Raw genomic sequence first — 72,089 nt, forward strand, 5'->3', positions numbered from 1 at the left:
TCATGCAGCAGAGTTTTGGAATAGATTATGTTTAGACAGGGTGAATATTTGGAGGCCACTGGATGAGTATCTGTTGAATATAAAATTAATTATATGGAGGATCACAATAGAGACATAATCTGAAAGTCTCAAAAAACATTTCAAGCTAGGGTTGACGTGAAGGGGTTATTAAAGTGGCAGCATTTTAAAAGTCACAGATGAAGATGGTGAAAAGGTATGTTATGATCTGAAGTCATAACGGAACAATTTAGCATGTGACCTGTTCTGCCACTTAAGTAAAAGATTTTTTGGTGAGGATAGTTATTCTCCATTCCATTCCATAGTATTATCCCCTTAGTTGGCACTTCAGGAGACCACAATTTTCTGTAGCTAAACTTCACATCAAGCTGACTATTACAACCAAAATATCTATGAAATGGTGGCCTAGTACTTGCTTAGTTCCATTCTAATCCACTTAGTGGAGCCAGATAAACATCTGCATTACCTTTTCTTCCTGCACCAACACCATTACCTCTGATGTTCCACAAGGATTTGTCCTCATTCCCCTCCTATTTCTTAACTACTTGCTGTTACAGATCCTCCAAAAGCACATTCAAGTGTGTGTAGTTTGACATCATCTAGCTCTAACTCATCACTAACTATCTCAAATCCCATCACTGCCCCTAAATTATCAGATTGTGTCCAACTTCTTGTAATGGATGAGCAAAACTTTCCTCCAATCAAATATTGAGAAGATCAAAGTCATTGTCTTTATTGTCCTTCTCAAACTTCTTTTCCAAATCAGTGATTACATCTCTCTCTGTGATAACTGTCTAAAGCTGAATTAGACTATTCACTACCTTGGTGGTAGATTCAAAGGTGAGTTTCCAGTCATATATAATGCAAGAATCTATTCCAAAATTAATAGAACAGAAAATAAGTTTTAAAGAACAATATGAGTAATATTTTAATCAAGGTCACACTTGACTTGCAGGCCAACTTTTGTAGTGAAGTGATTTTGGTGACTCACTAATGAGAATGAGAATTAATGTAACTCTGGCAGCATATTTCCTTAATGAAGCTAAGACCTCCTGCACACATTTAGGTCCCACTGAGACCAGTTCACCAACGTAAACATTGAACATAGGGTAAAATCTCTAGCATCGTGCCTCGAAACATGGTGTACACATACTATATATTTTCATTCCTCATAAAAGTGATAATATGGTGTCCTAGAGGCGGGCTGCCTAACTAAGGAGAGCTTGACTCGAAGTGTATGGTTAATAGAAACAACATTGTGATTCCTAAACATGGTACCATAAGCAGAAGAATGCTCTACAAAGAGCAAGTCAACCCCAAGCATATTCATCTTGAATCTGAACATTAATTAACAAAAGTTCATAGCTACATTAGTTCGAATTTAACAAAAACTAAGAGAGACCATATTGAAAAGTGTTGCGAAACTTGGTTAACTGCAGAATTCCATTCCATGGTTTAAAGGCATTGACTACGACTCCCATAGTGCTGTGCAGGCCCAGGCGGAAGTTAAGTGACGTTTCATTAACGGCTTATACCAACGTGTTCCGGATGTTCAGCCCTCCTTTCTGTGACAAGGTAGGAATGGCGGCGTTTATTGAATGAAGTAGTCGGTAGAAAAATCAGCATCCATCGGAGTCGGGAAATCTTTTCCATAACTAGCACCACTCCAAAAAAATAATATAGTGTTTCAGCTACTCGGATTACTCCCAATTTCCAGTTGAGGTGGTTGTTCAATGATGTTTGTGGTGATTTCTGTTCCAGACCCGGGAAAACCGACAGAGCACGGTGGTGTAATGGCGGTTTCTGAGATTTTGTGCTGTATTAGAAACTTCTGTGACTGGAAGGGCGAAGGAGTTAACGCTATTTAAGGGATGAGGCCTGTTGGAAAGAGTGGAGCAACTAGGAGCTTGAGAGTCTTAATGCATGGAGTTTGACGGTGTGACTGCTGGTTTGGCAGTGGCGCATATAAATATTCTTAATGTTTCTGATGTGGTGGAAACGTTATGAAAATATCTGGATTAGTGACGCCACAAGCTTTGTATCAGCTCTTAGAATTTTTGTGAAAGTGTCATTGGAACCGGTTTATCCAACTTCTTGTCCAGGGTGTTATTTTAATAAAATTAACCCCGTTGGTTGATCTGTTGTTCCGAATATATAGATATTTCAGTGAACTATTCTAAGGTATTTGTGTGATTGTTTCGTCCTAGTTTTCAACCTTAACTAGTAATTGACACTAATTAATCAATCGCATTGATCAAGTGTATTTCCCTTGCAAGTTATGTCAACAGTATCTTTATATTGTCCACTACATTGTCTGGACGCTTATGTTGAACTTTGAGATCTATGCAGCAAGATTTTACAGGTGGATACATATCTCTGTGTGGAAGAGATGCTGTGGGAATTAATTGATTAAATACTAAACTCAATGTGCAAAACAGTGACAGCTGTTTCCATTAGATTAGTTCGTTCTTGGGGCTTAAAAAGATCAAAGGGTTAGGGGAGAAAGTTGATGTCGTGATTTTTTGACTTTATCCACTCCAGTCCAACACACACACACACACACACACACACACACACACACACACCTCCACATCATGACTTGGATAATCAGCCATGACTGTACTGAATCAAAGGGCTGTTTGGCCCACTCCTGTTTGTTTTTGGTTTCTGTTAACAGTTTATGACAGAGGTGAAGTGTAACAACCCACTGACCTCCAAAAATGTTCCTTCGAGAATAATGTTTGTGGTACCTCAAATTTTAGATGGCAGTATTCATGACCAGTTGGCACATTATTTACTGTTTGATTCACAATTGGTTACGCGGTTGTGTGATTTGTCTGATCTTGGTGTATTAAATCTTGTCAGATGTTTTGGTATACTTTGCTTTAATGCATCAGGACAGTTTGAGCACACTGGAACTTAAATTTGAAACTTCACCTTGTCTATGTTGTTTGTATTGAGGTATTGTAGGAGAAAGTGAGGACTGCAGATGCTGGAGATCAGAGCTGAAAATGTGTTGCTGGAATATTCCTGAAGAAGGGCTCATGCCCAAAACGTCGATTCTCCTGCTCCTTGGATGCTGCCTGACCTGCTGTGCTTTTCCAGCAACACATTTTCAGCTCTGTACTGAGGTATTGGTCTACACGTTCAAACCACCATATGCACAAACTTACTTTTAAAGTGTAACTTTTCGCAGATGGCGGGAGAGAAGGAGCCGATGGCGGGAGAGAAGAAAGAACCAATGGCGGAAGAGAAAAAGAAAAAACCACGTCACCGCTGTAGCCGTAACCCTGTGCTGGCTCGGGGCATTGGCAGATTTTCCCGCTCTGCCATGTATACCAGGAGAGCCATGTACAAGCGAAAATATAAAGCTCCTGAGACAAAGGTAAGGAAAGACAAGGTTTTCAATATGACCTCGAAGTTTGCGAATGTACGTTGAGGAAGACATACAAATGTAGCAATTGGCAATGAAGTGCATTCACCTAAATGCAAAAACGTGGAGCGTCTAGGACCAGTGGTGGCACAGTGGTTAGCACCGCTGCCTCACAGCGCCAGAGACCCGGGTTCAATTCCCGTCACGGGCAACTGTCTGTGTGGAGTTTGCACATTCTCCCTGTGTCTGCGTGCAGATTAGGTGAATTAGCCATGCTAAATTGCCCGTATTGTGAAGGGGTAAATGTAGGGGAATGGGTCTGGATGGGTTGCTCTTCGGAGGGTTGGTTTGGACTTGTTGGGCCAAAGGGCCTGTTTCCACACTGTAATCTAATCTAATCTAAACCTCAATAAGGGGTCACACATTCCTGAGGAGGAATTTCTTTACCACAGCCGGCTGTTGAGGCTTAGTGTATTCAAGGCTGAAATAAGCATTTTTAAAATCTGTAAAGGAGCCAACAGTTATGGGGGGAAAGGAAGGAAAGGGGTTTTAGAGCAGTCAGCTATGATGTCATTGAATGGTGGTGCACACTTGATGGGCTGAATGGCTTACTTCTATGCCTAAGTCTTATGGTCACCTGTTCTTTTAAAGTTATTTAAAATCTATTCCAACAATTTGGGTGAGGGAACCACTTAATGTTTCTGAATTTACTGTCAGTGCAAAACTAGGTGAGTATGAGTGGTGAGGAGGGTGTAAAGAAACTTCAGGGGAATTTGGACAAGTTGAATGACTGACCAAATACATGGCAGATGTTGTTGTATAACGTACATAAATGTGAAATTGCCCATTTTGGAGGGAAAAAACACAAAGGTGGTGAACTATGCAAATTGTAATAGATTGGATGGGGAAAGATTGAGGTGCAAAGAGGCCTGGATGTTCTTGTTCATTGGTCATTGAAAATAAGTGTGCAGGTGCTGCAAGCAGTAAGGAAGATGCATGGTATGTCAGTCTTTATAGGGTGGATTGAGTACAGGAGCAAGGAAGCCTAACTAGCTGCAGAAGGCCCTGGTAAGACCACACATCTGGAGTATCATATGCAATTTTGGTCTCCTTGCATTAAAAAAATATACTTTTCATAGAGGGTGTCCAGCAAAGGCTAACTATATTGATTCCTGGAGTGTCAAGTTTGATGTATTAGCACAGATTGATTTCACTGGGCTGCTATTCAGTGGTGCTTGAATTTGGCTGGACGCACGTGATGTCAGAATGATGTTCCCCCTGGCCATAGAGGGCCTAACAAGAGGTCACTGTCTCTGGATAAGCCATCTAACTTGGGGTTGTAATCCTGTGCAATTATCAGTGGAATCTGTAGAGGCAAAGTCACGAAATAAGTATAAGCTAAAGATGTCAAAGATACAGGAGAAAAAATAAAGTGGTCACATTGAATGGTAGAGCAAGCTCAGTGGTCCAAGTGGTGTACTCTTGCCTCGATTTTCTGTTCATTGCTAGTAATAGAAATTGGGATTTCATAGCATGTGGTGTAACACATTACAAAATAAGAAAGTTTAAAAGTTGACCTCTTTGCTTTTCAGATTGAGAAGAAGTTGAAGGAAAAGACTCCCTTTTCAATTACCAAGCCTGTTGGAGGAGACAAAAATGGTGGTACTCGTGTTGTCAAAATCCGTAAAATGGTAATCTTTCTTCCTCTTGAGCTTTTAAAAATGTTTTGAGAGAGGTGGAATATGCAGCTAATTTTGAGTTTGAGACTTTGACATTCCTTGATGTACTCTAGTGATTTTATTTTTCATCCAAATAAGAGAGACTGATGTACAGCCATTCTGTATTAGAGTTGCATGGTTCTTGGCGTTCTCTTTCCAAATAACAATCCTGACATAATTGCTCTGCAGCACTATGTTACTATTATCTGTTCTCTATCAGTAGCTTGGTGGGTTTATTTGGTTGCTAACTTTCAAAACAGTGTTCTAAACTATTTTGTTCCAGCTTGGCAAGGGGTTGTAGGGGTTGCCTGTTGTCCAGCAATCTGTATTGACTGCATCTTCAATTATCTGGTGATGCTGGGCTTTGGTGTAATTCTCTTGCTGTGATGGAACCTGCTGACAGATGGCGACAAGAGCAAGCTACTGAGAACTGATGGTGATCACACAGCAGGGAAAAAAATCAGCTCAGCGTTGCTGGATAAAGTTTCATTTTAAAAGCTGGTCAAATTCAGAAGGCTAAAGTTCCAGTTTGTTTATTGCTGAAATGTTCAATATTGATCAAATTGAACATTTTTAGAGAGTTTGATTGCACAACCAGAATGAAATGTCTGTTTTGTGAAGAGAAGTGTACACCATCTCCATTAAGAATTTTCTTGAATCTAGTTATATATTTTACTCTTTAGAAGGCAATATCTTTGTACTTATTTGCTTTTCCAGCCACGCTATTACCCCACTGAAGATGTCCCTCGCAAAAGAATTAGCCATGGTAACAAACCTTTCAGCCAGCACAAAAGGCATCTTCGTGCATCCATCACCCCAGGGACAGTGCTCATCATACTTACTGGTCGCCACAGATGTAAGGTGAGATGGGTCTCCGGATTGACACTTTTTATTTCCATGTTTGTAACTACAGTGAACATCATAGATGGGATACAGTTGTTCGGGTACGGAAGAAAACCATTTTGCATATCACATCCATGCAAACTCTAGAGCAATCCAGTTACATTTTATTTTGCATTGCTACCCACTTGACTTTAAAGATCAATGCTCATATATCTGCAACTGTCCTCTGTCTCTTCAGAGTCCTGTAGAGCAGTACCAACACCATGCTCTTAATTGCAACTAACACTTGCCTGCCTATTCTATTATCTCAGTCCCATTGAAGTTAATTGCTGTTATCCTCTGTTTATTATGCATCCAAATTCGTTATCATGAACAACATTTGAATCTTTATTGTATTCCAGCATCAGGGTGATTTATATATTGAAAACAAAAACAGTGCTCTGAACACTGGCCATTAAGGAAAATCAAACATATACTACCTACCAGTCTGAAAAACAGTTAGCACAACTTGTTTCTTGTCTGTAAGTTTTTTTTAACCAAGCTGAAAATGATCCTTCTATTCTTTGAAGCTCAATTTTATTAACTAGCTTTGAGTGGTGCCCTGTCAACCACTTCCTTAAAACTTCATACAGACAAGATTTGTTGTATATCCTTCAATGTTTGCTGTATGCTTTTAAAAAAAACAGATTAGGTTGGTCAAACACAATCTGTCTTTTACAAATCCATGCTGGCTATCTTTAGTTAAAACCTCCCCAAGAGCCTGTTAACTCTTTCCGTGACTATTGTTTTAGTTCCGTGCCCGACATTGGCCTTGATATTACTGGCCTGTAGTAACTATGAATATTCATGGTAATAGAGTCAGATACATTAAGAACACTTAAGCAACTCTTGGGTAGGCACATGGATGAATATAAAATGAAGGTAATGTGGGTTAGTTTGACCCTAGAGTTGGATAAAAGGTCAGCACAACATTGAGGGCTGAAGGGGCCTGTTCTGTTCTATGTTCTGTGCTTATACTTTTTTTCAATAAAGTGGTGAAATAAAGCTCCAGCATCTGCAGTCCTCACTTTCCCTTCAATAAAGTGGCCCTATTTGTCACTGTCCAATCTTGTTGCACCAATTTAATATTGGCAAGCTCTTCTGCTATCACTGTCCCCACTTCCCTTTTAAAAGCTTAGGATACCAACCATCCAAGGTAGAAAGGCTATCCTCTCAAAGCATAGCCAGCCTCTCTATCTTCTCTATTTTCTCTACCTATTGATTTTTTATTTTACTGTGCCCATTGCCTCTTCTATGTTGGCTGTCACTGATATTTGGTCAGCATTCTCTTTATCGGTAAATATTGATACAAAGTACTCATTAACTATTTCAGCCTGTTAGCACAGAGCACTTTGTCCTTAATAGGTCCTGACCCATCTCATACTATGTGTAATAATTCATGCTAAGGAGTGATTTTTGGTTTCTGTTGTGTAACTACAGTTCTGTTGTCATTCTGTCCTTGACCTTTATTTTTTGTCTGTTCACTTTCCTTATACTTTCTCAATTTGGTCTGGTTCTTGTTTGCAGAATCCATCTGTCATACCTCATACACCTTTTTTTTGTTTAGATTCTTTATTTTGCTCAACATCCATGCTGTGTTGGCTTTAGTTTTCCTGCTTTTTCCCATTTATTAAGTTGAGCTGCTTGTATCTGTAGGGCAAATATCTATACTATTAACAGATAATTAGGTTATAGACAATCATTTTGATGAAGATTAATTTTTCACTGTTCTTTTCTTTGCAGCGTGTGGTTTTCCTGAAGCAGCTTGATAGTGGCCTGTTACTGGTGACTGGTGAGTAAGGTTCCTCTTAAAGTTGTTTTCACTTAAATTGCATCTGTTGGGGAGGCAGAGTAGAGCTGAGTTTGGGATTGATTGGGTTGTGATATGTTTCATCATGCTGTACATATATTGAATCTGCCATTGTGTTTTCCTTAGATGTTTTTATTTGCAGAACTTTGGTATTCATGTTCATAGTTGCAGTTTCTTTTTCCCTACACTCGTGTTCCAACTTGTAACATGTTCTGCAACTGTAAACTAATTCTGCCTGTGCTTAACACTTTTTTTTGTCTAAATTTCCCTCATGTTTTCATACAACAATAATCATATTTCCCAACAGAGACACTCATTGCAAGTTATACTTTTGTTTCCACTCTGCTTGCCACTTGATTTATTCGTTTTAAGTGTTTTCACACTTTTTTAAAGATTGTGTAGTGTTACAGAACTGCTGAAAACAAACCTGCCTCTTGTTGGAACTACTTGCAATATGTTTCACATTAATGGTAATGTATTTTGAGAACCTTGTCCTGTACGGTAGTCTTTGGCTAAGGCTACAAACCAGACGGGAAGGGTCTTTTGTGCTTTTCTGTTAATTTGAGATGTGGGTATCACTGTCATTGACTGAGCCACCGTATCCCACTGCCCTCGAAGATGGTGGTGAGGTGCATTCTTTGAACTGATGATGTTAATTTGCTTGAAATTTGCTATGATGTATTTTGACCAAAGTGAAGAACCTCATGAGCATTAAAAATCACCACTGGTGTCAATGAACAGTCAATATACTCGAAATTAATTTGCCTGGAATTTTCTGTGTGGATAGTAAAGTGAAGTGATTAACCCCGTAAAAGAAATTCGCAATGATCTTTGCATACCTTTTCTGTTTGCTCTGTGTTGATGTATCTGCTGCTGTGGGTTGTTTTCTGATTTCCTCTTGCATTTTTTTTGTAGGTCCTCTCGTTCTCAACCGTGTCCCATTGCGTAGGGTTCATCAGAAATTTGTCATTGCAACATCAACAAAGATTGACCTCTCGGGTGTAAAAATTCCCAAACACCTGACTGACTCCTACTTCAAGAAGAAGCGGCTGCGCAGGCCCAAGCACCAGGAGGGCGAGATCTTTGATACTGAGAAAGAGGTAGAGAGAGCACTACATTCTGATACTTCGCCTCATTTAATCCCTTGACATTATAGTATTTTGTTGCCTCTTTGTTTAGAATATTTCAGTTGTAATATTTTTGTCTACATTCTGCTACCTGAAGCTTTTCTGCATTACATAGCTTGCCCAGAGAGTGGTAACAGCACCAAATGAGGATATTTGACTCAGTGTCTTTGTAATAGCTTTTGTAATAGCTAATCAGCTAGTTATTCCTCTGTCCGTACCCTAAAGCCTTGATTTTTTTTTTTTCCTCTTTTGATTATTTTCCAATTCCTTTAGGAAAATGTATAGAATTATTGAACTGATATTCTACTCTTGCCATACTTGTACGCTCCCTTTCATTGTTGCTGGTTGGAGTTGTCTGTGATTTAAGCATTGAGTTATTTGCTGTTATCTCCCCTTTGTCAATGGCAGTTAGGTATGGTTAAGCTTCTCTTGATATACAAGTTCAATGTAGTTCCGCACCACTGTTTCATCTTTAAGTAATCATTCTTGCTGCAGATTGATTGGAAAGACCATCTTGCTGCTCTACTGAGTGGTCAGTGCAGCTGTCTGACAGTAACAATATTGAACTCTTGAGCTTTAGCTGATGTTTGGAGCTCAACTTCTGTGGTATATATGACAAATGCCAAAATATTTGTATTTTTTAAAAAACAAAGGGCAGGGAGACACTCAAATTTTCTTTGCACATTGTGCATTGAATTTGTATGTAATTCATACCTGGATAACTCCGGTAATGCAGAGATTTTGACACAACTCTAAATTTGGCACTTCAGTGCAGCACTCAGCATTTCACTTTGAGCTTTAAACCAAGACTCCCACCTGTGAAGGTAAACAATCTTGTGGCTTACTTTGAAGAAGGTTAACTGGATCTTTCTCATCTCTAGCAAATATTATCCCTGTTAAAATATTTTGCTGTTTATGGGAACTTGCTATGTTCAGTTTGATTGCCAGATTTTTTTATTGCAACCATGTGCATTTAAAGCTCTATCAGTGAAATGCAGTAACATATTTCAAGTTTATAAAACATGGTATGGAGATATATCTTTTAATTTGGGAATGCATTCATGGTTGTATTTTTGTTTATTCATTTCTGCCTTGTAACCAACCTAAACAGGAAGATTACGTTGTTTTATAATTGGGAACTGCAGGTACCTCGTGATAATTTGGGTTGCAAGCTACACTCTGTGTCAGAAGTTGACTTCAACGATGATCTGGTACAATTTTTGCTTGCTATAGTAACAGCATTCTCGACCCAGTGAATCGTCTTCATTCCGTGATGCTCAGTGGGCCTGAGTTGACTGACAAAACTATGATTGATTTATCCCAGTAGTTTGAGAACATTCACTTGGGGGTGATCTGAATCTAGAAATGCCACCAAAACAAAAACATATAAAAAATGATAACAATCTCTTGCGAGAGAGGTGTGCTGAAGTTAGTATATTTCAAGCCAAGTAGATTGAGATGGATGACTTGGAATCAAAGATGAACCATTTTCAGGTGTTTTGATTTACAATTTGTCCTAGTGATTTATTTATCTCCACTTTATAGCTGATTTTAATATGTCTCTGATGTAGTTTCAACTTTATTCAATAGTAGCATCTTATGACTGTTGGAAAATTGTGGATTTAAGCCCACTTAGGAGCTGTGAGCACTTAATCTGAACTAACATTTAGGTAGTTTGCTATATGCCATTACTGGTTTGTTAAATACTATCTCCCCTCTCAACTGATGAGCCAGGGTGAAAGAGTCTCTGGTGTTCAATAATAACTGTTAAATATTTTGTAATTCTGCTCCACTTCCCAATTACAAGGGTGAACAGAGTTTTTAAATGATACACCAGTAGCTGAAGTACCTTGGGATGTAGTGTGAAGATTTAAATTAACAACTTGCTCTTTTAAATGTGTGTGTATAGGAACATCTGTATTAGGATCTGAAGTATCTTTGGACAGAGAATTAACATTTTAACTTGAATATGTCTTAACAATTTGAGTAAATGGATTTTGCATCAATTTGCAATTAAATTGATGTAATAGTAGCATTCTTCATCTTGTAACACAGAAGCCATTGTCTTATGAATGAGAAGACTGCTGCTGATCTCATCAATTTGAGTGTATATTGGAAAATTCCATTTTGCTGACTGAGATGTTTAGAAATTGCTGGATGAAGAATATTTTTTATGAGCTCAAATGCGATTGAAAATTCTTTTGATTTTGTCATTAGTTTTATAATAGCTTGTTTAACAATTCAGGTGCCTCAAATCTGATTTGTGTTCACTTGGCCAACAAAGTTAGAATAAAAGTTGCCACTTGGGTAGAGTATTGTTGAGGCTTTGAAGCCTTGTTGTAATTTTTTTGAAAATGTTCACTCGCTGGGTGTGAATGTTGCTGGCTGTGCCAGCACTTGGTGTCCATCCCTAGTTGGCCTTGAAAGGGTGGGTGGTGAGCTGTTGTCTTGAGCCACTGCTGTTCATTTGGATGCAAGTACATCCACAACACGAGAGATCCAGGATTTTGACCCAGTGACACTGAAGGAACAGTGATGTATTTCCAGGTCTGGCTGGTGATTTCATCCAGAATTATCTTATTTGCTATCTGAAATTTACTCATTCCGCAGTTTCAGACAAAACCTGAATTATTAGTGGCAGAGCATTCAGCTGCAGCAATATGCTTTGAGGAAAGGTTGCTCTATGTTAGCATATTTTAAGTGCTCCTTGATCTCTTTTACTATCTCTCTTCCTCTTTCAAGGCATTCCTTGATACCTATTGAAGAAACTTTTTTGGTTTTCCATTCTAATATCTGTATTTCAGTATCTTATTTTATAATACAGTATCTGTGAAGGGCCTTAGTTCATAATGTTAAGCAGTTCATATAAATACTGCAATGTTTTACATTAACACCTCAGTTCATTATCTCACATAGCAGCAAAATCTTTGCCTTTGGCTCCAATGCTATAATGTTTGGGAGGCAAAATATATAATTTGATTGAGTTCAATAGTCACTTCGTAATATGACTTTTTGTTCTAGGAGTGATTACCAAATTCTAGTGATTCCATCTTAGAAATTTTGCTCTGACTCACCTTTGAACCTTCTGTTTTCACAGAAATATCAGCTAACAGAACAGCGGAAGGACGACCAGAAGACTGTTGATTCCCAAATCCTACCCATTGTTAAAAAGACTCCACAGCTCCGTGGCTACCTTCACTCCATGTTCTATCTGTCGAAAGGGGTGTACCCACATAAATTAATCTTTTGAGCATGTTGTGAAGAGAGACACTTATTAAAATTGGGATTTCAGCATCACTGGCTCCTGTTCTTGTATATGAAATGCAACAATAAAAGTGTTCTTGATTTGTTTTTTCAGACTGAGTTTAGGTTTATATTAACATAATGTTTACGTGCATATTGCAATGTATCATAAAATATGCAAATAAGACTTAAATTAGGACACCCAAGCTATTGGCTACAGTCACTTTACCCTGAACCCAGGTTTAGTCTTTTAAATAGTGGAAATTGAGAGTGGAGAATATTTTGAACCAGGTTGTATGGATGCCATTGTTTCTCCTATTTTAAAACCAAGTATTCCATTAGTGAGTTTTGAGAAGATTTGTAGCTCAGCTTGAGGTTCTGGATGTAGGTTTGCATGCTGAGCTGGAAGGTTCATTTTCAGATGTTTCGTCACCATACTAGGTAACATCTTCAGTGAGCCTCCAAATGAAGCACTGATGGTGTTGCCCGTTTTCTATTTATGTTTGCGTTTCCTTGGGTTGGTGATGTCCTTCCTGTGTGACATCAATTCCTCTGGTGATGTCATTTTCTGTTCTTTTTCTTAGATGTTGGTAAACGGGGTCCCAGTCAATATGCTTGTTGATAGACAAAGCTGCATTAGAACATTATTTCAATGAGCCACCACACACTGCAGTAGAGGAACTATGCAGAACAGAGGAAAATCGCCTATACAGTGTATTCAATACCCTTTGAACACAGCCTGCTGATTTCTGAGCAGCAAACAAACGGGCACACAAAACATGTCCAGAAACTCTAGCCAGTTCCCCTACATTAAAGACATCTTGGAAATGACTGCCAGACTACTCAGACCCCTTGGCATCATGGTAGTCCACAAACCCACCAACACTAAAATAGCAGCTAATGAACTTGAAAGACCCTATACAGACAACAAGCAAAACTAATGTAATTTACAAAATCCCGTGCAAGAACTGTAACCAACACTACATTGGACAAACAGGCAGAAAACTAGCCACCAGGATACATGAACATCAACTAGCCACAAAACGACATGACCCACTCACTAGTATCCTTACATACAGATAAGGAAGGACACTGCTTCGACTAGGACAACACATCAATCCTAGAACAAGCCAAACAGACACATGAGAATTCCTAGAAGCATGAAATTCTAAACTGAGCTCTATCAACAAACACATTGACTTGGATCCCATGTACAACCCACTGAGGAAAAAGGAACCGGAAATGACATTGCAATAGGAAATAATGTCATCTGCCCAAGGAAATTTAAACATACAAATAGAAAGCAGGAAACATTAGCAGGGCTTCATCTGAAAGCTCACTGAAGATGTTACCTAATATGGTGACAAAACGTCTGAAAACAAATTTTACAGCTCAGCGAGCAAACTTATATCCACAAGTATCCCATTCTTTATAAATTTGGACATTGGAATTTATAATGCAAATATAGTGAGGAAAATGTGATGCATGATAGGCCAAAGTTAATTTAAGAATAATCAAAATAGAACAAGTTATCTATTTTAACTAGTACTTGCCTTCATGTCTTGGGCAAGAGTTTTTCAATAGCCTATTCAATTTGATCAACATATCGCATTTGACCATCTCTTGTTCAGTGATTCAACATTTTGATATGACTTGCTGTTTAGTTCCCTGCATTGAATTACAAAACAATATATTTATCTGCAGTTGACATTGTAGTGGGTAGTTTGGACATCCGGCACATTTTAATAATTATTTAAATACCCTTAGGTCAAATGTATGCTTTTTTAAAAAATCTGACACCAGTTCAGTCATGACTGAGTTTCCAAAACAATGCAGTATTTGTTTGATTATGGTGTGGATTCTATGAAGGAAAATAGTTCTCTGGAGTTGCATAAGAGATGTGTCTAGATTGTTAACAAGTGAAGATGTGGAAGGGTCCTGCTCTTCAGTTAAAACTGCAGTTTAATCATGATTTTTTTTTAAAAAAGCAAGGTTGCCTCATACCTTATCAGGCCACTCTGGTGATTTAGCTTGTAGAATTATCTTCAATACAAAGTGATCCTCTTGTGTGTTTATGGTTCCAAATGCCATTAGTGCGTGAAAATACCTGAAGCAATCTCCTGGAATACTTTGGACTTCACTCGTGTATCAAATTACTCTATATAAAGTTGACTTGGTATTGACCTTCCCTTAATATCTTTGTCTTATGATCCTAACACAGATTTGTGTAATATATTGGAGGATCCCAATGGAACATGGATTTTTCAATAACTGTTCCTGCTTCTGGTATTGGATCTTGAGATTGTTACTAAAGATTTCCTTGGTTCTCAAGTCTCTGTAATCAACTTGATTTTCAGAGATTGGTGCATGACAAAAGTGCTGTTCAGAATTGGATAGTAAATACCAGAAATTTAACAGCAGATCTATTTAATAATCTGCCTTCTGCAGTTCAGATATACTAAATTCTGGATCTGAATATGCAGGTTGGTAACACACTTTGTGCTCTATCTTATCACTTGTACCACAAGATTGTGGGATTCACTTGAATTGTGAAACCTTAATTACAGTTATAGACTGTAGCACTGATCTAAAAGTTAGCTAGTCCTAAATAGTTACAAAACCTTTGAAGGAATGTTTTCATAATTAATTTTATTACAAGTACAAAATAAATGATACTTTTATAAAAGCAGTGTTATTTCAATCTGTCCACTTAATGGTGCCAGTTTACAATGCTGGGTGACTAGGTGCAGGTCTTTTTGTTTTGAATTTTTATCTTGCTTCTCGCACACCAAACCATTAAGAATCAGGCCAATTTAATTTTTTTTCTAACCATCCTAGTTATAATCGTCGTTACACACCTCTGGAGCAGGTGGGACTTGAACCCAGGCCTCCTGGCTCAAAGACAGAGACGCTACGTAGTGTCATAACAGCCACAGTACTTTCTTTCCACTTTATTTTGTATCTGGAAGTGTCGCAACTCAGTTTTGAAAAAAACATTTGACCAGTTTTTCTAATCAAACTGTTTAGAGATGTTATTACACACTTCTGGAGCAGGTGGAATATGGGTAGGGACTGTTCCTCTGCACCATAAGAGGATGCCCTCAGAATGAAGTCTTATTAACCCTTACTGGCAACTGTGACCAGTTTATTGTCAATCTTTGATGTCTGCATAATTCCTGATTTGGTTTCTTCAAAAGTCAGTAATGAGTGACATCACTTCCTACGGGCAGTTGATTTCTTGTCAATTATTCACTATTTTCTGTTAAGATCATATTATGTCATCATCTTTACTCCTGACTAATATCCTGAATTCATCTCAGATTTGCTTCATTTTGTGAGCTCCTCTAAAACAAATTGAAAATTTCATATTTGCAATTAAAACTCTACGGCATGTTTTTTAAAGAGTGCATAATGACAATTGAGTAAAGGTTTAAAGGGACATGGGCCAAATGTAGGTGAGTAAGACTAGTTTGGGAAACTTGGTTGGCATGGACAGGTTGGACCGAAGGGGCTGTTTACCTGCTGTACCACTTGACGTTAGTGAAGTATACTTTATATTCAGTGTGATGATGCTGCTCCTTGAAAAGGTTAGGTTGTCCTTCGTACTTTTTCCCAGGGGAGTCGTAAACTCATGGATTCTGATGTATCTGCTTTGCATGGGTTTTAGGGCCAATTTGATTATAGTTAAAGTACTGCATCAGGAAAAGGCTTTCAAGTTTTAAAAAACTTGTACAATGAAAGGGGAGTGGCTGGTTTTTTTAGACCCTGGTTTGGTCTTAGCAAGTAGTCAATTTTTTGAGGCTGCTGGTTAAAGAAATAGCTCCATGCTGATTCTTTCTCTGACATCTCTCCTGTAAGAATCTTTGTTTGATTTTACCTTTTTTGCCAAGGGATTTTACCTTTTTTATAGGGATGTTGCAAGTATTTGGTACAGCAACATTAGGTTGCGATGGAGTCGATTGGGTTTTCAGTAAGTAGTGTTATTCTATATTCTGTTCTCTTTTGTTTGTGTGTAAATAAATTCTGTTTTAAAACAGTGGTTGGGCCAGCTGCATCACTACATCTACTTTTCACCTGCTTAAAACTACCAGAAAGGTTAGGGTCTTGAAATGTTTTGAGGGGGTCTGGCCTGGTTCATAACATCAGTTAATACAACTACCTGATGAAGTATTTTGCAACAGTATTTACTGTTGAAAAGAACATGGAAGATACAGAATGTAGGGAAATAGATGGTGACATATTGAAAAATGTCCAGATTACAGAGGAGGAAGTGCTGGGTGTCTTGAAACGCATGGAGGTGGATAAATCCCCAGGACCTGATTAGGTATACCCTAGAACTCTGTGGGAAGCTAGGAAAGTAATTGCTGGGCCTATTACTGAAATATTTGTATCATCGATAGTCACAGGCAAGGTGCCAGAAGACTGGAGGTTGGCTAATGTAGTGCCACTGTTTACAAAAGGTAGTAAGGACAACCCGGGGAACTATAGACCAGTGAGTCTTATGGCAGTAGTGGGCAAGTTGTTGGAGGGAATCCTGAGGGACAGGATGTGCATGTATTTGGCAAGGCAAGGACTGATTAGGGATAGTCAACATGGCTTTGTGTGTGGGAAATCATGTGTCACAGACTTGAGTTTTTTTGAAAAAGTAACAAAGAGGATTGATGAGGACAGAGCAGTGGACATGATTTATATGGACTTCAGTAAATTGTTTGACAAGGTTCCCCATGGGAGACTGGTTAGCAAGGTTAGATCTCATTGGAATACAGGGAGAACTAGTCATTTGGATACAGAACTGGTCAAAGATAGAAGACCGAGGGTGGTGGTGGAGGGTTGTTTTTCAGACTGGAGTCCTGTGACCAGTGGAGTGCCACAAAGATGGTTGCTGTGTCCACTTCTTTTCGTCATTTATATAAATGGTTTGGATGTGAGCATAAGAGGTACAGTTAGTAAATTTGCTGAAGACACCAAAATTGGAGGTGTAGTGGACAGCGAAGAAAGTTACCTCAGATTATAACGGTGGGCCAATGGGCTGAGTGACAGATGGAGTTTAATTTAAGTAAATGTGAGGTGCTGTAGTTTGGGAAAGCAAATCTTAGCAGGACTTATACACTTAACGGTAAAGTCCTAGGGAGTGTTGCTGAACAAGGAGACCTTGGAGTGCAGGTTCATAGCTCCTTGAAAGTGGAGACACAGGTGGATTGGATAGTGAAGGAGGCGTGTGGAATGCTTTCCTTTATTGGTCAGAGTATTGAGTACAGGAGTTAGGTTAAGATGTGGCTGGACAGGATATTGGTTAGGCCACTTTTGGAGTATTGCATGCAAATCTGGTCTCCTTCCTATTGGAAGGGTGTTGTGAAACTTGAAAGGGTTCAGAAAAGATTTACAGGCTTGGAGGATTTGAGCTATAGGGAGAGGCTGAATAGGCTGGGGCTGTTTTCTCAGGAGCATCAGAGGCTGAGGGGTGACCTTATAGAGGATAAAATTATGAGGGGCATGGATTGGATAAATAGGCAAAGTCTCTTCCTTGGGGTGGGAGAGTCCAGAACTAGAGGCATAGGTTTAGAGTAAGACAGGAAAAAAACAAAAGAGACCGAAGGGTCAACTTTTTCATGCAGAGGATCGTATGTGCATGGAATGAGCTGCCAGATGGTGGAGGCTGGTACAATTGCAACATTTAAAAGTCATCTGGATGAGTATATGAATAGGAATGGTATGGAGGGAAATGTGCTGGCAAGTGGGACTAGATTAGGTTGGGATATCTGGTCAGCATGGATGTGTTAGATCGAAGGGTCTGTTTCCTTGCTGTACATCTCTATGACTCTAATCAAGAGGTATGACAATTCTTCTAATAGGGCCTACACTTTCAAAACTAGGTCTGAACCTGTGCCATCTACAACACTGAAACATGCCACAAGCCCCAGTACTGCTGATGTCGCCCCTTCTATTCGTCTCTGTTAGGAAGACAGATGTCAAAAAGTAATGATAAGTACGTGCTGGTTTTGGACTGGGGTGGACGAAGTTAAAAATCACACAACACCGTAACCCAACAGGTTTATTTGGAAGTACTCACTTTCAGTTCGCTGCTCCTTCATCGGACTGTTTCCTGATGAAGGAGCAGCGATCTGAAAACTAGTACTTCCAAATAAACTTGTGCGACTTTTAATTTCGAAACTTAAAATCAGTGGCTGGAAAAAGTATACTGATGTCCTTGAAGACAAATTTAAAAACATAATATAAAACCAGCCCTCAATGGCATAATTCACCGTCCTCGATAAAACATGCAAAGACACTCAGGGAAAAAAAAACAGAAGTTGCAAATAGTCGGTGTAGCATTTTAAGGGGGAGAAACAACGTGCACTGAATGAATGGTACCAAAAGCAAAGTTTTAGAAATCCGAAATGAAATAAGCCTCAAATGCACAGGTACCATCTGCCGACAGAGGTATGCGGCTCGCTGCTACTTCACATCACCGACCCACCCCCCTGGAGACAGGGTGACAGCTGCCGAGCGCCACGTGTGTGCTGAGACGCAATATCCGGTTCTCCTGCGCCATGATGTAAGACGTCGTGGCGGTGACTTCCGGGCGGGTTGCTTGGCGCAGCGTCGGAGGTGAGTGACATGGCAGGCAAGGGAGCTGGGCAGGGACTGGAACTGGGGCAATCGGAAAGGGTGACTACAGCCGGTGTCCAGGGGGAGGCGGAGACTTAAACTTACCTCAGATGTTTTCATAGAATTTCTACAGCGTGGAAACAGGCCATTTGGCCCAAGAAGTCCACGCCGACCCTCCACAGCGTATCTCACCCAGACCCATTCCCCTCCATTTAGCCCTGACTAATGTACCCAGGCTACACATCCCTGAACACTATGGCCAACTCGCTTAACCTGCACATCTTTGGACTGTGGGAGGAAGCCGGAGGAAACCCACGCAGACATGAGAATGTGCAAACTCCACACAGTCGCCCGAGGCTGGGATCGAGCCCGTGTCCCTGGCGCTGTGAGGCAGCAGTACTAACCAGTTTTGAAAGAAATGGTACAGATCCAAACCTGAAGTTAGAAAGTTTTGCGCCCTGTTGTTCGGATTTTTTTTCAGTTCTAAGGAGAGAACTTGCTCACAGTCCTTACTTCTCCAAGTCATTGTGACACTTGTTCATTTGGCCACAAGTTTTACTAAGAACAGCTGACTGCCAACTCACATTTATGGTATCCCACAAATATCATCCCACAGTCTGCTCTTTCAAGTTTCCTGTTTACATTTGGATCTGATCGTGGTAGTTTCAATGACTGTCAAGAGTGTTTACTAAGATGGATATCTTCACTATCCATCACTATCAGCCAGCTCAATGGAACTATCCAACTGCATTCTCCAACCATGGCTTCTTCGCTTTGTCCTGTTTTTGGGGGTGCCTCAAAGATAAGAAACAAATAGAAGTTTATAAAATCTTGAGGGGAGTGAATAGGATGAATAGCCAAGGATTTTTTTCACCAAGGGAGGGGAATCCAAACTAGAGAGCATAGGTTTAAGATGCAAGGAAAGCTTAAAGAGGAATCTGATGGTGCAACTTCTCACGCAGAGGATGGTGTGTGTATGGAATGAGCTGCTAGAGGAAGTGGTGGAAGCTGGTACAATTGCAACATTTAAAAGGCATCTGGATGGGTACATGAATAGGACAGGTTTAGAGGGATATGGGCCAAATGCTGGCAAATAGGACGAGATTAATTTAGGACATCTAGTTAGCATGGACGAGCTGGACTGAAGCTACGCTTCCATATTGTACAACTCTAAAACTATGACTAACTTATTGCAAAGCCCCTTCTGGAGCTACTAACATCTGAGTTTAAAATACTAAACTTCTTTAATGCCCTTACGTTTTACAAATAATGCTATTGCAGAATTCAAGAATGAGGATTATGATATGTAAGTAAACTTCCTCATACCAGTTTTTTGTGCATGTACCTTTTGGTACTTTGTATAATTCTGTTTTGTAATCTTTGTACCTGCAAACTAAAAAGTGAACATTTGTAAATGAATTTTCCTCTTTGATTAGATTAGATTCTGTACAGTATGGAAACAGACCATTTGGCTCAACAAGTCCACACCGACTGTCTGAAGGGTAACCCACCCAGACTCATTCCCCTACCCTATATTTACCTCTGACTAATGCACCTCAATTTAGCATAGCCAATTCACCTGACCTGCACATCTTTGGATTGTGGGAGGAAACCCACACAGACACTGGGAGAATGTGCAAGCTCCACACAGACAGTTGCCTGAGGCTAGAATTGAACCTGGGTCCCTGGTATTGTGAGACAGCAGAGCTGACCGCTGTGCCACCATGCCTACTATTGCCTTTCTCTAGACAAATTACCTTCAGTGACATCTATTGTATTTGATATTGATCATGTATGAAGATAAGATAATGTGTGTAGTGTGCTTTAAATATTTTTCATTTGTTTGCATAAACATTTTAAATAACACAATCTTAGTCAAGATATTCCTTTCATATTTAGATTGGGGTTGGTGTATATAGTACTTCAGTAAAAAAAATCATCAATTTTATAAAGATATCAAATTTGCATTCTTAGAAGTTGCAGAGTCCTGCAGCATGGAAAGAGGCCCTTCAACTCGACTTGTTCAAATTTGCCTGCATTTAGTCCAAATCTCCCTCAACTTTTCTTATCTATGTAGTTGTCCAAATGTCTCTTCAATGTTGTAATTGTAACCAGCTCTACTATTACCTGTGGCAGCTCATTCCATATATGCACCACCTACTGTGAAAAAGTTACCCTTCAGGTCCCTTTTAAACATTTCCCTTTTTACCTGATACCTATGCCGTGTAGTTTTGGACTCGTCCCTTACTATGGGGGAAAAGACCTTATGTATGCCCATCATGATTTTATGAACCTCCGCCTTCTGCCCTCCATGCAAAAAAAGACTTAGCCTATCTAGTGTCTCCTTATAACCAGTCTTGGTAACATATGTGTAAATCTTGGACCCTTTTCAGTTTAATAATATCCTTCCTATAGCGGGGAACCAGATTAGTAAGACTAAATTTGGAGTACTGCGTACAATGTCTTGTACAGCTGTAACATGATGTCCTAACTCTTGTACTCAGTGCTGTGACTAATGAAGGCAAGCGTGCCAAACACCGCTTTCAGCCTGTTTACCTGTGACACCACTTACAAGGAACTATGTATCTGTTCAACAACACTCTCCGGGGCAATTAACTGTGAAAGTTGACCTAGTTTGTCTAACCAAAATGCAACACCTTGTACTTATCTGAATTAACTCTATCTGCCATTCCTTAGCCCACTGTTCCTGTTGAACAAGATCTTGGTGTACTCTATGAAAATTAAGTCAATTTTTTTTTCAGTAAAATGGCTTTTTTTAAAAAGAGATAAATCTTTTGAATTTGTCCCAAGTTTGGGGGTGACTCTACAAAGGGAAAAGAAGGTCTTGGGCAACAATGAACATCTTTTATTTAAGAACAATCCAAGGAATATTTCAGCACTATTGATGCCTGCTTCCTGTAATGTCTGGCTGGGAGTGATAATGGTCATGTTCCGTTATGTAATTTACAGCTATCTTAACAAAGCAAGTGGCAGTTTAGTTTGTCAAAATGTTTATCCCTGATCAAATACAAGCTCCAAAGACTATTATTTAACTGCTTGCAATGCCATCCATGCTGACTCCTATTCAGTGCAGGTCATTGGAAGAAAACTAATGAGCAGTGTAATTGAAGGAAACGTGACAAATTCTCCTGTGTACCAACACTTCACCATCTCCTCAGAAATGTCAGGATGTGAAACACTATATTATATAGTGGTAGGTTGTAAGTTTGGTAGTAAATCCAATAAGTAAAGTTCCACATTTTTCTCTTGTTTACAAGTGCATAATTAATACATAAAAATGCATATTTACAACATTAGCTCGTCATTTTTGGAAGATAGAAATTAAGCATTCATCTGATTTACTTACCCGTTTTAAAAAATTTTGTGAAATACATTTTTGTAAAGACAGTAGCTTCAATTTCCAAAGAGCCTCTGGAAAATGTAGGAGTGGAAGTAGGCCATTTGGCCTGCTGAGTCTGTTTCAGCATTCAGTGAGATCATAACTGATCTGATAATCCTTAACTCCATTTCTTGCCTTAGCCCCATAACCTTTGATTTCTTACTGATTAAAAATCTGTCTCTCTCAGCTTGGATATATTTAATGACCCAGCCTCAACAGTTGTCTGCAGTAAAGAATTCCACTGGAAGATTTTCCTTCCCAGGCCATTGAAAATGTAACTTTATACTTAATTTCCAAATTTCATCACATGTATAATTATGAAATAATACTTTCACAGTTATTTTGCAAATATTTGGTTAATAATTGAATGTTGACAGCACCGAAGGAGAACATTCAGCCCTTCATGTCTATGCCAACTCTGTCAGACCCACAATCCTGTCAGAACGCTGATTTTTTTTTTTACTCTGTCGACAATCATCCAATTCCTTTTTGAAAACTGTGGTTAAATTTGCCTCCTCCACATTCTCAAGTAGTTCAACCCAGACCCTGAGCACACTGTTAAAAATGTTTTTCCTCACATCATCTTCAGTTCTTTTGACGTTTGGCTTCAAATCTGGTTCTCAACCTTTTCTCCAATGGAAAAAAAATTCTCTATTAAGAGCCATCAGAAACAGACCCTTTGATCCAACTCATCCATGCCGACCAGATATCCTAACCTAATATAGTCTCATTTGGCAGCACTTGACCCATATCCCTCTAAATTTTTCCAATTCATACAGCTATCCAGACGCCTTTTAAATGTTGTAATTATAACTAGGTCAACATTTTCTGTCCATCCCGAAGTGCCCTGGAAAAATTGGCAGTGAATTTCCTCCTTGAACTGATCCTTGGCATAGGAGCACACAGGATGCTGGTTAGGAAGGAATTTCTAGAATTTTGACCGAGCAACAGTGGTGGGTGGATAGGGGGAATCAAAAGCGATTGTAGTTCGAAGTCAGGACGTTGTGTGGCTGGGGAACATACAAGTGATAGTGTGAATGTACTTAGATTTTCAGAAGGTGTCTGATAGGTGCTGCTTCAAAAGTTTCTGTGTAAAATAAGAGCACTAACAGAAAACAGGTGTGAATTGATTAGTTTTGGAAACAAAAACAAGATGCTGGAGAAACTCTGGTTTCATTTATACTGTAACATCTGTGGAGAAAAGAACAGAGTTCTGAAGAAGAGTCATATCAAAAAACATTAATTCTGTTTCTCTTTCCACAGAGGCTGCCAGACATGCCAAGATTCTTTAACAATTTCTTTTTTTACTTTAGATGTCCAGCATCTGCAGTATTTTGTTTTTATTTGATAATAACTATCTTGTTTGCAGCTGTGATGAGAGGAGTTTCACAAAGATCATTGCTAGGTCCTTGATTATTTACAATTTATAACAAACGATTTGGACAAACAGACCAAAGATATGCTAAATTCGAACTTTAAAAATTATTTGGGCATTTCAGAGTGTAGTGCTGAGTTGTTGCCTTGAACTGATGCAGCCCATGTGCTGTAGGTATACTAGCCATGTTGTTTGGGAAAGAGTTACAGGATTTTGTCCCAACAATTGTGAATTAATGACAATATAGTTATTTCCAAGTTAAAATAGTGAATAACATGGCGGTGAACTTGGAGATGGCACTGTTCTTGCTTGTCTGCTGCCCTTGATGTAGGTGATAGAGATTGTCGGTTTAGAAAGTGCTGTATAAGGAGTTGTAAGTTTGCAGTGCATCTTGTGGATGGTGCATACTGCTGCGTTATGATTCAGTAGAGCAAATAAATATTGATGGTGTTCCACTTTAGCACAATGCTTTGTTTGAGATGGAATCAGGCTTCTTGTGTTGTTGGAGCTGCACTAATCCAGCCAAGTAGAGAGTATTCCATCACACTCCTGACCCCATCATGTTCTTGACCTGTGCTTTGTGGATGGAAGCTTTGAGGAGTGAAGTCAGATAGCTGCTGCAGAATTCTCAGCCTGCAACCTGCTTTTGCAACTGCAGTATTTATTTGACGTTCAGTTCAGTTTCTGGTCAATAGTAACCCTAGTGAAGTTGTTTGTAAGGGATTCAGTGATGGTATTGGCATTGAACTTTAAGTAATGGTTGTTGGATTCTGTCTTGTTGAAGATGATCACTGTCCTACTGGTGTGTGAATGATACTGCAAGTTATCAGCCCCTGTCTGTATGATATCTGGGTCTCCTTTCCTTTGAACATGGCCTGCTTCTGTATCTGAGAATTTACAATGGTTCTGAACACTAATCGTCAGTGAACATCCCCACCCCTAACCTTTTGGAGTATATGTGATAAAGTAGTTAAAAATGATTGAGTCTGGGACTTTACCCTGAGGAACCCCTGCAGTGATGGCCTGTAGCTGAGATGATTGACCTCTATCAACCACGAGCCTCTTCCTTCGTGTTAGGTGCAACACCAAATAGTGCAAGATTTCCCCCAGCTTCTCATTAACTGTAATTTTGTTAGGATTCCCTTAATGCCATAGATGGTCAAATGCTGCCTTGACATCAGGGGCAGTGGCTAAACTTTTCCTTTCAAGAGCAGCTCCTTTTTCCATGTTTGGGCCTAGGCTGCAATGAAGTCAGGAGCTGAGTGAATCTGGTGGAGCCCAAATTGAGCATCAATGAGCAGATTATTGTTACATAAGTGCCACTTGATAGCACTGTTAGTGACACCTTCCATCTGTTTGATGACAGAAAGTAGACTTGTTGGCTGCACTGGATTTGTCCTGATTTTTGTCCGTGGGATATAAGCAATTTTCCACATTGCTGGGTAGATGCCGTTAGAGTCCGTGCCCAGAGGAAAATTATCCTTGTCTCTTGATTACTAGTTCAGTGATAATACAGTTATGGGCTACCTACCTTTTCCACAATGAAACATGATAGGTAGGAAAGTAAGTTGTGAAATGGACAAGAATCTACAGAGGGACATAGGTTAAAAGAGTTGGCAAAAAATTGACAAATGGAGTGTCTTGTCAGAAATGTGAACTTGTCCACTTTAGAAGGAACAGTGGAAAATGTATTATTTAAAAGGAGAGAGATTGCAGACCTCGGAGGTGTAGAGGCCTCTGGGTGATCTGGTGCATGAATCATAGATTGTTAGAATGCAGGTACGGTAAGTGATAAAGGTGACCAAATGGAATGTTATAATTTATTACAAGGGAAATGAGCTATAAAGTTAGGGATCTTTAGCTACAGTTGCACAGAGAAGAGCACATCAGGAATAGTGTGTACGCTTCTGGTCTCCTTATTTAGAAGAATGTCAACAAATTAGAGACAGTTAAGAAAAAGTTCACTCAACTGTTACTTGGGATATAGGGTTAGCTTAAGGAAAAGTTTGATAAAACGGGCCCCTACATTGAGGTTTTGAAGGATGGGAGATGATCTTATTGTAAAATACAATCCTGAAGGGATTTGACAGAGTGAATGCTGACAGGATGAAGTGGGAGAAAATAAAGCTAAGGAGCACAGTTTAGGAAGAAGGGGTTGCCTGTGAAAGATGAGGAAATATTTCTGAGGGTCATAAATCTTTGGAACTCTCTTCAAAGGATCATTGAATATTTTTAAGGCAGAGATAGATGCTTGACAACATCTAAGTCAAAGGGTATTGTGGTACATGGAAAGTGAAGTTGAGATCACAATCTGATCAGCTATGACATCTTTAAATAATAGTGTAAGCTCAAAGGGGCTGAAAGACCTTGATATTCCTGTTCATTTGAATGTAATTTAGTCAGAGCAGAATAAAATATGTAAAATTTGCTATATCTGGTAGTAACTTAAAAAAAAAATTCAGACCTGCTCTTATATGTGTTTTCTAGTCAACCTTTTCATCAATGTTCTTACACTCCTTTAGAGCAGGTGAGACTTGAACCTAGGCTTCTTGGTCCAAAGGTAGGGATGCTATCACTGCACCACAAGAGCCTACTACGTTTTCTGTTATATGATCAGGAGTCAGGTTAATCAACCAGAAGTAATTTCCCAAAAGCTACAGTTGTACAGATGAGAATGCATCAAGAATAATGTGTACATTTCTGGTCTCCTTATTTAGAAGGATGTTAACAAATTTCAGTGTTGGATCATTCACCAATAATCCTGCTGTGACATGCATGAACACAAGTGGACGTCAGATAAGCTGGCCTAGTATGGTTGTCAGCAGTGGACCAGTTCATTGGCATTCACTGTCCAGGAATTCATGTGAAGAATGAACACTTTAGAAACACTGACCTGGGTCTTGAGGATGAGCTGTGGTGGTGAGAATATTGGAGGAGGAACCATAATAACATTTGACAGTACTACTTATGCTCAGACATTAATGTTGAAGTCCACAAATGATCCTTTCTGCTAAATTGAGAACTGTGAAGTGATTTTTTTGTGGTGGTCAGCAAAAGAGATAGAAAGGCTATTCAAAATGTGTCCAAGATAGGACAATATAGGCACTCAATGAATAACTTGCTTACGATTTTAAAATGTAGGCAAGCAGAAGGCTAGAAGAGCACAGCAAGCCAGGCAGCATCAAGGGTTGGAGAAGCCTGGTGTTTTGGGTATAACCGTTCTTCCACCCCAATTCCTGAAACAGGGTTATACCCAAAATGTCAGACTTATTCACTTACAGATGCTGCCTGGCTTGCTGTGCTCTTCCAGCCCCCTGCTTGTCTACTTTGGATTTCAGCATCTGCAGATTTTTATAAAAAAGCATGGTACAAAATAAATTACATGGTGACATCATGTACAATGAAGTTGATCACATTTCTGAAACTGAATGTGGAGGTCAGTTGAAGTCTGACTCAAAAAACTCAAGATTCCAAACCTGGTGTGTCTGGATCCATTATTGCATACAGAGGAAACTCAATTATCTGGCATTCGATTATCCGAATTTTGGATTATCCAGCAAGATTGCAGGATCTCAATGTTTAGCTAAACTGTGTTATCTGACATTTGATTATCCAAACAAAATACTGCCCCCCCCCCCCCATGTTGTTCGGATAATCGAGGTTCCTCTATACATGCAAACAAAAACAGATCTCCTAAGTCTGCAATGGAGTTGCAGCAAAAATGATATTTCTTTTGTATTCAAAATTCAAGAGTTGTTATGGAAACATGGCAATCATCTCCTCAATTGGTGTCAAAAATAGTGGGGTTTTACTGTGCAGTGGCATATGCCTATCTCAGAGGCCAGAAGGTCCAGGTTCAAGTTCTACCTGCCTGGGAGGTGTGATGAAATATGTTCAACAGGTTGATAAAGTAACTGGGGGTCCTAGCAACATATCTGACTGGCTTTGCAACCCTTGCTCACTGAGACTGCATTGTTGTGTAGGAGTTGGAGGTCATGTTGCAGGTACAGGCATTGGTTAGGCCACTTTCTGAATACTGTGTTCAGTTTTAGTCTCCCTGCTATAGGAAGGATGTTGTGAAACTTTAAAAGGGTTCAGGAAAGATTTAGAGGGTTTGAGAAGTGGTGGAGGCTGGTACAATTACAGCATTTAAAAGGCATTTGGTTAGGTATATGAAAAGGGAAGGGTTAGAAGGATATGGGCCAAATGCTGGCAAATGGGACTAGATCAGTTTAGGATATCTGGTCGGCATGGATGAGTTCGACCAAAGGGTCTGTTTCCATGCTGTACATCTCTATGAGAACAGCTAAATCTGAACAAGCCGTAAGTTATCTTGGGTTTTTGAACTTCTAGACACTATAGGTCTTTGAGTAATTTGCAAGAAATTAAAGATAATCAGTAGCTGCCATTTTTCCAGTCAATGAATCTTTAATCATGCATATAACTATATTTGAGGGTGATGCAATGGTTAGCACTGCTGCCTCACAGTGCCAGGAACCTGGGTTTGATTTCACCCTTTGGTGACTCTCTGTGTGGAGTTTGCATGTTATCCTTGTGTCTGCACAGATTTCTGCCGGATGGTTCAGTTTCCTCCCACAGTCCAAAAATGTGCAGGTTAGGTGGATTGGCCGTGGTGGATTGGCCGTGGTAAATTGTCCGTAGTGTCTAGGGCGCGCAGACTGAGTGAGTCAGCCATGGTGCAGGTGGGGTGGAGGGGATAGGGTAAGCAGCTGAGTCTAGGTAGAATATTCTTTGGAGGGTTAGTACAGACTTGGTGGGCCAATTGGCCTCTTTCTACACTATAGGGATTCTATGATATTCATGATTTAATACATTTACTGTGTTCAAAAGCAGTTTCATTCCCGTGAGTATTTGTATTGTGTACTGTACCTTGCACTAAGGAAGGGGATCGGAGGGGGATGTTAGAGACAACAGCTGGTATATTCCAGTTGGCTGCAGATTCTGAAAGCTTGTATAACTTGTTATCCAATAATAACAACTGATGTTAAGTGAGTGTTTTCTTCTTCTGTGTAAATGCATTTTTGGAAGATCTTAGTTCAATATGGTACATTTCTAATATGGTTTTTGTTATTTATGACATGCAACTGAAGTCTGTTTTTGAATTTTTTAAAAATAAAGGAACCTGAAGAGGCTTCATCTTCATTTTCCTCTTCTGTTTATTTTTGTTCTGAAGAAGTATTTTTATATATCCATACAGGTCATGTTTTTTTAAGAAGCTAGTTGTCAAGATTGATTTGTTCCTGTACAATACTTTTAGTATAATCTGTTCACCACTGAAATAGGAGTCATTGAATTTTGGTTATTTTCAAACTGATGCTAGAACTTACAGCTTAGAAATGAAGTCATATGTAGCCAATATTTACATGTTTCCCCCCAGAGAATTGGGAAAAAATAGCTTGGGGCTAATTTTGATATTGACCAATTCAGGCTTTTGAGCAAACCCAGTGTTGTTGGATAGGTTTAAGGATAGGAATGAGAGACTGGGTTAGGTAATGCTTTAGCATCTCCTTATCATGAATTTCATACTGTACATGGAAACAAATTTAATATGTAGTTGTAAACTAGATGCCAAATATCTTAAAAATGTATACCTAATTCCAACGTATCACATTTTGTTACAGCTGTAAAACAGTATTTGAATTAGAGACAACTTAGCTGCATTTACTTGTTTTGATTAATAGTCTTAAAGACACAGCAGGATAGCAACTCAAAATCCCAGTTATGATCTAGATCAGGACTTGGCCATAAGTGACCCACAGAGGTCATGTTAGTGTCATTTAATGTTGAGCTATATCTAGTGGCTTTGTTTGTCCCAAGATCTCTAGCAAAAGAATGTGCATCCTCTTTCTTTTGCATCTCATGAAATTAGAACTAAAATTAAGATTTCAATACAGAGATTTACATGAACTGGGGTCTGGGTATTCTGCAAGAAATGTGCTGTAATATGTCTCATTAAAATAAAGTTTGTACCCTAACAATTTTATGAAAGGGAAACATATTGCAGTGCAGCTACAAGCATAATAGATTGCAGGGGGATAAATGGAGCAATACACTCTAATGCCTTTATTTGTGGCTGTCTGAAAGATGACTGCTACGAGATATATAAGAGTTGCTCAGCGGAATGCAGCTCTGATTCTTCTTGTGAAGATGTGTCTTATCTCAGCAGTTCTATTGAAATAAATGAAGCTCAAGAAGCTTTAATAATATATCTTTCATAACAGAAATTAGGTTTACATTATTTCATAGATCTTTTTTTAGCAGTACATCTTTAGCACTATAAATGCCAAAAACAATTATGGAAGATCCATTGTAACTACATCTTATGATTTAAAACAATTTTTATATTAAAAATTATATCACCTGCTGCTGATGCCAATTTGTGACCACTTTTCTGTGGAGCTGATGAAAACTCCTAATTCCTAGTTGATGCCCTAAATTAAATGTTTCCCTGTTTATTTTGAATTGCCTGTGTTTTGTGTAACTCCAGAGCATCAAGAACTGATGATTGTACCATGTCCCCAAACCTAATATAAAAAAATCATATTTTCCCCCATTCCGATGCTTGAAAAACAAAAGAAAACTGAAAGCTAAAGCAGAACGAGATATTGCTAAAATTACCTTTGCACACCTAGAAGAAAAGTTCCAACATTTTAATGCTTTTATTTCAGCAAATGTCAATGAAAAAAAAAATTAAGCAGTTTGAAAGACTTCATTGAGGTAACAACAACATTTACAGTGGTTGCATCTATGTGTTCTATTTGCCCAAGAGAGTCATTTTATATTCTGTAATTTGCATTGCTTTGTATCATCACCCTATTCTGACACAATTAACTTTATCTCTGGAGTTACCAATAGTGATGTCCAACCTGGATTTCAGGGTTAAGTTGTGAGGGGAGACTGTACACTTCAGACCTGTGTTCTCCAGAATTTAGAAGGATAAGTGGTGATCTGATCAAAGTCTTCAACAGGAAAAGACAGGGTAGATAAAGATAAACTCTTTACATTGGTTAGAAATGCTAGAACTAAGTTTCATAGCCTGAGAATTAGCATCAGACTATTCAGGAAAACATTTAAGAAGCGTTTTTATTTATAAAGGGTCGAATATGTTTGGACCTCTATTCCACAAATGGCAGTTGATGCTGGATCAATTGCTCATTTTCAATCTGAGATACAGTTTCTTCTTAAGCAAAGGTATTAGGGATATAGGCCAAAGGCAGATATGTAGAGTTGGGCCACACACCAGCCATGATCTAATTGAATCATGGAATAGGCTTGAGAGGCTGAATGGCCTACTGTTTCTATGTCATTACTGCAAGTTAATTTATTATGAATCAGCATTTGATGAATTAAAAATGACTAAAGATGGAAATCTAATGAAGGCTAAACAATGTCATAAAGCACGAGGACAAAGTCTCTGTTCTTTGAGTTTTTAGCACTTTGGAATTGGCATAGTATTTTATTGTCACTGATGCACTTTACCTTTGTGACTTTTCTTCAATGATTATTTTCTTGCCAGAGCAATGATACTTGACTGTTAACATCTCCTTTGTGAAGATTTTGCAATCTTTGAAGAGGTACCGAACTTAAGATAAAACTAGTGGCAAAACATGCAAAAGTTTTATTGATCAGGAAATCAAACTTTGATATCATCAGGTTAGTTCATTGCTAATATTGCAAAATGTTAATGTTTATTTTTGCTCATTCCTGGCACTCAAGGGCTTACTTGTTAATGGAGAGATGGATTGGAGTGGGAAGCACCAACAATGATTTAGAAACCACTTTTTGTTAGGTTTTCTCCTCTTTTCGCCAAGAAACATCTGGGTTCAATTAGCACCTTCCAAATTAGCACCGAAATTGCAAATGAATTAAGGAAGATTTTTAGTCTATGTCTTTCACTATCATTTTGCTGCGTAATTATAACTACCTCAACAGACTGCAGCAGCTGTGTTCAAATTCTCAGGAAGTTCATCAAAAGTTTAACCTCTGAGTACATTCTATAACGCAAACTATAACATCTGAGTTCTGAGAGCAATTAAGGCCATAAGCCTATATTTCTATCATTGCTTATATAAATTTAGAATCATAAAACACAGGAACTGAAGTACATTGCTCGACCCATTGAGTTTGCTCCTGCATATAATGAGATCATAGCCAATCTCATAACCTTCAGATTCACTTTCCTGGCTTTTCCCCAGAACCTTTCCTTCTCTTACTGATTAAAAATCCATCTAGATCTTGAATATAGTTAAAACCCAGCCTCCTGCAGTAAAGAATTCCACAGGTTTACTACCCTTTGAGAAAAGCAATTCCTCCTAATCTGTTTAAATGGATAAATCCCTACTCTGAGATTACCCCCTATGATTCGAAAATTGGATGCAATCTCTCAATATCTATCGTGTCAAGTCCCCTAAGAATCTTGTATGCCTTAGGAAGGCAATGGCCTAGTGGTACTATCACTAGATTGTTAATGCAGAGACCCAAGTAATTTTCTTACCGTGTCTTGTGGACGGCGGACGGCGTGCGGTGCCACCTGTGCTGCGGGGTGGGGCACATAAGAAAAAACTGCCCCACCCAGAAGGCTGCCCAGCCCACACCAATGGCTGAGGATGGCGCCGCTGCACCCACTCCCCCTCCCCCAAAGTCAGCACCACAAGCCCCGGCAGCGGGGGCTAAGCCAGAGGCTTCCAATGCCTCAGCCTCTGGCAGGGAGGGAGGTGAGCGTCCGGCCGACAGAAGGTGGTAAAAAAGACCCAATGCGCCAAGCCTGCCCACGTGGAGACCACCCTGTCACCTTCCCCCACAACAGACCCACGACCTGCCCCACTCTGGCACGTCAATGCCCCTGCGGCCGTGCCAGCGTCGCCCTGTTGCGGGAACCCTGACCCCCAAACCCTTACCTGATCCCAGCCATGCTGCACCCACTGACCCCACACCCAACCCCCGCCCCGTTACAGAAACCCCTGTGGCTTCAACGCCTGCTCCTGGCCCGGGGGTCCCTGAGCCCAAGCCCCACACCACCCTGCCACATCCTTGCACTAACCTGGGGGAAACCACCGCTGCCTTCCATCCTGCAGCAGCTGTAAAAAAAAGAATCTTGTATGCTTCAATAAGGTCACACCCTCTTCAATATTCCATTGAGTTCAAGCACATCCTACTTTTCTTCTTAAGAAAATCCTTCCAGGCCCAGTATCAGCCTAGTGAATCTTCTCTGGACTGCCTCCAGTGCCAGCTCAGAATATTCTACTTGTGATCTAATAGCAAGACCTCCCTATTTTTATCATCTTTTTCATTGAAAAACAGGACTTTGTATTGTGTGAGAAAGAGAGAACCAGAGGTGCAGGTAAAGTTGACTTCGTCACCCAAGAATGTAAATATTTTTTGTAATGAGTGCTGCTGGAAAGAAGTTTGTTTTATTCATTCATGGAATGTGGGCATCGCTAGCTGGAACTAGCATTAATTGCTCTTGAAAGGTAGTGGTGAACTGCTGAAGTCTGGCTGTAGGTGTCCCCATAGTGCTGTTAAGGAGAGGATTCTGGGATTTTGACTCAGTAGCATTGAAAAAAACACTGATGCAGTTCCAATTTTGTGTGTGGCTTCAAATAGAGAAATTGTGAAAGTAATTAGACAGCTGAATTGGCTGGGCACCCAAAGAATATCAGCTGCCAGTTTTGAATTACAGGTATTAGAGTTGAGTATGACTGAAAAATCCCAATTTAAGCAGCGATAACATTGAAAAAATTAAAAACAAAGCTAACGTATTTCAAAATTTTCATTGAAAGATGCTATGAACATGAAACTTGTTTTTTGTGATTCTTCTTGTCCATATCTCTCAGGGTACTGGAGTGCAAGTGGCTTGATAATATTTGCACGAAAGGGAGATAAATGTTGTCCTTTAGCTTAGGAAGCTAAAAAGATTGCAAGAGTATTAAAAAGTATGTTAACCCTTGGTGATTCACATTGTTTCATAGTAAAAATATTGGAAGAAATTCTAAAAAGGGATTTTGCAGCAATACCCATTGAGTGGGATGTTGTCATTGAGTCACTAAGGGATAACACAAAGAATCAAAACATGTGAATGATTAAAGACTGACAATCGATATTGCAGTTTTAAAATAGATGGTAGACAATGGAGTGATTACAAATTGAAATGGGTACTTTCTGATTGTTTTACAAAGAAAGCAGTAAGTTTTAAGTTGCTGGATATGCTGGGAAAAGGATGCTTAGGACTTTTTGCTTTGTATAGTAAAGGGAATATGACATATTGTCATTTTAGATTTTTTTTATTCAAAAAAGAAAAAAGGGAATCTGTTATCATCTAATATGGTCTGCAAGAATGTCTGAGTTCCAGTGGAATGAGGGAACAATTGATGGACATGTTAATTGAGTTTGAGCTTGCAGTATAAATATGTAAATATTACCTAGTAATCAGTGGTGAGTTTTGTAGGGTGTGGTTAACTGAAATTAAAATGTGGACTTGAGTTCTGTTTAAATAGTTATCATTTGAACTATAACAATCATCACTGTACATGAGGTGGTGACAAAGAGCTGGGTGCAATCACTCTGCATGTTGCCTTTCTAGTAATGTTACACCATAAAGATGTGAAATGGGAAGTTGTTAGCAAACATTAGAGGTAAAGGTTTAGCAACTCACAAAAAATATAGAAAAGGTAGTCTAGCTATGATCAGCTAGAAAGTAATGGAATCAAATGAGTACAGTCTCCCCCAGCTGGATGATTGAAGAGAGACATTCCGAGGAAAATGTTGTGGTCAATTGTGTCAAAGCCTGCAGACAGTTTGAGAAGGCTGGGAGAGGATAGTTTACCTTTGTTAACATAGTGAATGTCTTTTGTGACTTTTATAAGAGCAGTTTTGATACTGTGGAAGAGACAGAAATGTGATTGAAGCAATTCTAAGAAATATATGCATGGATTTAGCAGGTGATAACAGATTCAAGAACAGAAGTAAAGGTGATTAATTTGGAGCAGTTTGTAAAGGCATGCTGGTAAGCACCTTTTTGTTTAAATATAGGTTAAATAATTGTTTAAAGATCCTTCCGTACACTTGATGTGTGGTAAAATTGAAGTAAAAGAACATAAATGTGGAAGTTTGAATTGTTTAACAGTAGGAATTATAATAGTGGAGCTGAATATCAGAAATGCTGGTTGGATTAGATGTTGTACACATTTTAGGATCAGGATAATGTATAATTGCTGTTTCTAGTAGCATGCAAAGCAACCAAGTATAAGTTGATATTGTACTTTTCAGATTTGATCAATGTCGTATTTTTTCTATGGAAATGCTTCTGCTTTAACAGAGAAGTACACAGACTAGTTTTCTAGTCAATGGAAGGCTATCTGTGCTTCAGACCAAACAGCACTGACCCAGGTGCAGTGGGTATAACGGTTATATTAGTTACAGGGAAGTTGGTCTGATGAGATCTGTTTGTGGTTGGGTTATTTTCCTTCAATCATTCTACAGCTGAGGTTGTAGCTGTGACTGAGAAAATCACAAAAAAGAAAAGGAACTGATCAATTAAGCAATACTTCTTTGATTCTATTTACAGTCGCAGCACCATCACTGCCCCTCTCCAATCAAACACTGCAGCACAAGCTGAGAAGTGTGGTGTTGCCCGATTTGGGAGCTTTTTTTACAATAGCTGACTGAAATTAGCACGCTATGTTGTCTGCCAGATACATCAGCTAATCTTTAGTATTGTAAGAGTCTTGACCTCTTCAAACATTGGCATCTGCCTAAATGTCATTCTTTTAACATATCTCTTTTTTTATATATTAAAATATCCCAGAATGTTGAAATATGTTATGCTTTCTCCCAAACACTGGAGTAAAGTCAAGCAAAGGACCTATGTTGGACTCTGTTCTGACCTTTTCTGTTAAGTACAGGTGCATTGACATTTTATCGAGATAGCAGAAACATCTGTGATTTTTCCAAACATGGTTGAATAACTTGCTGATATAGCAAAAGAACCACAAAACATCAAAACAGAGTCAGCATAGTGAGAGGATTGGGCACAGTGAGAGAATTGAGTTTTACTTCATGGGCAGAGTATTGATGCAGTTCACTGAATTTGAACAGATTGTGCTGAGAGTGGTGGGAAGCCAGGCTATGGTTGTCATTCCAATCACTGCAGTGCCAATGAGAGGTGACCTAAGCCCAAATTAGACACTCCACCAAAAGCAAAATTAATCAGATGATGAATTTCACATTCTGCCAGCTCCAGAATGCTTACAGTCTTTGACATTAGATAATTTGTTTAGTTTGGTGAGCACTGCTATGAACTTGAACACCATTTAGCAAATGAATGAGAGAAGACTCACTCCTTTTTTACATAAATTCTATTATATATATTTAGATGTCACCAGCATTGACTCATTTTGTTCCATGTATTTAAACTGTTTTCAATCCATTTGTAATCAGCTGTCATCATGGTAACATGGCATCTGTTGGAAAATGTGAAGTATTTTGTTCTCCAACGACCACCAATGATTTTATTTATTTTGAGCATCAGCTCTTTAGGCATCGCTTTCTTCAGTCTTGGGATCTACATCCAGTCACATGAAGTCTCCAATCCTGATGTGCCTAAGGTACTTGCAAAGATGAAACAAATTTTCTTATTATATGATTGTTATATGCTGCTTATAACTAGTGAAGCAGAGCTCCATGGCCTATTTTTTTCCCTCTGTCTACATGGAGTTCATGGAGTAAATGAGAATGTAAAATTGTTGAGGTACATAATCAGTTTTCTTCTTGCACTTGCACCTGCAGTTGGATATTTTGGGAACTGTATTGTTGCAATTGACATAACTCATGTTTGTTAGAATCTGTGTCCTGTATGCTACTAGTAGAAGTTACTAAAGTTTTATTTCTGAAGGCGATTCCCTGGTCTGTGTTAAATTAGTTCATCTGAGCTATGATGACAAGACTGCAATTACAATTGGCCTCCATATGTCAGCCAAGGTGGTAGTTGTATCTCATAGTCTTGAATTACTTCCCCAACACTAACTTAAATGTGTAATCTCTTCTGCCCCTTCCAACTTCCAGATAGGATGTTTAGATAGAGACTTGTGTGCTCTGTCAGGTGGATGTGAAAGATTCAATGATGAGCAGGGCCTCCCTTACCATAATGACTTAATGACTATATTTGCTCTGCCAGCATTTATGTCTTAGCACCATCAGGAATAGACTATCCCAGTGTTGTTTGTGGATTCTTGCTTTGATACACAACTGCAGTTTTGTTGATAGAACAGATAATGACAGAGCAGTAATGTCCACTATAATAGTATTCTGGGCCCAAGGCTCATGTTTTGAGCACATGAGTTTGAATCCCATCCCGTCAGATGGTGAAATTTGAATTTAATAAAAATCTGCTTAATGGCAACTGTGTTGTTTGTTGTAAAACCCCATCAACTCACTGATATCCTTTAGGGAAAGAAAAAAAGCCATCCTGATCCAGCATACATGTGACTTCAGACCCGAATGTGGTTGACGCTGACCTGCTGGATGGCCAGTAAATGGTGGCCTAGCCAATAATGCCTATATCCATGAATAAGTTTTCAAAAAATGTCCTATGCTGAAAAAAGTGATTCATTGTATTTCACAAAATTTGCTCTTGTGTAGTATTTTTCATGCCTGTGAAGCATTTTGAGACATCCTGAGAATTTAAAAGATACATAAATTGAAAAGCATAAGTTGAATTTATCTTGGATAAATTAGCCTGATTCCAATTTCTAAGTGCTATCCAGTGTTCTTAATAAAAACAAATTTCCACATCGATGTTGAATGAGGACAGGATTGGAGTTGGCTCTGCTGCTCTTCATGAAAATCTTTGTGATACTTGCTGTTTATTCAAAACATGAAGGGGAATGTCTTGATAAGTTGTGGGAGGACTGATGGTGCAACATAGCTATACACAAAAAAAGAATTGTGCCTTCAGAAAATGGAGTCAGGGACCACTTCCTGATCTACTATTTATCTTTTGTCTCCCCCTATGCCCTTGCTACTTTCTTCACTACTAGAGACCACTGATTTGTGCTGGAGTATGGCTTAGATTAGATTAGATTAGATTATTTACAGTGTGGAAACAGGCCCTTCGGCCCAACAAGTCCACACCACCCCGCCGAAGCGCAACCCACCCATACCCCTTACCTAACACTACGGGCAATTTAGCGTGGCCAATTCACCTAACCTGCACATCTTTGGACTGTGGGAGGAAACCGGAGCACCGGGTCTCTGGCGCTGTGAGGCAGCAGTGCTAACCACTGTGCCACCGTGCCACCCACGGCTTAATCGGAGTTGACAGTCCTCTGTGAGCCAGTCCTTCTTACCATGCTTCACATGCGATCTACAGTGGTGATGGCTAGCAATCTTGTTAACTAAGGCCCTTGCAATTGAGACCATAGCATGCAACGTAAAAATGCAGGGTAACAGGATAATGATGAGAATAGGGAGCTGAAACTTAATGTTCTAGGGAAGATGAAGGTTAGATCAACTGTAGCACTGCAGCTAGTTGGAATCAATATCCTATAACTCGGTGAAGAAGCCTGAAACATTCAACACTATTGTTTAGTGGAATGGGAGAGAAATCATCTAGGATTTGCATTCTTGATCATGTTCCCACTGCTATCTATTGACGTGCCTGTGTTGTTCACATATGGTAGACACAATTTTGGTCATGAAAACTTAGTTAATTTTGGGACAACATTTGCCTCAATTGGCATAAACAATTGCCCTATGAGTGATTCATCAAGGCTGAAGAATCAAATCAGAACTTCACTCAGTATGTTGAGAAGTTGAGGGAGGAAAAAGCTTAAGATTTGATGTTGGTGAGAAGCAGTAATTTTTTAAATGAGAAGTTCTAAGTAAATATATTTCTTATTTTTTGATGTAGGCATGGAATACAGTTCTGCTATCTCTCAGTAAACTAGAATTCTGTCTGCCTGAAAATGAAAGCCTGTGGCAGACTCGCACAGAACCTCTATCTTTTGGACGGGGTTCTATAAGGAGAAGACCAGACCCAGATCCTTTAGTCCATACAACAACAAGGCAACCTGTAACCACGATTGCTTTTACTCGAGACTTATCAGAGAGTGTCTCTCTACTACTGCCAATCACCTTTGATTCAAATGTACCATTAAAAAGATTTTCTAGTGACATAACTCGTCTCCATGCTGTGGTAGATGGAAACCTGCTGGGCCTGGAAGGTAAGTGTGAAATGTACAGTGGCAGTCTTTTCTGAACTGACCACCTAGGGCAAGTTTAAAAGTGGAAATACCAACTATAATTTTGTGCTTCTGCATTATTTTAATTGTTAGAAAATATCAGGTTGTTGGCTACAGAAACAGATTAAAACTATGATAAACGCACATTTCTCTTTGTCAAAGCTTTTGATAATTTTTAATGGCTCCCTACTTTGGATCAGTCTCCATTGTAAATAGAATATAACTTTATAGAGAGCCCACTGCAATACAAGTAGTAGGTTACAATTGCTTCCTCTGTACACAATCTCCTCCCTACCCTAATTAATTTTTGTGTTAACTCTAAATTTTACCAATTTACGTTTGTTCTCTTAAATCTAAGTTTTGTAAATTATGGATCTTCTATCCAGTTTTGCGTAAAAAAAACAAAAATGGCTAGAAAATATGACCGTATGGTAACTAAACTCCCTGATCTGTTTACTGTGTTCAACCCTTCACTTACAAAGTTTTAAGCACTTTTTAATTAGAAGTTATTGACATTATTTTAGACTGCTTGTTTACTGCCAACTTCTTTCTGTTTCAGATTCTAAAGCAAAGGAGGTTATTAATATCATGCTGGTGTCGCCATGGCCACCTGAACATAACCTTTCGCAAATAAACTCCTCAAATAATATGAATCCCTTTACGTGCATCACAATATCTGCACCCGCACATGTGCTTCCCCAGGCAAGGTCAGTGAAAAGTGACCTAAGAGAAGTCTGCCTGTTTTTTTTATGTTTGCTTTTTGGTTGAGTCAGAAATTTGAAGATTCCTACTCTTTACTCAGAAACCTTATGTTATACTTTATTGAACTAATGCACTAAAAAGATGAGCAACTTGTAGTAACAAAAAGTGAAGGGCAGGGAAGCATGAATACAAACTTGTGTTAGGTCCTAATGAAAGGTCCCCACCTAAAACAACAACTCCCCTGCTCCTCTGATCCTGCTTGACCTGCTGTGCTGTAGTCAGCTCTATACTTTATTGACTCTGACTTTCCAGCATCTGCATGACCCTTTAGAAATACTGTATAATCCATTATTGATGAACATTTTGTTGCAAATAGACCTGCTACATATTTAACCAGGTTTCCATTATTATAATGCTATCTCTGAAAAATGTGCAAATAGGACTGACTATGGGTGATTAGATGAAGGCACTGAAGTTGTATTATTGGACTTTCAACCATCTTGCCAAAGTGACTTGCATTTCATGATAATGAACCTATTCTGCCCCTACAGGATTCAGTGTAACTGTAAATTGCACTGTAGGGTTCTCACCATAAATTTAGTTAAACTTTATACCCTTGCTCCTAAATGCAGTGCAGGAATTCCTACTATCTGCTGTCCACAAAGCCCCATTCTTTCTCGTCAGTACATGATTGGTGCTGCAGGTTCATTCCTTAGGCTGAATCAATTACTTCTGGTGTATCTCACTGTTTATTTGTGAAAGCACCTGGACCAAAGATTGAATTGTTGCTTTGGAGTACAAAACTCAAGTTATTTTGTCCTGCTTATCGGATGTCTTGCCTCGAGAGAGAACTGCAGTGCAGCCACCACTGCTTATTTCAGGCAGGTTTATGTTACTATGCTTCTCAAACAGCAATCTACATTTGAAATGAACCTCTATAACCAATGAAAAAATTAAGCCATGGAGACACTGTCAAACTTTATTTTGTAATCTGTCTCAAATAAACTTTTTAAAAAATAATCGTTTATATATTAAAAGGGCACTGAAATTTTGATGATAAGAAATAGGAACAGAAGTAGGCTGTTCAGCCCCTCCAGCCAGCTCCACTATTCTATTAGATAATGGCTGATCTGACACTCCGCACTTCCATGGTCCCGATTCCCCTTTACATCCTGTCTATTTCAGCCTTACATATACACAAGGACTCTGCCTCCACAGCTGTTTGTATCAGAGTTCCAAAGTGCCTCAACCCTCTGAGAGAAGAAATTATTCCTCATCTCAGTCTTAAATTGGCACCCCTTAATTCTGAGACTATGCCCTCTGGTCCTAGACACTCCCGCGAGAGGAAGCATCCTCTCAGCATTTACTCTGTTAAGTCCCTTAAGAATATTACATTTCAATTATATCACCTCTCATTCTTCTGAATTCCAATGAGAGTCCCAACCAGTTCAGCCTTTGCTCATAAGATAATTTGCCCATACCAGGAATCAATCCATTAAACTTCGTCCGAACTGCCCACAATGAAATTATATCTTTCCTTAAATAAAGAGACCAAATGGCTCACATTACTCCAGATGTGTTCTCACAAACACCTTGTACAGTTGCAATTAGACTTCCCTACTCTTCTACTCCAACTCTCTTGAAATAAGAGCCAACATTCCAATAGCCTTCCTGATTACCTGCTGCACCTGTATACTAGCTTTCCGTGTTTCATGCACAACTATCCCTAATCCTTTTCGAGTTGTAGATTTCTGCACTTTTTCTCCATTCCTGTTTGTTTTCAGTAAAACACTCTGTAATTCTTGCCAGGACCACTATTTTTCTGACAGTATGGAAGCAAAAATTAGCTCACTATTCTTAGTGCATGCAACTCCAGCTTATATCAGGATATTGCTCTGCAGCTGTAATATCAAACACACTGAATGACTGACTGTATGGCAGCATTACCATAATCTCTCCCAAACCCCATTCTCTCTCCTTGTCATTACAGCCATGTCATCAATTGATGTTGTTTTCATGGGGAATATCATGATCAAAGGGATTAAAATTGAATTTGCCATGTCATTCAGCCAACTCATTGTCTCTGAGGGAAATTGAATCTAGTGCAGACATGGTCCTTGACCTGCTCCCTCCCTCTTTCTCTCTTAGAGTCATAGAGATGTACAGCACGGAAACAAACTCTTTGGTCCAACCCGTCCATGCCGATCAGATATTCCAATCTAGCCCCACCTGCCAGCACCTGGTCCATATCCCTCCAAACCCTTCCTATTCATATACCCATCCAGATGCCTCTTAAATGTTGCAATTGTACTAGCCTCCACCACTTCCTCTGGCAGCTCATTCAATACATGTACCACCCTCTGCATGAAAATCTTGCCCGTTAGGTCTCTTTTATATCTTTCTCCTCTCACTCTAAACTTATGCCCTCTAGTTCTGGACTTCCCCACCCCAGGGAAAAGACTTTGTCTATTTATCCTATCCATGCCCCTCATGATTTTGTAAACCTCTATAAGGTCACCCCGCAGCCTCCGACGCTCCAGGGAAAACAGCCCTAGCCTATTCAATCTCTCCCTATTGCTCATACCTCCAACCCTGGCAATATCCTTGTAAATTCAAAGTTTGTGAGAAGATTTGTAGCTCGGGTGCTCGTTGTTGTGGTTCTGTTCGCCGAGCTGGAAATTTGTGTTGCAGACGTTTCGTCCCCTGTCTTGGTGACATCCTCCGTGCTTGGGAGCCTCCTGTGAAGCATTTCTGTGATGTTTCCTCCGGCATTTATAGTGGTTTGTCTCTGCCGCTTCCGGTTGTCAGTTCGAGCTGTCCGTTGCAGTGCTCGGTATATTGGGTCCAGGTCGATGGTCTAGGTCGATGAGCTTATTGATTGAATCTGTGAATGAGTGCCATGCCTCTAGGAATTCCCTGGCTGTTCTCTATTTGGCTTGTCCTATAATAGTAATGTTGTCCCAGTCGAACTCATGTTGCTTGTCATCTGCGTGTGTGGCTACTAAGGATAGTTTGTCATGTCGTTTCGTGGCTAATGGAGAATTCACCACAAAGGTATACAGGAAAGCCACACACACAGACCAAGTCCTGAACTGCGAAAGCAACCACCCCAACATACACAAAAGAAGTTGCATCAAGACACTGTTCAAAAGGGCCACACCACACTGCAGTACACCAGAACTGCAAAAAGAGGAAGAAGAACACCTCTACAATGTATTTGCCAAAAACGGATACCCGCGCAATTGCATCAACAGATGCCTAAGGGAAAGACGACGGAACAAGGACATGCCGCAACCCAAAGGACTAGCCACTCTACCATACATCAAGAGCATTTCCGAACTGACAGCCAGACTACTGCGACCACTAGAACTCATAGCACAGCCAGACTACTGCGACCACTAGAACTCATAGCACACAAACCAACAGCCACTCTCAGACAACAACTCATCAGAACGAAGGACCTGATACCCAGCATGAGCAAAACCAATGTAGTGTACAAAATCCCATGCAAGGACTGCACAAAACACTACATAGGACAAACAGGAAGACAGCTACTTATCCACATCCATGAACACCAACTAGCCACAAAACGACACGACCAGCTATCCTTAATAGCCACACACTCAGATGACAAGCAACATGAGTTCGACTGGGACAACACTACTATTATAGGACAAGCCAAACAGACAACAGCCAGGGAATTCCTAAAGGCATGGCACTCATCCACAGATTCAATCAATAAGCACATCGACCTGGACCCAATATACCGAGCACTGCAACGGACAGCTGGAACTGACAACCGGAAGCGGCAGATACAAACCACTATAAATGCCGGAGGAAACATCACAGAAGCGCTTCACAGGAGGCTCCCAAGCACCGAGGATGTCACCTAGACAGGGGACGAAACGTCTGCAACACACATTCCCAGCTTGGCGAACAGAACCACAACAATCCTTGTAAATCTTTGCTGAACCTTTTCAAGTTTAACACGTCTTTCCGATAGGGAGGACACCAGGATTGCAAGCAATATTCCAACAGTGGCCTAACCAACATCCTGTACAGCTGCAACCTGAACTCCCAACTCCTGTACTCGACACTCTGACCAATAAAGGAAAGCCGCTTTCACTATCCTATCTACTTGCAACTCCACTTTCAAGGAGCTATGAACCTGCTCTCCAAGGTCTCTTTGTTCAGCAACACTCCCTCTGACATTATCATTAAGTGTATAAGTCCTGCTAAGATTTGCTTTCCCAAAATACAGCACCTCACATTTATCTAAATTAAACTCCATCTGCCACTTCTCAGCCTCTTCTTGTTTATCTCCCTCTTCCATCACCCCAACAAAAAGAGAGAATTTTCAAATTTGATGCTATTCAATGTCTGTATAAATTTGCACCAACACATTTTGAAAAACTGAAGTCCTTTCCTAGCATACTGGCTTACCTTCAGCAGCTCCAACCGTCTTGTGTATAACATCCGTGTTTTGTGGTGAGGTAAATTAATTTTCTTTTTTTTAATCCCTTTTACAGCTGCAATCAGTGCTGATTAGTTTTAACATGATACAGATTACTGGGATTTTGTAACTACGATATAATTGCATATTGATATGATGTAAAGTGTTGAATTGAATAACTGAGTCTGCCCAAAATAACTGGTGCACTTAAGGTGGTATTTGTGTACTTTTGTAATTGCCATCTTTAAAAAAGGCAAAGCCTATAATAATAAAGATGATATAAATGATAGAAACTGTATGTACTGACTGCTAACAGTTTTTTTTCTTACAATTAATACTGCACCCTTATTTAATACTACACTTTTAAATGATGTACTCTTTGGGATTTTTTGTGATCTCAGCCATCACTCTAACATTCTGTTTTGCTTTGTGCCATGTGGTATCTTGTTTGGTAAACCTCATCCTTGTTGATAACATTTTTTTCATTTTTGTCTTTTGTTTCTGTCAGATACCTTCCCTCCTGTAACTTAGAAAATATCACTGATGCATTATTGTATCAAAATACACTAGCAAAAATTTCAGAGAAGACGCCTTCACAAAGTCACACTTCTGCTCAGTGCTACAAGGCACAGGATAAATCTGAACATAAATTTCCCATTGTGCTATCAAAGGTAAGAGTTAGTTATAAAAACATATACCTTCCTCTATTTTGGTTAATACCACTTTGCTAAAATCTGTTATAATATACACATGTACATTTTTTTGTATGTAAATCAATCACTTCTTTCCAAAATGACTCATCTATCAAATTTCTGATTCGTCATGACAATAGAACAAAGTATAATCTAGCAACTGGTTCTTGCTGATAGAGAGAGTGGAGGGGAAATCTGAAATTTAAGTCTACTACAGAACTTTCTATGAACTAAGATCCATGAACCAGGTCAGAAAATGACGTAGGTCTCAAGAAACTAATGGATAAAACTCTTTTTAAACAGGCATGTATTTATTGTAAGTGATCTTGAAATAATGTCTCAATGTATTGTACTATATTAATTTATCCATGTATAGATATTTAGTGAAAATGTCTTAGATTATTAGCTGAGAGTTACGGTACAATCAGTAAGTTTTCAGGGTGTCCGAGAAAGTTGGGCACTTTTCTAGCTATCACATACAGATGTAGAGGTCCCAGGCATCAGTGGGCTAATATGGCTTGCTGAATATTTCAAAGTAATCTTGACTTGACCTCTGCCTCAACTTAATTTCGCAAGATGCTCCTGTAATCTGCAAGCCATCATTTACATATGGCACATCTGGAATGCCCAACTGAAGAAATCAAAGTCAGGATGAAGATATGCCCTGTGTTTTTGGGCCTTGTGATGCTTTCCTTTGATGCCCTTGTAAGGGATGTGTAAAGGACATTCCCTCAAAAGACCACCTGGGAAATTTGGGGTTAGACTAAATCCCAGCCTAATTATCATCTGTCTGGTATACTGCCAGCAACTTGTGGAATTTCATCAGAATCAATGTTGATTGTTGAGTCAATGTTTACTCATGGCTATGTTTCCAGTTTTGAATGTAAAGGCATTCAAACATTAAATTTGGTAGATCATATCAAATGTATTTCAGATATATTTTAATTATTTCAGGTGTCAGGGCTTTTGAAAGTGACACTTTCATTATTAAACTACTTTTGCCATTCTTTCCCTCTTTCCTGTTGAATGGTGATTATTCATGTTGAGGTACTTGCCCAATTACTAGCTGCCCTCCAGAGTCTTACCCAGTTGACCACTCTCATAAATTACAATGGAAATGCATCCATCCCCTTTCAAACCCAGGGGCATTAAAACAAATTGTATCACTGCAATGATTTTAGCTGAGGCTGCAATCTTCTACTCTGTATGATTTACTTCTAAACTGGCTGATTCCTTTGTTCTTCAAGGAGTGGAGACTGATTAATTCACTTTGCCATTTATATTTTAAGTGATTTTTCTTTTCTCTCTGTAGGAAGACCGTATTCTTTGCAGTCAGCACTTACTGAAGTCCAGTTTCATTTTGCTTCTGCTGGCTCTTGTTATCTTCTGTTTATGTGTAGCATGTGGCATGAGAAAGAAAAAGAGGAACAAAACAGTGAACCTACGCAAGGTAACTAGACTCATTTGATAAAACTTAAGCCTTTGTCACTAAAGTAGATGTTATTAGTTTACGACTTCATGCAAGATATTCATCATCTGTGGTGTGGATATAATTGGGAAGAAATTAAGAATTTTTTTTTGTTCAGAATGAGGATTGCAGTAGTAGAGGTGAGTGTTATGTTGGCAAAACGAACTTGGACTTCAGTGAACACCCGAGAAATAGCAGCGTCTTGACGGAGCTGAGCATGGAGACTAGGAAGTTTCCGTGTTAAATTGTGTTAATTTGGAAAATGTGAGCAGCAATAGGATCATTGAACCAGCATTTAAAATGGAACAGAACGGAACATGGTGTTTTGTAAATTTTCAGTCAGTTTTGGTTTTTGGGTATCCTGAGTTTTCTTTCTTGCAAATCTATGATCTTTGGAGTGAGTAAGAATGATTCACCAATAAATAAGCAGACTTTAATTAGAAAAGAGATTCCTTAGATCCAATTATTTTAACGCTTTTCATGCATTTCACAAATCTCGCAACTGTTTTAGTCAGTATGTTGGAAATATGAGGAAAAGTAAATGAGTAGGGGCTTTACACTCAATTGCAATCCTTTGTCCATGCTGAATATGCAGATGGAAGAGGTTAGCATTGCCTTTATGTGTGCAGGTTTTAAAATGAAGAATGTCTGCAATTGACGGGTGACACAACTATTCGAACTACATTCCTGATGATTTGCTGTATTTGGGAGAGGGAGAAAATATGCAAGATGTTCAAAGTATTTACAACGTTTCTTTGTTTTTGTTCTAGGCTCATCTTCTAGAAATGTGATGTAGTCCAACTTCTCATTTGTTGAGAGTAAAAATGTATGGATTACTTTGGAAGATGGGAATATCTCTAACTTAATACCGTTGCAAGTTTTCCAAAAGGAAGTTACCAAAGGACCACATTAAATTTGTGCTGTTCTCCTTAAAACAGTTTTTTTGAAACCAATAGGATTTGCCTTTAATACAATTTCATTGGTTGTGATTGTGCTGGTTGTAATACTACATTAAACGTTTGAATTGTGTACAATCTATCTAATCCCCTCTCCTTTTCCCCACAATTCAAAAGTGTCTTAAAATTTAAAGATTTTGATTTAAACTAGATTGTAATAACTTATTTATAAAATGTTTTGAAAACTGAGATTCTGCTACTTTGTGTTTACATTTCATTAAATATTTACTGTCATTACAATGATTGTTAATTTGTTAATATGCCCTATATGTTTTGAATGTTGTTAAGCCATTGTCATGAAGGAACACAAGTGTTTAATGTCTTGATGGTATGTTTTGTAAATTCTGTTCAAAGTTTCAGATGGGATTATTATCCACATTGTGTGCATGCCATGTGTGTGAAGATTTGTAGACTCTTTGTCTCCATGTTGCACCTCTTGTGAATTTCCTAGTGTCCTTTCAGAATTGTCATGGTCTTGGACAGGAAACTGTGAAGGTGTTTTTTAAAAAAAATGCATGTATGTCCTAATGGTCAAATAATCCCAATGTATTTGAATGAGATTTCTAAAATGTGCAAAAACCCAGCAGTTAACAATGGCATGTGCACACCAAATTTATCGATACAGTAAGGATCTTTTTAAAAGCAAAATGCTTTTGTTTGTTTTGCTCTGACATCATCAAATTTCAGGATTTTTGTAAAGGTACCTAATCAGTTTCAAAACACACTGATTATTTGAAGTTGGACACATTAAGCCACTGTTGAGACATAGTGCGACCCTTTCTTCTTGTAACAAATTTGTGGTGGTAGTTTTGTATTTTTATGTTTGTATTTGTTTGAACTGATAAAAGAAATTTCAGATAATCGCTAAGATCTGATTGTAGATGTGAATTTGCACCTTGTCAGTTCTTTTCTTTCACCACATTAACGTGTATATCTTCATTCTTTAACATTTTTGCCTCCTACTTTATAATGTTTCGTTGCCCCTAAATGCTACAAGTCATGGTTAATATTCTTGGCATAAATGTGTGGATTCTGATGTAATTGTATAGCATTGAAACTACATAGATATTAGGGTTCAGTTTGTGTACTTGTTCTAAAGGTTAATGGTCAACAAAAGTAAATCTTATTAAGGAAGGGAAATTACAGGCTAATATTGAAGTTGATTTGTTTCTAAAAGGCATGTGATAACCAAGAACTCAATGGAAGAACCTCTGATAATTGAGGACTGTAAAAGTTCAGAAATAAAGGCTTTTAATCCTTAAGAATGCTATTGATGAATCGGCTATAGGTACATCAATGAAAGCCTTATCAAAAGCACTTACCATTTAATCAAAATATTGTTTAGCTTCAGAATAAAGTGCTGATTGTCTTCTGAAATTATTCTTTCAGCCAGTAAATATTTTTACCTCCCAAATTGGCAGTGGGAAAAAAAATACAATTGGAGAGACAACAAAGGTTGCCACAAACAGAATTTATTTGTGTTACATTTTTAATAATCTTTTATAAAGGTTTAAGAATATCTTATTCTGATATCTGGATGTATTTGTGACTATACTAGGGTTTATTTTGATTCACTACTGAAAATTGAAAGGGCTCATTTTGGGATATGTGGGATTGGATGTTTCTTCTTATAACTGGCTTTAAAATTTTGGTGAGCAGTTAATGCTGTTTCATGTCTAGTCTTAGAATCTAACTCTTTAAGCATATCTTAAAGACAATATATTCTAGCAGTTTAGTGGAATTGTGTGTATTTTTTTAAAAAGTGAACCAGTAATAATTATATACTGAGGATTACAATGGTTCTTACTTTATTTTCTCTGAACAATAAATGATGTGGTCTTTGAAATGAGACTTGCTCTTCTCTCTTTCTATGGTTTTATTGGAACATAGACATCTTCTGACAAAGAGCTCTTCAAATTTTTGTTAGCAGTGCATTTAAACAAATCACCAGATATTGTGCTAAAATATTGTGTTCACTATTTTCTTTTTAATGAAGGAATGTACCTAATCTTTATAAGACTCTATATAATGCTGAATGCAGTGACCAAAATATTAAATCACTGTCTGAAGGTTTGATCCACAGTTTGAGAAGAATTGGGTTAATTTGCCAGAAGAGGTCAATGTGCTGTTGTTAGCCTTGGAGGACCTACACTGGAAGACGTAAGCAGGTACACAGCAAGTAATTAGATAAGCTTATATAATAATAATGTTTATTGCGAGGGGAATTAAAGACAAAAGTTATGGGTCAGTTACACAAGGCACACTGGTTGGACCATATCTGGAGTACTATGTACCTTAGTGGTGTCCTTAATTAAGGAGTAGTGAAAATACATTGGAATCGGTTCAGAGCAGGTTTACAAAGTTAATACCTGAAATTGGCAAGTTGTCACAGAAGGAAAGGTTGGGCAGCCTAAGCTGTTTGTTGTTGAGGTAGAGTCTAGAACTAGGGGTTACCATTTAAAAGGAAAGGGTCACTCAGTTAAGACACATGGGAATTTCTTTTCCCCAAGAGTGTGTGCATTTTCAAAATTCTCATCCTGTAATAGCAATGGAAGTCAAATCTTTCAGTATTTTTAAGGTAGAGGTGAATAAATTATTGATAAACCAGACAGTGAGATTGAAATTAGATCAGCCTTGGTCTTGTTAAACGGTGAGGACAGCATTGAATAACAAAATGGCCTACTCCTGCTCCAAATTGGTATGTTTATGTTCATTACTAAGAAGAACACAAGAATAGACCGTTCAGCTCATTGAGTCTGCCCCACCATTTAATGTGATCATGACTGATCAAAGTTTCAATGCTTTTTACTCACCCTATCCCCATAACTCTGTACTCTACTGGTAATCAGAAATTTATCAGTTGCTACCTTAACCATTCTCAAGACTGACTCTCCAAAGCTGACTGAGTCTCCACAGCCCACTGTGGTAGCGAAGATTCATAACTGAGTGTAATTTGTTTTTCATCTGAAGTGTCCCCCCCTTTATTTTTAATTTGTACCCCCTGGTTCTAGTCACTTGCACTGGGGAAACATCTTACCTGTCTATCCCTTTAAGTATTTTGTAAGTTTCAATGAGATCATCTCTTATTCTTTGAACCACTAGGAAACATCGGCTCGGCTTGCAAAACCTGTCATCTTAGGACTCTCCAGCCATCCCAGGAACAAGTCTGGCGAACCTTTGTTGCACTCCCTCTATGGCAATTATATCTTGAGGTAAGGAGACCAAAGTACACACTGTACTCTAGGTGCAGTCTAATTGAGCTCTTGCAATTAAAACAAGACTTTTCACTATTCCTGTAGTCAAATCCTCTTGCAATATAAACTAACCTTCCAATAGACTTCCTAATAACCTAATGCACCCCACTTTTAGCTTTCAGTAACTTAGTGATACGTAGGCCCTTTTGTACATCTATACTTATTAGATTATTACCACTTAAGAAATATTCTACATGTGTTTCTCCTACCAAAGTGGATAATCTCACATTTTTCCACATTATATACTATCTGCCATGTTGTTGTCCATTCACTAAGCCTGTCCAAATCTTCCTGAAATCACTTTATGCCATCCTCTCAGCACACATTCCTATTTAGCTCTGCATCATCTGCAAATCAATCATTCACATAACTTGGGACCCAGCTGCTCACAATATATGATCCTTGTGGTACCGGCCTAGTCACAGCCTGCCAACACGAGAATTACCCATTTAGTCCTACTCTCTATTTCCTGTGTTAGTCAATCCATACTCCATACTAGTACACTGTCTCCTAACCCAAGTGCTTTAATTTTCCTAACTGGTCTCCTGTGTGGGACTTTATCAATCCTTCTAAATGTCTGAGTCTGCTTCCATTCATTGGCCCTCCTTTATCAATTTTATTAGGAGCATCCCTAAAAGTAAACTACACCAAGTTCATCAAACATGATTTCTCATTTGCAAATTGATGGTGACTTTGCCCATCAGATCATTATCAATCAGGTGTCAATTTATCTCATCTTTTATAATAATTCTAGCATTTTTCCTATTACTGTATAAGACTAACTGGTCTGTAGTTCCTTTTTTTCCTTTCTTGCTCCCTTAAATAGTGGACTGACATTTACTACCTTCTCATCCACAGGAATCATTCCGAATCCATAGAATTTTGAAGATTGTCCCTAATATTAACTATCTGAATTAATTTTGATGTTCTAGAAAGAAGGCCATGAACTTTGAGGCTCATCAATTTCATTCAACTCCTCATTCTCCCTAGCTAATTGGACCTCTACTTCAAGAAGATTTAGAACGTAGAACATTACAACGCAGTACAGGCCCTTCGGCCCTTGATGTTACACCAACCTATGGAACTAATCTGAAGCCTATCTACCCTACACTATTCCATTTTCATTCATGTGTTTATCCAATGACCATTTAAATGCCCTGAAAGTTGGTGAGTCTCCTGCTGTTGCAGGCAGTACATTCCCCGCCCTTACTACGATGAGTAAAGAAACTACCTCTGACATCTGTCCTATATCCAACACCCCTCAATTTATAACTATGTCCCCTCATGCTAGCCATCACCATCTGAGGAAAAAGGCTCTACTGTTCACCGTATCTAACCCTCTGATTATCTAATATATCTCAATTAAATAACCTCTCAACTTTCTTCTCTCGGTAACAAAACCAACCTCAAGTCCCTCAGCCTTTCCTCATAAGACCTTCTCTCCATACCAGGTAACACCCTAGTAAACCTCTTCTGAATCCTTTCCAAAGCTTCCACATCCTTTGTATAATGCGGTGACCAGAACTGTACGCAATACTCCAAGTGCAGCTGCACCAGAGTTTTGTACAGCTGCAGCATGACCTCGTGGCTCTGAAACTCAATCCCTCTACCAATAAAAGCTAACACACCGTATGCCTTCTTAACAATCCTATCAATCTGGGTGGCAACTTTCACGGATGTATGTACATGGACATCGAGATCTCTCTGCTCATCTACACTACCAAGGATCTTATTAGCCTAGTATTCTTTATTCCTGTTACTCCTTCCAAAGTGAATCACCTCACACTTTTCCACATTAAACTCCATTCGCTACCTCTCAGCCCAGCTTTGCAGCTTATCTATGTCCCTTTTATAACCTGCAACATCCTTCAGCACTATCCACAACTCCACCGACCTTGATGTCATCCGCAAATTTACTAACCCATCCTTCTACTCTCTCATGCAGATTATTTATAAAAATGACAAACAGCTGTGGCCCCAAAATAGCTCCTTGCAGTACACCACTAGTAACTGAACTCCAGGATGAACAATTTCCATCAATCACCACCCTCTGTCGTCTTTCAGCTAGCCAATTTCTGATCCAAACTGCTAAATCACCCTCAGTCCCATGCTTCCATATTTTGTGGAATAGCCTATCATGGGGAATCTTATCAAACACCTTACTGAAATCCATATATACCACATCAACCTCTTTACCCTCGTCCACCTGTTTGGTCACCATCTCAAAGAACTCAGTAAGGTTTGAGGCATGACCAACCCTTCACAAAACCATGTTGATTATCCCTAATCAACTTATTCCTCCCTAGATGGTAAATCCTATCTCATAACCTTTCCAAAACTTTACCCACAACTGAAGTAAGGCTCACTGGTCTATAAATACTCTCCTCCTTGAACAAGGGGGCAACATTTGCTATCCTCCAGTCTTCTGGCACTATTCCTATAGACAATTTGAGATTTTGCTCAGTGAAAACAGACACAAAAATAATCTCTGCCGTTTCTCTATTCCCATTCTAAGACCATAAGAAATAGGAACCAGAGAAGGCTAATTGGTCTTTTGATGCTGCTCCACCATTCAATTGATCATGGCTGTTTCAACATTCCTCACATCTAACTTTCCAGAATTTTCCCTGTAGCCCTTGATTTCCCTGAGTGATTAAGAATCTATTTCAAAAAAACAACTGTGGATGCTAGAAATCAGAAACAACATAAATCGCTGGAAGAACTCAGTAGGTCTGGCAGCATCTGTGGAGAAAAAGTAGAGTTAATGTTTCAAGTCCAGTAGCCCTACTTCAGTTCTGAAGATCTTATCCAGGGCCCAAACATACCTTCCAGGTGAAGCAGTGCTTTACCTACACTTCACTCAATTTAGTCTACTGCATTTGCTGCTCATAATGTGGGCATCCGCATATTGGGGAAATGAAACATAGACTGGGTGATCACATTGCAGAAGACCTACATTCTATCTGCCAAAAAAACCCTGTGCATCCAGTTGCTGCCACTTCAACACACCATCTCATTCCTTGGCTGATATCTCTGACTCAGACTTTTACAGTGGAAGAACAGCATCTCATTTTCTGCTGAGGAACTCTACAGTCTTTTGGACTCCAATATCAAATTTGATAATTTTAGGATTTGAGGCATCTTCTCCCATGTCATTACCTCAGCATGGTTTACTATTGCACACAACCCACTGTTATCCACTAATAGTCGCCATTAGTAGCTATTCATTCTACTAGGCAGACTATTATCCACTCCTTTCTGTCCAACTACCTGTATTCTGTCTCTTTGGGCTCTATTCCCACCTCTCATTTACTCCTTACCCCCTCTTCACTGCTCTAACTTCCTAGCTATCATCCTTTCTGAAGAAAGGTCACTGAATCTGAAACATTAAATCTGATTTCCAGAAATTTCTGTGTTGTTTCTGATTTCCAGCATCTACAGTTCTTTTGTTTTTTAATTTAATCTGAATTGCTGGTGCATGTAAGTGGTCACAATTTTGAAATGCATAAATATTTATTTATTGCTCTCATGCATGGTCTGCTGTGTGGATGAGTCTTAAACCCTTGTATATTTTCTCGGCAACAGGCCTATAATTTTTGTTTGATCCTACGTGTGGACTTAAGGTGAGTGTACCCCTGAATATGTCTGTCTTAATCAGTAAATTGAGATCAACTCCAAATTCAAAAATGGTTCTGCATTTATTAGCTGCAAGTTCCACTCCTGAACATAAATTTATTAGCTGATAAGTGAGGGAATCAATTTAAACATTAAGTATAGACCTAACCATACATTTTATTTTTCAAAACATCATCTTTTAAGTTAGATCAACTTACGTGCTATGATCTTCGGTAAGTAGTTGATATTTCTCGTTTTCTAATTATAAAAACATAATTTTCTTGGGAGTGTGATAACATATTGGTGCCTTAATTAAATAATTGACTAAATGAAGTCATTAGGCAAAATGATCAATGCTAAACAAATGAAATGTAAGTCTTTAAAACTTGTTGACTTGTTTAAAATGGTCTGCAGCAGACAGATATTAATTGAGATCTACGATCTATGTCCATTGAGGCTTAGTGGTTGTAAAACTTGCTTAGTATCTTTGATACCAAGTTCTGGCAAATGTAATTTATTTATCAACCCCTTTATGAATTATTGCAGTGAGTTTGTTCTTAATCTTGGCTGTAAATGGATTTCTCAGTGTTGTATGGCTGATCACTTGAAATTAGTCTATATATTTTCTCGGCTGTGCTTAAATAAAAACTATAATACAGTTGCACAAAATTAATATTTAATAAGGTGATGTAATAAAAATGAAACCTGAATTAGTCACCAGAAAAAAAGCTGTTCTTCTAAAAGGCCATTGTTGAAACAGAACATAAAACAATAGCCATCAATGCTTCAGAAAATGCCAGGTTTAATGTTTTCCTTTGAAACGCTGTCCTACTGAATACTGTCATATGAATTAATCACATTAAGAACAAGAAGTGTCTTTTAAAATTTGTATTGTGTAAAATTATCTAATAATTTCATTATAGCAATGATGTATTTTCATAATTATCCTTTATTTGGAGGTCTATGCCTTTTTAAAATTCAGAACTGGTTCTGTTACAACATTTGTCACTATATTCCATGTACAATTACTGCAAACTCTACAACAGTCATTCTGATTGGGTCCTCCCCAAAGAGTTTCACTCATAACAATGTTGATCAAGGCACATCTGTAGCAACTGCGGCTGATGACAGCTCAGTTATCTTTGCTATAAGAAACAGTTGGGAAAATGATTGGAAATTTTGATTGTCTCCGATGGCACTGACAGTTGTTTACGTTAGAATTTTGTCTGATGATGTTTTCTGAGACAACCCTGCAAGAAAAACAGGATATCGGTTAACCATCAGATTTCTGAATTTGGTCCTTCTAGCTGTTGTGTAATTCTGACATTTTTATACGATTAAATGCTATTTTGGGGAAAAACACCTTTTCTAATGTTTTCTAGCACAAATTGGATGATGTTGATGAATCAAATTTTCCAAGCAGATACTAACAACTCTGAAATTTTGAAACAATACTTACAATAACTCAAAGTGGATATATTTTTAATAAGTCTCAAGATCCTAGAAAGGGGCTGCAAATTAGTTTAATTGGAGTGAGTAAGGAAGATGCTTGCTATAAATTATTAATATGTATGTATGATGGCATGATAATACACATGTCCAGGCTGATTCTTGACTCTACTGTCCAAAACTCAAGCAACCCTTGTGAACAATTCCACTTGCTGGTATTTTCAATAATGCTGTGATTAAATGCTTTTTTTCAGTTTTACATAATGTTTGCTTTCTAGTTTGTACCTCTGAGACATAAATTCATTTTTCAAATTTCTCATGGTGTTTTAACTTAAATCGTAGTCAAGTCAGTTCTCTTCTGCAGCTCTGTTTAAAAAAAAATTGTTAAAAGATTTTTTGCCTCAAATTCTGCAACTCTGTGAAGTAATTTTTTGTTGAAACATTTCCATGCTGTACATCTCTATGACTCTAAATGCTCACCTTTGCCTCAAACATACTTTATTTCATAATGTTGTCCATTTTTTCCAAATACTTTATTTTGCCTGACTATAATTTATGTTACTGATTGCTTGTCATGGTAAATTGAATTTAAACAAATTGATATTGAAATTCATCTTCATAGGTCCCAGTTGTTTACATAAAAAGTGATATTTTACATATGATGTAATCCAACAATTATGTACTCTGTTCCAACCCCAAGAAACCTGACCATGGACTCAACACTGTTCCAGCTGCTGAGGGTTGTTCATTTTACAGCCGAGATCTTAAATTGCAGTTTTCCTTTTAATGCAGTTGTAGCATTACTTAGGCATTCTGTCAGGATTCAGGATGACCTCCTCCACTTCTGTGTTTTGCGTCCGGAAGTGACTAAATCATCCAATACTGGATCTATAAACCCTGCCTTGAGTGGGAAGGTGATGTTAGCTGAAACAAATGGGTGGGATGCTCTGGTTCTTCCATGATCCTCCTGTTTGCACTTGACCCAGCTCTGGGCCTATCAGAGATGCTTAAAATGGATGTCTCCTTCTTGGATGCAGCTTTTCCAAATTGCCCACTTTTGGATGAGAAATTCTCATAATTGCATTTTTCTAGGAGGATTTGAGGATGTCTTCAAAGCATTTCCTCTGCCATCCTGGAGGCCCTCTTCTGTAATGAAGCTTGGAGCAGAGAGCTGATTTGAAAATCTCATGTCAAGCATGTGCTTGGTCTCAATGCAGCTGAGTATCTGTAATCAGTACCTTAATACAGAGATATTGGTGTGAGGGAGGACACTGACGTTAAAGTATATATCCTGCTAGTGGATTTGCAGGGTTTTGCACAGGTGCTGCTGCTAATATTTCTCTAGAATTTAATGTGTCTGCTGTATATTGTCCATGTCTCCAATGCATATGGGAGAGCTGGTAACACTGCTATCCTGATGACGTGTTTGGTATTGGATTTGATCGTACATTTGAAATATTTGTCATCAATCACACTTTTTTTCCTCTGACTGAGGTTGCGTTTGCACACTGGATGTGATGTTGAACCTCATGGTTGATGTTGGCCTGTGCTGATAGAAGGCTCTGAAGGTATAGGAACTGATCCACATTGTCCAGTGGTCGCCATGGATCATAATAGTCGGGCACTGTTACGGATGGAAAAAGGACCTTTGATCTCAATGTTCAGCTTGAGGCTCATTATTTTACATGCCTCCTGTGATTGCATCAATAGTAGTTTAAAGCTTCGCTTTTGAATGTGTGCTCGAGCAAACGTCATCTAAACTACAGATCAACAATAAGTTGGGTAGTCTTGGTTCTGGACTGGAGGTGACACAGATTGAACAGTTAGGAGCAAATTACTGCAGATGCTGGAATCTGTACTGAAAACAACAAATGCTGGATGTAAGTTTGCTCGCTGAGCCAGAAGGTTCATTTTCAGATGTTTCATCACCATACTAGGTAACATCAGTGAGCCAAAAGTGAAGCACTGGAGTTAGTGACCCTTTTTCTATTTAAGTGTTAGTTTTCCTTGTGTTGGTGATGTCATTTCCAGCTGTGAGGTCATTTACCATTCTTTTTCTCAGAGGGTGGTAAATGGGTCCAAGCCAATGTGTTAAAGTTCTGGTTGGAATGCCTTGTTTGAGGAATTCTTGTGCATGTCTCTGTTTGGCTTGTCCTAGGATGGATGTGTTCTCCCAATCGAAGTGGTGTCCTTCCTCATCTGTATGTAAGGATACTAGTGAGAGTGGGTCATGTCTTTTTGTGGCTAGTTGATGTTTATGTATCCTAGTGGCTAGTTTTCCGCCTGTTTGTCCAATGTAGTGTTTATAAAAGTTCTTGCAAGAGAATTCCTCAAAGCATGGCATTCCAACTGGAACTCTAATACCTTGACTTGGACCCCATTTACCACTCTGAGAAAAAGAATGGGAAATGACATCACAGGAAATTACTTAAATAACTTGAGGAAAACTAAACACAAATAGAAAGCCAGTCACTAACACCGGTGCTTCACACCTAGCATGGTGACGAAACATCTGAAAAAGAACCTACCAGCTCAGCGAGCAAACTTACATCTAGAACCTCAACCTGGGCTACAAATCTTCTCAAAACTTGTTAACAACAAATGCTGAAGATTTATCTAGACTCAATACATTAGCTTGCTATCTCTCAGTGGGTGTTGTCTGACAGGTTGAACAGTTTCCCATTTGTCTTATCGAGAATTTCCACTCCAGCAGAAAGTCTAATTGATTGATTTAGGGTGAAATGTTCTTTCAGAGAAGGTGCCAAGACAAATGTTCATGTGGTGACAAAACCTTGCTTGACCCCAGGTTGCACAAGTATCAGTCTGTGGTGGATCTATTGATGAGATTTCATGGATTGCAAGCTAGATTAGATTAGATTAGATTATTTACAGTGTGGAAACAGGCCCTTCGGCCCAACAAGTCCACACCGACCCGCCGAAGCGTATACCACCCAGAGCCATACTCCTACGTTTACCCCTTCACCTAGCATGGCCAATTCACCTAACCTGCACATTTTTGGATTGTGGGAGGAAACAGTAGCACCCGGAGGAAACCCACGCAGCCACTGGGAGAATGTGCAAACTCCACACAGAGAGTCGCCTGAGGCGGGAGTTGAACCCGGGTCTCTGGCACTGTGAGGCAGCAGTGCTAACCACTGTGCCACCGTGCAGGCAGGGGATAAAGAATTTCTGTCAACAACAAAATTTGAGGAGGAAGCTCAACTGTCCCACTCCTTCAACATTGTCAAAGGCCATGTATAGAGACTGTATACATATGGTATGTTCATCTCGCTGACCTCATCACAATCGAACTGGTTATTACAGAATTATCTCTGTTGTACAGCACAGGAATGGTCATTGTAAAACTTGCCGCAGTGGTTTAAGAGCTCCTCCTGGAGTCCCAATTTAGATTTTGTCTATCAAGTGGCACAGTGAATGTGATCTTCACGGACAAATCCAAAATTTGCCTTAACTCAACATCAATTCTGGAAATCTGAAATATAAACAAAATGCAAGAATTAATTAGGTCACGCAGAAACGCCTTGTAATATCTAAGGTCAATGATTTAAAGATTGCTGAAAAGCTTTTTTATACGAACATCTTGCCTGACCTGAATGTTTGCAATATTTTCTGTTTTTGTCTGATCAATATACTTGTGGAGAGTAAGAGGCATCTGGGTGCGGAAAGTGATATAATTGAGTGAAAACTGGAAGAAAAGTTTCTCTGTTTAAAATGGAAACCAGCAAAGATTATGGAGAAAAAAGGGTGGTTAGGCAGGATTGAGTGACTGCTATTATACTGACATTAAGGATGAGAATAGCAAAAAGGAGAGTTGAAGATAAGATCACAATCTCTAATTGGATGTGATGGTGTGCAGGAAAAGTATGTCGGAATACAGTAAATTGATAGATCAGGGGAGTGGCTAGGAACAGTAACTTGGAAATTCTAAATATAGAACATGATTTGAGGAAATGGGAATATTAGGGATAGAACAGTGAATCTTACCATTATGTTTTCTCCTGCCACTGACATCTCAATTGTGAAGGGATCGAGAATGAGAGGGCACGGATTTCAAATAATTGATTATAAAGACACAAAAGTGACTGTGAAGGAAAACTTGGACGCAGTTCATGGTTAAGATTTGGACCGCACTGACGAAGACAATTTTGAGGTCAGGTGAAGCGTTGCAAATTATCCTCTTTTAAAAGAGGATATGTAGAGTTGGCAGGCGGAGGTGAGAGAATGGCATGTTCAGAGAGCTGGCACAGACATGAGGGGCCGTATGGCCGCCGCCGCAGCGTCCACGAGAGATGCTGTGGCGCAGGCGTGGTGCGGGTGGAGGCTGGGTTAGTCTCGCGCTTGCGCGGTCGAGCTGGTGGCTGCAGTTACTTTTCAAAGAGTCTCTTGCTGGCGTTGGATGCGGTTGTTGGAAGGAGCTTGAGGGAAAGCGCTGAGGTAACTGGGGCCTGGAAACGAAAGACGGGGCTGGATCGGACCGGATCGGATCGGATCAGGCCAGGTCAGGCCGCGCGGCCAGGCGGGCGGTTGACTGAAGCACCGAAACCGGGCCCGACGACGAGCTTTGAAGGGTGACGGTTTGGCGAGGAGCGGCCGTGTTTTCAGAAGGAAAAGGAGTGGGAGGAAGACGTTCGTTAATAAGTGAACGATAAATGTGTCTAGGAAATTTTATGCACGGGGAGAGAGAGGGGAACGAAAAAGGCCCGAGACTTGTAGCGTGAACCGAGGGGGTGGCCCTGAGAAACCCGGGGCGCTGTGTTCGCGGAGAAGGGAAGGCGCCATGGCTGGTACCAATTACAATTGCCTTAACCGAGCTCAACTGACCTTCGAATACCTACACACCAACTCGTGAGTATCCAGATAGGGTGAGAAAATCGTGTCTGCGTCGGGGCGAACGTTTTCGGTATCACATGGATTTTGTTTCGAAAGTCTATCCTAATATGTAAACGTTTCCTTAAACCTGTCACTTGAATTCGCGTTTTATTAATGTCTGTGTGTGTTCTGAAGTGTTTATTCTTTTTAAAACGCAAAAATATCCTTAATCTGGTAGCGGTAGACGAATGTGCATATGCCTTCAGATTAAAATATGCAATGTAGGTGCGGATTTATTCGAGCTCATCAAAATAGAGGCCAGTTTGTGTCGAGGCAGGATCTGTTGGCAAGGTGGGACAACATCAACTTGTTAATGAAGCTCTTTTGACTAATATAAAAATTGCTAAAGATATTTATACTTTAACACAAATTGCAATGTGAAGTAGCCAACAGTCCTAGAAGGACTCGGCTTGTTGTGTAGCATAATCCGTTTGAAAATGCATTTGATTAACCACATTTTGTTAAAAGGAGAAGAATGTTTAAATTATTTGGGAGGTTTCTCCACACAAGGCCACCTACTTTTCTAGTCTTTACTCCATTTTGCATTTAGGTTCATGCTCCTTTATCATTTGTTTAGTTTAATTTCTTTATGGCATTTAAAAAATTTTTTTTTGTGGAATGGATGCTTTAAAGTAGTGGATGTACTTTGCAGTTTTTCAACCTAAGAAACTGGCTTGTGTTCTTCTATATCAGGCTGAATTCTGGGATGGCAGGACTAGCACATAGACTAGATCACTGAGGACAATATTCACTAGAGTTTAGAAGAATGACAAGAAATTTTGCCATGTAAAATTCATACAGGGTGGATGTGGGAATGATGATCTCAATGATAAGGGAATCATTAACCGTCACAGTCTAAGGATATGGGGTTTACCTTTTAGGATGGAGTTGAGTAATTTCTTCACCAGGAGAATGGTGAGTTGTTGGAATTTTCTACTGCAGGAAATTGTTGATGCCAAAATATTGAAGAATTCCAAGTAAGATGTTGATACAGTTCGTAGGACTAAAGGGATCAAAGGATGCAGATAGAAAGACTAAACAGGGTACTGAGCTGCATGAACAGACATGGTCATATTGATTGGCAGAGTAGGTTTGAATGGTCGACTGCTTTATGGTGCTATGTATGCTTAGATTTTACACTAGATGGAAATCCAGTTTTTGTTTTTGCTGGTTAAGTGATAGTTGCACGCTTGTAACAAGTCATGAAATTTCCTCCATGGCTAATCTGTAAGGTAGATTACTTGGAACATTCCAGATCAATCAAAATATTTTGCATTTAGCTTAATTCTTCTGGATGTACATTCATATCATAAAGGTAGCGGTGATGTGATCAGATTAGAAGATTTAAAGTTGTTTAGAGGTTGTACCTTTGGAATGGGTAACAGCTGCTAAGCAAGTGTGACAGTGCAGATCATTTTTCAGTGTTCTGTCTTTCGCATACAACTGCAGGCAAACATTGAGGAGGAACTTAAACATAACAAGGAATGGCATGAGAAGTAGACCATACAGTCCATCAAGCTTCTGCTATACCATTCAAAACAATTGTAACAGATTTATCACAGCAATTCCACTTTTACTCCCATATCCGAGACATCTAACATCTGTCTACCTGTAGCTCAAATAAAACATTCACATTCCCTTTAGTAGAGAATTTCAAGAGTGCGCAGTCTTTTGAGTGAAGATATTTCTCCTGTCTGAGTACCAAAAGAGCATCTCTTTTATCCTGAGAGAATGTCTACCGTGTTCTAGATTCCTTTAGCAGCAGAAACAACCTCTGTGTCAAACCTCTTCAGAATCTTGTGTGTTTTGGTGAAATCACCTTGAATTCTTGTAAGCTCCAGAGGCTATAATCCTGGTTTACTCAGCCTCTCATTGTTGGACAGCCCTGGTTGAAATACAATATTGCAAAGGGCATCAAGACAAGCCAGGTCTTGTCTTTGGCAGGAGTTAAGAGTACTTTCCAAAACACAGTCAAATAACATTCAGGTGTAGAAGTATTTTTACTCCTCATCTGAAGCACTGGGTTACCCAAAGCATCCATCCCAATGCATTTGGGACCTCCTCCCGAATTAATGAATATTATCATATGCAACAGATTAGTGTCTAAGTTTTTATTGGACTTTAAGTAGCTGGTTCCGCAAGTCATAGGGATATCAGCTGGTGTAATCATAGTTACTGTGTTCAGTCTTTGTCATGTATGGATCTAATTCTTGGACTTGTCAAATTTAGGTTTCACGTCGCGGCCCAAACATTTTTCAGGTTGGGATAAAAGCAACTGAAAATTTTAAATATTGATGAATCTAAAGAATGGCAGTATTACAGAATTAAATATTGATATGAGATCTATTGAAGTTCCTTTGGGTTAAGATTATTCCATCTACTGCTTGCTTCCAAGCCTGGTTAAATATTGGTACCAGGCATCCTAACCCCTCTCTCTTTAATGCAGGAGACTCCAGTAATCATCCTATGGGAATATTTGAAGAGAAAATGAGGTCTGCAGATGCTGGAGATCAGAGATGGAAATGTGTTGCTGGAGAAGCGCAGCAGGTCAGGCAGCATCTAGGGAACAGGAGAATCGACGTTTCGGGCATTCCTGAAGAAGGGCTAATGCCCGAAACGTCGATTCTCCTGTTCCCTAGATGCTGCCTGACCTGCTGCGCTTCTCCAGCAACACATTTCCATCCTATGGGAATACACCATCTAGGAGAGATGTTTGTTTAGTGACTAAGTTATGAACTTTTATTACATTGTTCTTGATCACTTACCTTATAGCTCTACTCTCTGCTTGACCAGAAAGTTCCTTTGTCAGTTTATTTCCATTGTGAGGGTTTCTGTTGAAATGCAGGTAATCAAGAGTACAATATGTAGGGCGAAGAGGACATGGAATTGTCACAAGTGGAGTATTGTTGTTTGGAGCTAAGGAAATGAAAATTGAGATTAATATCAAGATATTTCATGTAGATCCTTCCAAGACAGAAAGTTATAACTAGTTTTCTGATAGATATCAGCAAATGTTGATGGTAGACTATTTATTGTCGAGGAGTAACTGATTAATTAAACTATAAAGATTCCAGTATGCCAAGGCACATCCATTGGACTTTGATCTCATAATGAAGAAGCTTCTGCTTTGAACTTTTTTTGTCAGCAGTTTGTTTCTAACATACATGTATGTGTAATAAGGTACAGTAAGTACCTTTTTAATTTCTATTATGTTGACAGCCCATTAATTTTTATTGCAGAATTCAGTTTTTTGCCAACTAATTTGTCCTGCTACTACATGTTTCTTTACATTGCCACTGAGTATAAGGAGTAAACTCAGTTGTGAATTATATTGAATTTTAGGCTAGATGGGAGAACTGAATTTTCGTGGGCCCTCTAGGCAAAAGACTTGATCTGATATGGGTTGAAAATGTGTGGGGCATAATCAAATACAGCATAACTGATTGGAAGAAAAAAAATTGAGAGTAAAGCTAAATGCACTGAGGGTGAAGAGAAGAGAACCCTCTTGACTGCACAGAATATGGAATTATTTTGAGGTGGTGGTTGAACTACATGGAACTCAAAATTAAGTGTCCACTATCAGTTATGGTGTAAATTAAATGCATTTGCTTTTGGAAGGCTTAATGCCATATTTCTTGTCCAGCACACGCCAGCACTTATTGGGGGGAAGGAATGCCATCCTTTTGGGATGAGTACCCTGGTTATCACCTGTTGGACTTGTGTTCATCTGTTTCACAACTCTGATCTCTCCAGTCAGGCTTTCATCACATCCACAGCAACAAAATGGCCATGACCCAAGTAGCAAATAATATTCTGTATCTGTTGTGCTTTATTCCTTCTTGTTTTTGGTGGGTAGATGACATTGGCAAAGTTCTGTTTATTGTTTGTTCAGTTGTCGCTGAGAAGTTGCTAGGGCCTCTTAATTAATTTAGCCTCATTATATGTGGTTACGGGCTGCATTTGGGCCCTATTAAGTAGGAATGGAAAGCTTTTTGCCTAAACGATGTAAAGTATTTGGATTGTTGCGACAATCATTGTTTTATTTTCTTGGTATAAGATCATGTATCATTCTTAATTTGCCCTATTGAGATTTAAACTTGTGTCTAGTCCAAACGTACAGTGACTAAATAGCACCCTGTTTCATTGCGCCAATCATAAGTGTCTCATTTCTGTCCAATTTCAGACATTTTCTAATTGATCTGTTCATATCATTGCACACTTCTGGACCAGGTGGGACTTGATCCTGGGCTTACTGATTCAGATATAGGGCCATTACCACGTTCCTGGTGAAGAGCTTATGTTCAACATCGACTGTCCTGCTCCTTGGATGCTGCCTGACTGGCTGTGCTTTTCCAGCACCACACATTTTGACTGATCTCCAGCATCTGCAGTTCTCATGTTTTCCCCATTACCATCATGCATAAGAGCCCTCGTTGTCCAGCTCCATCTCACAGGTGCAGGTGAAATCATACTAGGACTATCTAGTTATCTAAATCACCTGTCTGCACTTCCTTTTCTTCATACACTGTGCCGTCCTCTCTGGAATCCTTTTAAGTGTTGTACAGGTTGTTCAGCTATAATGCGTGTTTCATCAGCGCAAATTTAAATATAAAATCATGAGGGACACAAGATGAATCGCAAAGGTCTTTTCCCGAAGGTGGGGGAGTTCAAAACTAGGGGACATATTTTTAAGGTGAGGGGAGAAATATTTAAAGAGGACATGAGGGGCTAGTCAAGAGGTTGGGATTCCTGTGGCAAGTAACTTGCCTCCTGTCTTCTCACAGTCTGTCTGCCATCTACAAGGTAGTTTGGGAGTGTAATGGAATACTGCACTTACCTGGATGAATGCAGCTTCCTCAACAGTCAAGAAGCTTGACACGTCCAGGGCAAAGCCATTCAGTTGACTGGCGCCCCATTCACCCTTGACTCAGTGAAAGTTCACAGCTTTTTCCAATCCCACAACCTCTACCACCTAGAGGTGGCAAGGACAGCGAACATATTATCTTTACTATTGTGAGTACCCCTCCAAATCCCATTCAACCCTGACTTGGAACTGTGTCACCTCACCCTCTTTGTCATTAGGTTGAAGACCTGGAACCCCTTCCTAACAACATTAGGTATACCACATGGACTGCAGTAATTCCTAACGAGTTGACTTATCACCATCACTTCAGGGATAACTGAGGATGGAACATATATTTTGACCTTGTCAGCAATGCCCACATCCCGAGAGAGAGTAAAATAAATACTGCAATGAGATTTTTTGCATGGATACAAAATGAGACCGAGGCAGTGAAGTCATGCACATAACTGACACTTGGAAACCAAGAATTACAGATTGCAAAGATTTCATTAAGACAATTTATATTGTGCTTTATAAGATAAATATATCTTTATAATAAAGAACTAATGCTCACATCATTAGTAGCTAGTGGGTAGTTGTGTTTGTGGTTATCTAACATTGATATTTAAGCCATATCAACTATGCGAAATAGTGCTTCTCTGCATGACTTATTAACCAAACGTCTCTTAAAACTGCTTTGAATTTCTCCCTCTTATTTCCAGCGCTACCATTGAGTATTGTATGCTGTCCGCAAGTTAATGTTTTGCTGTCTTTTGCACCATTAAAAATGGATAGGGAGTAGATAGGAATCACAGGCAAGCTAGGCACCTTGTACCTTAACCAAATGAGAGATGATAAATGTGCTGATAAACAAAATGACCGTGGACATCAAATCTGCATCTGATCATGTCTTTACCTGATATCGTTAAGAGTAACCATCAGACAATCCTTGTGGAAACAAAGGCCTTTCTTCATTTTGACAATAATTTCCATCATGTTGTGTGGCACTATTGCTATGCTAAATGGGACAGACTTCAAACAGATCTAACAACTCAAGACTGGGCATCCATGAGGTGTGGTGGGCCATCAACAGCAATAGAATTGTATTCCACAATCTGTAACCTCATGGCCCAGCAAATTTCCCCCACTCAACCATTACGATCAAGCCAGGGGATTAAACCCTGGCTCAATGAAGAGTGTGGAAAGGCACGACAGGAATAGCATCAGGTATACCTGAAGATGGTAAAGCTACCAAACATGCCAAACAGCATAAGCAGCAAGTGATAGACAGAGCTAAATGATCCCACAATCAGATCTAAGATCTGCAGTCCTGCCACATCAAGCCGTGGATGGTGGTGGATAATTAAGCAACTCACTGGAGAAGAAAGCTCCACAAATATCTCCATCCTCAATGATGGAAGACCTAGCACATCAGTGCAAAAGATAAGCCTGTAGCCTTTGCAGCATTCTTCAGCCAGAAGTGCCAAGTTGATGATCTGTCACTGCCTCCTCCAGTGACTCCCAGCATTACAGATACCAGTCTTCAGCCAATTTGTTTAATCCACTTGATATCAAGAATCAAGGTTGGAAGCACTGGATACTGAAAATGCTATGGGCTTTCACAAGATTCCAGTAATCGTACTGAAGATTGGTGCTCCAACCGCTCCCCTAGCCAAGCTGTTCCAGTACAGTTACAATACTGGTATCTATCAGGCATTGTGAAGAATTGCCCAAGTCTATCCTGTACATAAAAAGCAGGACAAATCCAACCCGGCCAATTACTGGCTGAGTAATTCTTGCTGTTGTCTAGTCTTGATCATCTGTAAAGTGATGGAACGTGTCAACGATAGTGCTATTAATCAGCACCTCCTCAGTGATGACCAGTTTGGCTTCCGCTAGAGCCACTCAGCTCCTGACCTCATTACAGCTTTGTTCCAAACATGGGCAACAGAGCTGAACTCCAGGGGTGAGGTGAGAGTGAGAGCCTTGGACATCAAGGTTGTATTCGACTGAGTGTGGCATCAAGGAGCCCGAGCAAAACTGGAATCAGTAGATATCGAGGCAAACTCTCTGGAGTTTCGAATCATACCTGACACATCGGAAGATGGTCATTATTTGAAGGTCAGTCATCTCAACTCCAAGGTATCTGTGCAGGTCTTCCTCAGTGGTGTTCTAGGCCCAACCATCTTTAACTGCTTCATCAATGACCTTCTCTCCATCATAAGGTCAGAAGTGGGATTGTTTGCTGAAGATTGCGCAATGTTCAGTATTATTCGCGACTCCTCAGATACTGAAGCAGTCTATGTTCAAATGCAACAAAATCTGGACAATATCCAGGCTTGGACTGACAAATGGCAAGAAACATTCACACCACACAAATGCTAGGCAATCAAACCACTGCCCTTTGGCATTCAACGGTGATACCATCATTGAATATCCCATTATCAACATTCTGGGGGGTGTTAGCATTGATCAGTAACTCTACTGGATTCACCATGTAAACACAGTGGCTGCATGAACAGGTCAGAAGCTAGGAATACAGTGGTGGGTAATTCAGCACCTGATTCTCCAAAACCTGTCCAACATCGACAAAGCACAAATCAGGGATGTGATGAAATGCTCCTGACTTACCTGGATGAATGCAACCCCAACAACACTTGAAGCTTGACACCATCGAGGACAAAGCAGTCCACTTGATTGGCACTACATCCACAAGCTTCCACTCCCTCCATAGCTAATGCTCAGTAGCAGCAGTGTGTACTATTTACAGGAATTCACCAAAGATCCTCCGAACACCCTCCTAACCCACGGCCACTTCTGCCTAGAAGGAAAGGGGTAGCAGATACGTGGGAACGCCATCACCTGCAAGTTCCCCTCCAAGCCACTCGCCATCCTGACTTGGAAATATATCGCCGTTCCTTCATGTTGCTGGGACAAATTCCTGGAGTGTCCTCCCTAATGTAGCAGGTGGACTGTAGCAGTTCAAGAAGGCAGCTCACCACAACTTCCTCAAGGGCAACTAGGGATGGGCATTAAATGCTGGCCAGTCAGCAACATCCACATCACAAATGAATAATTTTTTTAAAATGCCACTTTTGTATTTTGTAATCATGATTATCAGATCATGATAAGAAGCGATCATTTTCTTCTTTTTCCCTTAATTATCCAGCCCAAAGTTAGGGATATGGAGTTCAAATGTATAATTAAATTTGGGGTCTTCCCACATTAGTACAATGTGTTAATGGAAACATTGCAGCCCACTATTTAGTTTTCTGACAGTTTTTATATTTCAAAGGTATTGCTTCTTAACTGAAGCACCTTTTAGATTTTTGAGGTTGTTTAAATATTTTGGGCTCAGTTCATTAATAAGGAGAATGTGTCTGTGTTCAGATGTTGTAGACTTGCTGGGCTTTAATATTCCCTTAGGATCAATTCAGTGTTTCATTTATACATAATGGCAAAGGTTATATGAAAGGAGTGTAGCCTCAACTGTGCATAACATGGGCATTTAGTGACGTGGAAATCTGATTTCACTGGAGCAGAACAATTTAATGGTGAAACTGCAGACTGGCTTTAAGAAGGAACCCCAGGGGTTTTTGAACGTTTAACATATTCACTGCTGCTGCAAGGTTCTCAATTTGTAAAGCAAGAAACAAGTGTTGAGCAGCCCTGCATTTGGCAACAGTGAGAGAAAAATATCCTGAAGCTTTCAGACAGTACTAAAGCTGTCACAGTACTTACCTAAGTGGTGATGGGAAAAGTGATATCACTGAGATTTGGGAAAATGTAGTGGTGCACATTTTAAATTGTTTGCATCACACCCATCTAAATTTTTGAAAGGCACTCGGCAGTGGGATATTGGGTTGCACTAAAGATTCTGCTGATTTCTGATAGACTTTTATTACACAGAAGGAGGCCATTCAGCCCATCATATATGCCCAGTCTGCAAAGATCTAACTAGACTAATCCCATTTCTAGCTCTTGACCCATAGTCTTCAAGGCTATGGCAACACAAGTGAGTATCTAAATACTGCTTAACCTTTGAAAAGTTTTGATTCGACTGCCCTTGAAGTTAGAGAGCTCCAGACTTCCTTCATCCTCTGGATGAAAATATTTCTTTTAGGCTTTTTGTGTCTTTCTTTAAATCTATATGTCCCTGTTATTAACCCCTCTACAAATGGAATAAGTGCCTTTCTCTGTCAACCTTCTGTACCCTTCAGTGTTATGCATCTTTGACAGTTTCCTCTTACTACTTGCTGAGCCAAGGAAAATTACCCCAGCTATCCAGTCTTTCCTTGTAGTTCACACCAGACAGCATCTTGGTAATACCCCTTTTGTGCAGTCGCATCTTTCCAAAATTTGACCAGAACTGCATGCAGTACTTCACTTGTGACCTAATCACCATTTTATACAGTTCAAGCAACACCTCCCTGCTTTTGCATTCCACCTGGGCAGCTTACAGCCCCGAGGACTCAACCTTGAGTGCTCCAATTTCAAATAACCTCCCTTACCATCCTCTTCCCCTCTCCCTTCCACTCTTCCCTGACACCAATCGGATTCATTCCTCCCATTGACCTACCAGATCGTACCTTTTACCTGTCTTCACCTTTCCCCAATTCACCACCCTGACCCTGCCACCCGCTTTGCAGTACCCCAAGCCCTGAGGAAGAGTTGCACCCAAAACATCGACTTCTCCACCTTCCGATGCTGTCTGGCTTGCTGTGTTCTTCTAGCCACCTACATGTCTGTCTTGCATTCTTTTCCTCAGCTAATACAGACAAGTATCCATATGCTGTCTTAACCATATTACTTATCTGTCCTGCTACCTCTGGGATCTACAGATATGCACACAAGACCTCCAATCATCAATACTTTCCAGGGTCCTACTATTTGCCTCAGTCCTTGCAAGTGTGTTAACTCTCCCTTTTGAATTTTACTTACCAATGCATTGCCACTTGAGCAGCCCATTGATACCCTTCTGCATCTTGTGGCTATCCTCCTCATGGTTTACTCTTCTACAATTTTCACCTTGTCTGTGATAATCTTGATATTCCCCCTTGCATTTAACTTCACATCATTAATTCATATTACAAACAGCAAGGACCCCAGTAAAGATCCTGGGGAGCAGCACTGGAAGCAAACTTCCAGCTACAGAAAGCATTCTTATACCATCAAACTCTGCTTCCTGCCTGTCAACCAGTTTTTGTGATATTTTACCTTGGATTCCACGGGCTCTTTCTTTGTTGACCAGTCTGTTATGAGGGACCTTTTATCAAAAGCTTTGCTAAAGACCATGTAGGCCACGTGAAATGTATTATCTCTGTCTTTTAAAACATTTGATCAATTTGTTAAACATGTCCTTCCCTTAATAGGTGCACGCTGACCATCTCTAACTCCTCTGGCTATCTCCAAGCATAGATATATTCAGTCCAACCTCTCCACCACTGAGATTAGATTGAGTAGCCTGTAATCTCCTGGCCTATCCCTTCCTCACTTTTTAAATAATGGTACAACATTAGCAGTCTGGTACCTCACGTATGGCCAGAGAGAATATGAAAATTACTGTCAGGGTTCCTGATATCTCCTACCTTGCCCTTTTCAACGGTCTGGGATATATCTCATTCAGGCTTGTGGATTTATCCACTAAAAAGGCTGCTAAATCTATTAATACCTCCTTTCTATGTAATTTCTTCTAATATTTCACAGTCCACCACTTTGATGTCTACACCCAGTCAACCTTTTCCATTGTGAAGACTGGCACGAAGTATTCATTGAAGACTCTGCCCGTATCTTCCATATACTCTTTCTCAACCTGAGTGGCTCCTAATGGGCTCTACTCTTGCCCAACTTATTTTCTTGCTCATTGTATATTTTGTAAAGATCCTGAGTTTTCCTTTATATTAACCAGCAATGCTTTCTCATACATTCTTTGCTTTCTTTTCTCTTGGGATTCAGCCATTGTGAACATGATGTATCTGCTATAAGCTTTCTTAATCCTAACCTTTTATGTCCCTTTGCACCAGGATTTTCTGGTCTTTGTCTCACCCTTTGTCTTTTTGGGAACATATTTCTCAATACTCTCTTTTCTCCTTGAATGCCTCCCACTGTTCTCTGTTTTATCTTCAAGTCAGTGCTCCCAGTCCATTTCTTGTTATTTTTGTTCATTCATGTGATGCGGTTGTCACTGACTGGGCCAGGCTTTATTGTCCATCCTAGTTGCCCTTGAGGAGCTGATAGTGAGCTGCCACCTTGAATTGCTGCAGTCCATTTGTGACATGTAAATTCACAATGCAGTCCGCAATGTCAATCCCCCATGGGCCAAATCATATATAACTTAGCAAAATTAGCCTTTGCCCATTTAAGAACTTTTATTCCCACCTCATCCTTATCCTTAACTCAGTTACATTTAGGATAGTTATAGTAATGGTTGCTATCTCCAAAATGGTTCTCATTTCATAAGACAGGCATACCTTTTTTACTTTATGTAGGACACCAGAACTGTGCGCAGTACTCCAGGTTAAGTCTTGCCAAAGCCATATAGAGTTTCTTTGATTTTCTTGCTCCTGTGCTACAACCCTCTTTCAATGAAGCCTAACATGCCTTTTGTCTTTCTAACTGTTTTATGTACTTGCATTCTTGATTTCAATGAATGATGTACAAGGACACCCAGTGACTTTGATACATCAGCATTTTACGCCAGCAAAAAAAACAATACGTGCTTTTCGAAAAGGAATTGCAATGATTAATAAATCCTTTCTCATTGCAGAAAACCAATTCTAGGATAGCCTGTCCCTTAACCTGATTCCTCAATGTACTGGTCTTTTTAAAATAAAAATTGCATATACTATAGAAATTGTCTTCCATAGTGTTGCTAATGTGATTTGTTTGGTCTGAATGTTGTTTGTTGCTTCTTAGTTCAACCCAGACCAATTCTACATTATAGATTTCTTGCACA

At 39.4% G+C, this 72,089-nt stretch overlaps 3 protein-coding genes across 3 annotated transcripts in view; all 3 read left to right on the top strand.

Annotated features, from left to right (window-relative positions):
* Positions 1-1,722: 1,722 nt before the first annotated feature.
* rpl6 (ribosomal protein L6) lies at positions 1,723-12,285 on the top strand. The gene is made up of 7 exons (XM_043715546.1): positions 1,723-1,740; positions 3,215-3,403; positions 4,984-5,082; positions 5,827-5,970; positions 7,735-7,783; positions 8,717-8,901; positions 12,026-12,285. Exons 2-7 carry the CDS (start codon positions 3,215-3,217, stop codon positions 12,176-12,178), a joined length of 819 nt encoding a protein of 272 aa, XP_043571481.1. The 5' UTR covers positions 1,723-1,740; the 3' UTR covers positions 12,179-12,285.
* Positions 12,286-18,725: 6,440 nt separating this feature from the next.
* On the top strand, positions 18,726-48,929 carry LOC122562585 (transmembrane protein 248-like). Its single transcript, XM_043715547.1, has 8 exons — positions 18,726-18,780; positions 31,093-31,229; positions 36,012-36,178; positions 38,482-38,794; positions 39,372-39,519; positions 44,476-44,638; positions 45,972-46,109; positions 46,898-48,929. The coding sequence occupies exons 3-8, from the start codon at positions 36,020-36,022 to the stop codon at positions 46,916-46,918; spliced, it is 942 nt and encodes a 313-aa protein (XP_043571482.1). The 5' UTR covers positions 18,726-18,780; positions 31,093-31,229; positions 36,012-36,019; the 3' UTR covers positions 46,919-48,929.
* A 10,881-nt stretch (positions 48,930-59,810) lies between these two features.
* morc2 (MORC family CW-type zinc finger 2) overlaps positions 59,811-72,089 on the top strand; it is a 93,340-nt gene continuing 81,061 nt past the window's right edge. Inside the window, exon 1 of the mRNA XM_043715548.1 lies at positions 59,811-60,267. Within this exon, the coding sequence (XP_043571483.1) occupies positions 60,200-60,267 (68 nt within the window). The 5' untranslated portion in view covers positions 59,811-60,199. The remainder of the gene's footprint in view (positions 60,268-72,089) is intronic.

The sequence above is a fragment of the Chiloscyllium plagiosum genome, chromosome 25 (assembly GCF_004010195.1).
Source record: "Chiloscyllium plagiosum isolate BGI_BamShark_2017 chromosome 25, ASM401019v2, whole genome shotgun sequence".
In the NCBI taxonomy this organism is placed as follows: Eukaryota; Metazoa; Chordata; class Chondrichthyes; order Orectolobiformes; family Hemiscylliidae; genus Chiloscyllium; species Chiloscyllium plagiosum.

Bases quoted from the DNA above. Each gene is read 5' to 3' on its own strand.
- rpl6 (XM_043715546.1), top strand. From the start codon at position 3,215: ATGGCGGGAGAGAAGGAGCCGATGGCGGGAGAGAAGAAAGAACCAATG. The intron at 5,083-5,826 runs GTAATCTTTCTT...TTGCTTTTCCAG, and splicing joins TTGTCAAAATCCGTAAAATG to CCACGCTATTACCCCACTGA. The intron at 7,784-8,716 runs GTGAGTAAGGTT...TTTTTTTTGTAG, and splicing joins TGGCCTGTTACTGGTGACTG to GTCCTCTCGTTCTCAACCGT.
- LOC122562585 (XM_043715547.1), top strand. From the start codon at position 36,020: ATGGTAACATGGCATCTGTTGGAAAATGTGAAGTATTTTGTTCTCCAA. The intron at 38,795-39,371 runs GTAAGTGTGAAA...TTTCTGTTTCAG, and splicing joins AAACCTGCTGGGCCTGGAAG to ATTCTAAAGCAAAGGAGGTT. The intron at 44,639-45,971 runs GTAAGAGTTAGT...TTCTCTCTGTAG, and splicing joins TTCCCATTGTGCTATCAAAG to GAAGACCGTATTCTTTGCAG.